The sequence below is a fragment of the Cibotium barometz genome, chromosome 59 (genome assembly GCF_041138505.1).
Source record: "Cibotium barometz isolate CiBa-2024 chromosome 59, ASM4113850v1, whole genome shotgun sequence".
NCBI classification, from domain to species: domain Eukaryota; kingdom Viridiplantae; phylum Streptophyta; class Polypodiopsida; order Cyatheales; family Cibotiaceae; genus Cibotium; species Cibotium barometz.
The window spans coordinates 14166185-14238273 of record NC_141104.1 but is presented as its reverse complement, the minus strand read 5'-3'; the positions used below and the strand labels follow the sequence as shown (position 1 = coordinate 14238273).

Genomic DNA, 72089 nt, shown 5'->3' with positions numbered 1-72089 from the left:
ATGGAAATTCCATCATTTGGCTCCCAAGGCGTACCCCTCAGCAGTTCGTCCAAACCACACCCACCCCGCCAGTACCTGTCCAATTGATAAAGATGATTCGGTGACCAACGGGCAGGCAAGTCCCCTTGTCTTCAACAAAATCCTTTGGACTTGCCCACACCCAACCCGTGGGCACTCCAAAGCTCAATTCGCCCAACCCTTTCAACCCAAGGAGCCTCATCCGCGAAGTTCCTTCTCACCCCTCGACTTCATCACCAAAACAAGGGGCAGTGCTACACATGGTTGAGCTTATCCAACCATTCAAAGATAAACTCAAAGGTAAGCTCACAACTCTAGCCAAATGGACCACTCAGTAAAAAATCCACTTTAGGGGTGCTGACCAATAAACACATGCAAAAAAGAGAGAGTCTCTAAGTAATTAGGATCTAGGTGTTTAGGACCATGGGCACACCTTTTGCCCTCGCCCATTCACAACACCTACAAAACTCACTAGGTTCTGTCCTGTGTGCACACACCGCATAAAGCTTCATCATTGTTAGCCATCCATGTACATCTTTGGATGGGGGGACCATCGTGGGCACCAGCCTCATCCATGGTATGACCCATTGCCTAGATCTTCATAATCACCCCTACTAGACCGGAGTAACTCTGCTTCATGTCTCATCAATCCTACCCAAGACTTCTTCTTTGGCTCAACACCTTTGGATCCTTGCCCCATCAACTACCATTCTTATCAAAATAGGATCCCAGCTCCATGAGCTACCATGATAGAAGAAAACATAGCATAAAAAGAAAAAGAGAGAATACTGCAACCTAATGAGTCAAGATACCCATCACGGTGTCTTGACAAAGATGCTAGAGCTTCATCAACATCACTATCGACATACAACATCTCGACACGCAAACAGTCTCCATGCATGTTGCCTCCTTGTCTTCGAAATTCCCCCCTCGCCACTTGCTTACTAACCCTATTATTTTACTAACTCCTCTTTAATCGTACCACCTACCAACTGGGATACTGGTCATTAAGTATTCCGTGCTAGTCTACTCATTCAAGTACTATGACTTGTCTAATGAGGATGTCTCATCGTAAAGGTGATTTTAAAAAAAAACACCAAAAACAAAATAAAGAGTACTCACATACAAAAAAGCAAACTCCAATAGCCTATAACGACTAGCTAGATACTTAATCACTAGTACTCCACTAACTTCTTTCCATCTGACTAACTCCCCCACCCCCTATCTTTTCCAGAGAGACATGAGAACCAACAAAGTGCGATACTTCCCCGCGTGCCTTGACAACCCCTCACCGATCACAAGGACGTGATTGACTTCAGGAAAGGGAGTATGTTAACCACATATATTGGTTAACACATTCCTATGACAACTATGTTCCCACACTTATGTAATGGGCGCTCGTGCTATATTGTAAATCCCGTCATTTGATGAGGGAAATGCCCTAAAGATGCTCCCAAGTATTGATCTTCAAAGGATAGACAACAGGATCTTGGTCAAGTGGCCAAACCATAGAGAAAAGCCTTGTAACTATGTTTTGGGCACCCCGGGTCATTTACTCTCAGCACAGGCGGCCTAGTGGGAAAAGACTTGGAACTATAAAAGCTAATTTCTCTTATTTGTAACTCATTCTCCCATTTGTGCAATAGAAGTGGAGTGTTCTCTCTCTCTCTCTCTCCCTCTCTCTTGCAACTATAATCTAGAATGTGTGGTGTGCTTAGGTGTTGGAATTAAGGTCACTGAAAGCATGCAGCTGTGACTCACCCCCCTTTGGATAAAATAACCTAAAATACTGAGTGCCCTGTAAATAGCAAAAAAACCCGCTTAACAGCCTGCCAATGCTTCATACCTGGGCTATGCATAAATCTGCTCAAGTATGAGACCGTATATTGTATGTATGGCCTCGTGTTGCACACATAAAGAAGGGATCCAACAGCCTCCTGCGCTACAAACTAGCATCAAAAGAGCCTCCTGTATCTTGAAGACTAAGTCGAGTACCTGTCTCCATAGGTGTAGCCACAGGTTTACAGTCTTTAAGATTAAACCTCTTCAATAGCTTCTATATATATTTAGACTGCAGCATAACAATGCCATCATTGCGCTGCATAAACCTGTCTCCATAGGTGTAGCCACAGGTTTACAGTCTTTAAGATTAAACCTCTTCAAAAGCTTCTATATATATTTAGACTGCAGCATAACAATGCCATCATTGCGCTGCATAAACTAAATCCCCAAATAGTAATGCAAGGGCCCCAAATCTGATATCTCAAATGATGACTGCAAATCAGCCTTAAAGGCTAAAATCTGATATATATCGGGTCCTGTGAGCAGCATGCCATCAACGTATAGAACGATGACCAAAAATGTGTCCTTACTCCTCTTCACATAGACGATACTCTCTTTTGGACTATTGCAAAAATCATTCGCAACTTCTAGCCTATCCTTCCACTTGACTAAACACTCTTGTCGTACAGAGTGTCGAGTTCTTTTCTCTTGGAAATCCAAGACTTTTTTTGGTTCATGTGGCTTAAGGATGGGGGTTCGATAAGTTCTACTAGGATCTCTTGACTGACGAGATTATCATCATCACCCAACTTCTTTTTCAGTCTACTGACATGAAACACTGGATGAACTTTAGAGCTTTCTGGTAAAGCTAAATTATAAGCGACACTACCTACTTTTTTAAGTATTGTAAATGGACCACAACACCTTGTGGAGATAGCTTTAGACTTCTCCCCATTTTCAAAGAGTCTGAGGACTCTACACTAGATCCTCATGCTGAATATCTGGCACAGTGGTTAGCAAATCAGTATGGGCAAATATGCATCCAACTGGTTTGCTTCTTATTCATGCTCGTAGCATATCCTTTTGGATTTGATTGACTCTCTTGGTTAGACCATCATTATGGATTTGATTGACTCTCTTGGTTAGACCATCATTATGGATGATTAACCGTACTCAAACTTAGCATAGTATCCAATATTTTGAGCACTGTATGCCAAAGAGATGCCAAAAAACTATTAAACTTTATATCACTATCGCTTACTATATTGGCAATTAGCCCACATATATATGCGACTGGTATACTCAATGAATAGCCGAACTAACTCTGGCATACTCACTATCTTTTTGTTGAAATGAACCAACACCTTTTAGTTAATCAATTCTTGATTATCCAAACCGAATCTTAGTCTCTATTTGTTTTTGTGGATAATCCTTAGAACTCTCTAGTTTTACATCTTACTTGTTGTTTGACCATATGCTTTACTTCCTTTGGCCAAATCTTTATATTTCAAGTGTCGACGAGCTTGAAATATCATTGGATGAGAAACTTCTCAACCTATTACCGGTCAGCCACTTTTTGATTACCTCATCCTCATTATCCACAAGTGTCCCATACCACCTAGTAACAACAAGATACTTTTGGCAATCCGTTATTACAACTAGACCCTATTAAATGTGGATGCCCTTTGGTCTAGCCAATAACTCCTTTTATATCTCACTAATTAAAGTGGGACAATGTCATCTCGGACATTCTTTTTATCGTAGTCATAAACTTAACAATTCTAATTAGAATGGTGAATAGGGATCCCAACATCGTATCTACCATCTAGGGAATCATGTCACTTGTCGGCGGACACTACCCTCTATGAGACTTACCGCTAGTGGTTGTGCCTGTCTTAATAAGGGGCTACTATACTTTAGGATGAGTACCATCTCATCAGTATGGCACACCATGCATGGGCATTATGCAAATCATCAATGCACTACCCCTTAAGTGATTACAAGCAATCACTCTTTTCTTTAAGTTGAAGGTCAAACTCTTGACAACTTTGTTTGATGAGTCTTTCAACCTTTCAACTTCTTTTATATTGGAATTAGGGTTAGGGTTGCAACAATGCACACACACAAGATAGAGAGGCTTGAGAGCACACAAACCTTCTAGATTAGAAAATGAACAAATGTGTGCCAAATACGAAGATAAGTACGCACCCCAAAATGAGTAGAAAAGAGGGTGTATATACACACGGGGGAAGAAACCTCCTAGTGATGAGGGAAAGAGTGCCCTGGTGGTCCCAAGCATGTTCACACACATTACTACACCATATAATGCTACAAATCCCCCCTGGGGAGTGATGATGTGAACATGTACAGGGTATGGCCGATCAATCCTGAAAAGGTAGTAAGCCCAAAGCTTTACAAAAAGCTTTGAACTTTTCATGAGGAAGAGCCTTCGTGAATAAATCTGCCATGTTGTCATGTGCAGGCACAAAGACTAAGCTGGTCTCTACTGCAAAGAGTCTTTCCCTGACATAGTGGTGGTAATGCACCTTAATGTGCTTAGTACGAGGATGAAACACTGGGTTCCTTGCAACTGCTAATGCGCTCTGGCTATCAGTGAAAATCGTAGTGCTATTGTCCAACACCCAAATCAGTGAAAATCGTAGTGCTGTCCAACACCCAAATCGTAGTGCTAAACGACTGTCCAACACCCAAATCAGCCATAAGATGTATGAGCCACACACTCTCAACAACTGAAGCTGTAAAAGTTACCTTGTCTCAGCTTCACAGCTGGAAGTGGCCACTGCTGCAGGTTGCTTCTTGCTAAGCCATGATATACATGAATCACCAAGGCGAAAGCAAAACCCACTAGTGGAAACTTGTGTGTTATAATATCCAGCCCAATCTGAGTTACTAAAAGCATGCAGCTGTGACTCACCTCCCTTTGGATAAAATAATCCAAAATACTGAGTGCCTTATAAATAACGAAAAACCCGCTTAACAGCCTGCCAATGCTTCGTACTTGGGCTATGCATAAATCTACTCAACTATGAGACCGCATACTGTATATCTGGCCTCATAAAGAAGGGATCCAACAGCTTGGTGATACAAACTAGCATTAAAAGAGTCTCCTGCATCTTGAAGACTAAGTCCGAGTACCTGTCTCCATAGGTGTAGACATAAGTTTACAGTCTTCAAGATTAAACCTCTTCAATAGCTTCTGTATATATTGAGACTACAGCATAATAATGCCATCATTGTGCTGCATAAACTAAATCTCCAAATAGTAATGCAAGGGCCCCAAATTCGACATCTCAAATGATGACTGCAAATTAGCCTTAAAGGCTGAAATCTGATCTATCGGGTCCAATGATGAGCAGCATATCATCAACGTATAGAACGATGACCAAAAATGTGTCCTTACTCCTCTTCACATAGAGGGTACTCTCTTTTGGACTGTTACAAAAATCATTCACAACCAAGTATGCATGAATCTTCTCATACCATGCTCTAGGAGCCTACTTAAGGCCATAAAGAGCCTTTTTCAACGTGCATACTTTAGACTCTTCTCCTTTCACAGAGCCAAACAAGAGACTACAATACATACACCTCCTCATGTAAATGACCATTCAAGAATGCAGTCTTCATGTCCAACTGATTAACATTCCACCCATGATATACTGCCAAAGCAATAAGACACCTAATGGTAGCCATACGAGATGTGGGTGCAAAGGTCTCATCATAATCAATGCCCTTTTGCTAGTAGGCATACCCCTTTGTAACAAGTCTGGTCTTGTAGAGCGATCAATGTTACCATCTGCTTTGCGTTTTAACTTGTAAACCCACTTAGTACCAATAGCCTTCTTGCAATGAGGTAGATCTGTCAAATACTAAGATCCAATGATCATCATTATGTGCTTCCTCCTCATTACATAAAGTAGAAATGAGAACATGATCCACATGAGAATAATCTACATAATGAGAACTTGCACGTGTTCTGCTAGGTAAAGGAGCTGCCAACTTGCTATCTCTCAATGTCTACACAAGCCATTTTGGCATACGCCTAGATTCTCCTATTGGCTGCTCTCTCCTCATCCACTACATCCTCGATAATTGCCTCATCAAAAGGCTGATTTTGCACCTCCAATAACGGCTGAATTTTAGCACTTAGTTAAGCATTCAATTGCTCTAGTAAACAAAGGTAGGAGCGAATTAAACATGTCTTGTGAATATACATTCTGCTATTTTTTGCATGAAAGCATGGACTGAACTAAGTTTTCGACAAAAACAACATCTCTACTTACCAAAATCCGCTTTGAGGCCGGATGGTAGCGTCTATATCTCTTGCTTTCTCAACTGTATCCCACAAATATGCATTTAAATGCCTTATCATGAAGCTTATTGCGTTGTCGCTCAGGCACAAGAGCATAAGCAAGACAACCAAAAACATGCAAATGACCCACAGAAGACTTCTTGCCATGCCAAGCTTGCTAAAGAGTTTTAGACTGCAAGGCCTTGGTAGGGCATTTGTTCAACACATAGTTTGCACACACATTTTCCTCTAACCAAAAACCATGAGGTAAATCTTCGGCTTTCACCATACATCATGATATCTCCATGAGAGACCTCTTCTTCCTCTCATGTATATGTCCAAGGAATTTCATGCATATATGGCTGAAAAAGGCATAAGGCATCCCCTCGATCTGAATGAAGGGTGCCAACTTTACATTCACATGCATTTTCAACCATGGATACAAAGTGCCTAAATCACATAAAAACCTCTGACTTTCTAATTTTGGCTTATAGCCACCATGCAAAGAAGCTTTACCTTTGTCTTTTTGACTAGCAGCAAAATCTTGGTCACCAACTCGAATAACAAATCTGTTTTGCCTAGACTGCTCTTCTTGCAAGAGTACTGAAACCAACTCATCAAATGTAAGGGCATTTGGATTTCCCTTCATCTCATGAGTCTAAACGTAGAGGCAAAACTCTGATAAGAATCCGGCAATGCATTGAGAAATGTGGGCACCAATGTACTATCATGATATATTTCATGCTATTCCTTAAAATCTTTGATCTTAGTCAAGAAGTTGTTCATTGATTCTCCCTCATTCATGTGCTCAGACTCCAACTGTTTGCACAGATATGCAACACGTGCTTCATTGCGCACTTGGTAAATGCAGTAAGTGCATCTCATGCCTGTTTTGAAGTCCTACATGACCAAATATGAGGAATAATCTTCGCTTCACAGAAAGTGCAAGCAATGCATGTGCATATCTTCCATCCCATCTCGTTTAAGCAGCAGTGTGGGAGGTACTGGTAGTACATGTGGAGGAGCCACATCTAAATCAGATTATACTTTAGATGTACCTACAACACCTAGTTGCAATGGGGGTTGTGAAACAGGACAAGTTTCACTACCACTGACCACATTCCAAAGGCCTTTAGCAACCAGTACATGCCTCATCATATAGGACCACAATGGGTAGTTAGTCCCATCAAGTTTGTTCTCAGCAGACATGTTGAATACATCACTACTACTAGTAGCCATGACTATCTACTAAATGAAAAATCTTTCAAGACATTGCGAGTACTCAGTATTCACTGAATGTAACCCCGGATGACTGCCAAAACTGACTGAATCAACTACAAAGTGTATGAAAAATAACATAGAGGAGAGAATAGAGTGTTATTGGCAAAAGTATGATGGTCGATGTTTGTTAAGACACTGAAGATATTGCTGCACACCAAATATTTACTGTTGCATAGCCCAAACACCCAAAATCAAGCAGAACCAATCCAAAATACACCCAAAACGTACCCGAATTGCGTTGCGGACCCCGAAAATGTTATAAACTTCGTATACTGCACACTACAGTATATACCTTCTTTTCCTAAGAGGGTATCTCAATCAGAGATAGAAAAACAAGGTTATGAGGAGGGAGGCAGACTACTAGATCAAGTGTCAAGGAAGCTAGCTCTGATACCAATTGTTGGAATTAGGGTTAGGGTTACAACAATGCACACACACAAGATAGAGAAGCTTGAGAGCACACAAACTCACTAGATAAGAATGAATAAATGTGTGCCAAATACAAAAGATAAGTACACACCCCAAAATGAGTACATACGCACGGGGAAAAAAACCTCCTAGTGAGGGAAAAAGTGCCCCGACGGTCCTAAGTGTGTTCAAACACATCACTACTATATAATGCTACATTTTATCTAGATAGCCATTTGATACTCATAAGACCAAAGACTATCTCAAACTAGGTACCATACCAATGACACCATTGCCTTAATGTATGTACCATAGTATATAATCCTCTTTCATACTAAATACTTTTCTTGGACCTTGTCCAACTTCTTACGGAATAGGTTTACCATCTTACAAAGATTAGTTCCTATGCCATCATTAATCATATCCGTTTCCACCACAAAGGTTTAACTTGGATTGTTCATTCTATAGCAAAAGCTATTGTAAACTTCTAGAAACAGTAATAATGGAGACTTTTCCCTTCCCTTAAAGTTGATTTGTCCTCTGAAAACTAATAGATAAATTCATATAGAAACATGCGACTAAAGTTGAATAACCAAAAGAAAGAAATCCACTCAAACTACAAGAGTGAAAGCTTCTTAAATACATATGAAGACATGCTGAAATTCTTTCCTTTGGCGTTGATGAAACAACTCATCTGTTCGTAGCAAAGGATACTTGTTCTTCATTGTGATTTGATTTAAACCACGATAGTCTACACATAACTGCATAGACCTATCTTTTTTCTTCACCAATAGAATTGATGAAGCCCAAGGTGAAGTGCTTGGTATAATGAATCCACTTTTTAGATAGTCCTTTAATTGTCATTCGACTTCTTGTGCTTCCTTCAAACTAAGCCAATAAGGAGGCTTACTTACTAGCTTTGAGCCAGGCATCACTTCGTTTAGATGCTCAACATCATGGACAAGAGGTAATCCTTCCGGTAATTCTTTTGGAAACACATCTTTTAATTGTTGTAACAATTGCTTTAAGGATTCATTAACTTTTTTTATTGTTAACATGCTTTGATTGAAAAGAAGTCATATAAACACTATGCTCATTTAAACCACTTATATTTTCACATGTGGAAAAAGAAATAACATCATCAAAAAACATGTAGCAAAAAGATGTTTTCTAGTTCAATAATTTGTACAAGGCAATTGAGTGTTCCATAGAGCATATAAGAGGTGAGGAGGGTACATCATGTTCACCTTGCAAAGCACACTTTCTTACCATCTACTGCAAACTTAAAAGTATTATGCAAATAACTTCTAGACAAAGATGGACCAATGCTATATGACCTAGAATAACATTTGCTCGAGTGATATGCATAGCTCAAAAATTCAAATGTATCTCATGACCTTAAATAACTAATGGAACATCACGAACTAATGTATCCCAAACATCTTTGTCTCATTTTCTTTTAGCTTGGGACACTGTAGTTTACTATGACCCTTTTCCATGCAATGAAAACATAAATTTTCTTTTTTAGCTCTTTCAAAATCTTCATGCTTCAAAATTTTTTGTGGTCCCTTATGCTTCTTAGACTGGTCATTCTTTTGATTAGGTCCCTTTCTTTTATTTTGATCTTGATGTTTGGAACCCTCGAACACATTAGATGTCCGTTGTGCATTTTGTGCACGCTTTTTCTTTCCGACAGTGTCGTCGAAAATTTGAGCAAACTTAATTGCTTCTTCTAAAATTTTTGGCTCATTTTGTTTAACTTGATTCTTATATTCCAAATTTAATCCACGAATAAATCCATGAATTTTTTGGAAGTGATCCATACCTTTCAACTTGAGAATATTTTCTCGATTATTGGAGATATACTGAGTCAATGTGAGATTTCTCATCTCACAATTGTCCCATGCTTCCCAATTATAATCCATCTCATTCTCTGGAAGAAATTCTTTGAGGAATGCACTTTCAAATTCAGCCCATGTAGTAGGCTAATTTTCAGACTCAAAGCTCATTGTATGCTTTACCTTATAGAGTTAAGCTCACTTCAAGCGCGCGTATCTCCTCTAGAGTATGATGCAAGTCCTACCACTTTTGTACAAAAGTGTTGACCACATCCTTATTGTGTTCCTTCTCCTCCCCATTAAAGGTCAGAGGTTTCAAATCTTTTAGAATAGCAGCAGCATCTCTAAAGTGAGATGTATCGATATTCATGTTTCCCTCTTGGGCGAGAGCCATTGGCATCCCTCCCACTGAAGCACTTACAATGGTAGAAGCTTGCATATTATCTTTTAACTCTGAACAAAGAGGAGTATCTTATTGTACTTGGCCTCAATGTTCAAAGTACAAGACTCTAGAGCCTTAAAATGTTTAGTGCTGACCAAATTATCATAAGGTAGATCATCATCGATCGCGACATTAGGATCGGCCACTCCCTTTTTTGTGTCCAACAAACGACTTGGATTTCCACTTTATTGACTTGTTAGGGTTATTAGACTCTATATGAACCCTCTAAATGCGATGCAAGAGAATAAACACAAGCACTAACCTCAACTCCAAGCTCTAGGAAATCAACTGGATTGTCGGCTCGAAGTGAAATCACTGGTGCTGTATGAAAAGCTGAGGGTAGTCTCGATAGAACAACTCTCGATTGTTGGAGAAGAGTTGATGGTAGTCTTGGTAGAGTGGCTCTCAATCTTTGGAGAAGACTTTTGATGTTTCTCTTTTGAGAAAGAGAGAGAGAGATGTATTACTACTTCTCTCCTTCCCAATATGAGAGAGATATGTTGCTGTTCTTGCCCTATGGTGGGGGGCTGGGCATGTTGTTGCCCACCTTGTGTGTCAAAACGGCTATAGCAGCCTTGGCTATTTGTAACAAGTGCAAGAGAGAGTCTTTGCTTTTCCACACGAATGCCTGTATGCTGAATCGCACTATTATGAAGCGCTCTTGGTGTTGCTGTTGTTCGTGTGTGTCGTGGAACTACGCACAGTGAGACTGTCGTTCACCGATTGTTGTTGTCAACGTTGAGAGCAGGCCACGTATGTTGTTGGGGCACTGGCCATCTTAGCTCAGCTCGTAAAGCGTGTGGCTTTTGTTCGTGTGTGTCGTGGAACTACGCACAGTGAGACTGTCGTTCGCCGATTGTTGTTGTCAACGTTGAGAGCAGGCCACGTATGTTGTTGGGGAACTGGCCGTCTTAGCTCAGCTGGTAAAGCATGTGGCTTTTGTAGACAATGCTGCACAGCCAACGCTTTACACTCCTCTCGTGGCTGTAGCACCTTGCATGGCTATTGCCTTAGCACCTTGCATGGCTATTGCCTCAACACCTTGCATGCTTCCGTTGCGCTACTACTGTGCACGTAGAACTCTAGGAGGATGATGCGCTTGATGCGAACACGGCCAAGAATGCTACAAGGGAGATGATGGCAACAATGGTGGCTGTGGAATCATAAAAGGTATGATACGAGTGTTGGGACTACATCCATGGCTACATCCAATCTCCTTCTTCCAAGCAAGGGGCTGAGAGCTCTCTATCACCACCCAACCATAGTCAAAATAACCCTAGGCACTCTATACATGGACTCCACCTCTTTTATTAGCCCATAGGCTCTTCACATGTGCCAGGCCACTCACTCTTAGTGTCCGGTCACTCATGAATCCGTACCCAATCATTATTGGCTCCCCTAGACCCCGCCCATGCCTTGTCCGAATGGTTGAGCTCTCTAGGCTCCCAATATTATTGTTATCGTTGATAGCTTTATTTTTTATGGAGTAGTGGGAAGATACAAAGATTTTATATAAAAAAAAGGGAGTGTGTTGTTTAGGTAACCAAATAGCCTATTTTTCAAAGTATAGACACCAAGGAAACCCCAATTCTCAAGGCAAGGAGTGTCCAAAGCTCTTCAACAAAAAGCATAGAGCAAGGAGATGGCCCAAATCCCATTCCATTCTGATGCAAATGTATACTCTTTTTGTAAAAATAAATAGCATACCTGGGATGTGTCTTTTGCAAAAGAGATAACAATGGTTGATCTATTTCAACTTCAACTTGTGTGACACGAGAAAGTGGATGGAGTTCTAAAAAACTATGGCTAGTAGCTTTTCTCGGTAGTTAAATAATTAGCCCTTTTTTGGTTAAGATCCTAGTTATGAAACAAATAAGGTGCCACTCTAAGTTGGAATGTTACTGGAGAAGAACCACTCCCAGATACAATAGAGGTTTTGAAAATTTAATCTTGTTGAGTGGACATTATCGAGACAAAAAAGCTATTGACTAGAACCATTGAACTTGAAGAGGGTTGGATAACTGCTTTATTTATCACCACATCATTGATAATGATTAGTCTTTTGGTGATCTATACCTCATACCTGTTTTCATGGGTTTGATATCACTAGTGCAAATAGCATGAAGAAGACGAGATGTAGTTATACATGGTTAACTAGGATTGGGACATAATGTAGATTGAGAAAAGGAACTAAGAGGACATACTAGGAAGATAATCTAGATGGAGAAAAGGAACTAGGAGCATACTAGGAGCTATAGAGCAGCTAACGTCAAAGTCTATTTTTTCCCTACACTTAAATAAAGAAATGTGGTATGTTAAATTTGGAAAGGAACTATTGCCAAACTTTTTAATAGTCTCCAAGAAGAGTTTGAGTCCACCAACAATTTGCCTACAAGTTTTATTAGGGACTATAACAAGAGTTGCTTTAAATCAAGACTACATTAAATATTCTATAGTGTCCTTCTTGGTAGAGGGTTGAGGGTTTTCTTGTTTGCTTGCTATGACCATTCTTTACAGTATTTCCTTGATATGACCATACATATTATAGTTGAAGCACAAGTTTAGGGACTTTATCTTTGATTATGTATGGGCCTCAATGTCATGGGTTTTCAAGAGTGGGTTTTTAGAGTGAGAAGAGGCCAACATGAACATTGATCTATGTGCAAGTTTGATTCAATTATTTAGACATTTGAATAGGTTCATGAAGTTTTTGAGTGCCCATGGTTCTCATATGTCATGTTGTTAACTAAGTCATCTCTAAATAACAATTGATTTAGTTTATTGAAAAATGGGCAACTAATTCATTCGAACATGTGACATTAATCATGCAAACTTTGAGTTAAACTATTTGAGGGAGAGTGTTGAATGAACCACATGGGCACAATTCTAGAGATTTTTTGCCTTCTACTCAAGCATAATAACTTGCTACACATTTTGAAAATGGTGAAACCATTTCTTTAAGAATATTCTTTGGTGGCAACTCATTGAGGGATTAAGGGTGAGAATGCAATTAGTTGTTTTTGTTTGTTGATAAGATGTTGTTTGCTAAAATAGTTAATAATACTTGATTTGTTTAATTTGTGCCATCAATCTAGACATTTCTTGTAAAATGTGTTTTGAGGGGCTATGCACGTGTTTTGTTTTAGGAAACTTGAGCATCTTGATATCGAGAGGAATGGGGAGGGGAAGAAAGATGAAGAGAAGAAGCATGTTGGTATCTAAGAGCAAGTGCTATATGGAGAGAATTGGACTACTGTCTTCATCAATGCGATGTTTGAGGTTAACAGCTAGAATTTGTTTAGCTCAAGAAATTGTCCTCATCACCAGTTATGTCCTCTTTTCATCAATCAGTTTTTCTCACAGGTTCCACATGTAGCGCATGTGTACATAGCTCGTTTGTTGGCAGCAAGTTTAACCCAAGTATGCTGTTCGATTGATTGAACACTTTTTATTTTACCGACAGCTAGAATTTGTTTAGCTCAAGAAATTGTCCTCATCACCACTTATGTCCTCTTTTATCAATCAGTTTTTCTCACAGCTTCCACATGTAGCGCATGTGTACATAGCTCGTTTGCTGGCAACAAGTTTAACCCAAGGATGCTGTTCAATTGATTGAACACTTTTTATTTTACCGACACATTCCTTGAACAAGCTTCCATAATGCCACTTCCACTTTCGATGATTGAGTGGCGGACTATGAGTTAGTTGTGGGTGGAACATGCGTTGGACCACAATGAGATATCTTGGAAGACATGTGATCACCTCTTAGGTTTTCATATTTGGCATCTATATTTTGGGAAGGCTTTAGCCTTAAACCTTTTTACATACCAAATAGCATTTGGTAGGCCCAATACTCTATTATTAGGCTTGCTATATTTTTGGAAGGAGCTTGCATGCTCAAAGACTCAAAAAGTTATTAGGCTTTATTTTTGGTGTATCTTGTTGTAAATAGCAAGCATCAATATATTTAAATATGGGTGAGCGGTACGATGGGCCACACTCACCCAGGGGAGATGAACCCAACCTTGTGTTGATGGTGACATCTTCTCTATTTTCAAGCTTTTATGGTTTATGCTATTTTGTCAAATTGTTTATGTATGGTTTTGGTCTTCAATTTGTGCAAATTCTATGTTCTATTAATTTTTGTGTTTGAGTTAGAGTTCCAAGGTGTCAAAAGATCCTGATAATCAATGTGATGTTTGGGGCTAACAGCTAGAATTTGTTTAGCTCAAGAAATCGTCCTCACCACCACTTATGTCCTCTTTACATCAATCGGTTTTTCTCACAGCTTCCACATGTAGCGCACGTGTACATAGCTCGTTTGGTGGCAAGTTTCACCCAAGGATGCTGTTCGATTGAACACTTTTTATTTTACTGACACACTCCTTGAACAAGCTTCCATAATGCCACTTCCATTTTATAGTATGAATATATCAATAATAGATGTGCAAGGCAAATCCATCTACAATGTCCCTTATCTACTTAGTATTGTGTCTGTTGTAATTGATAGATGAAAAGGCAAACTGATCGATACCGCTCTTGCTTCCCTAAAGGGAGGTCGTGGGTTTGATACCGTGTAGGAATCTAGAGTTCTGTAATACCCTCTTGCAAAGAAAAGGAAGTTCGGCCGCGAGGGAATGCATAAAAGAGTTTTGGCAAGCTGCCAACATAGGGAAGCATGTGAAACCCCCCTTAATCACACCTGCAGAAAGCTTTAAAACTTCTTACCCACCAAACAAAAAAGAATGAAAAAAAAGAGGAAGAAGGAAGCACAAGTGTTGCTACCTTCTTCATGCGTGTTCTCTAAGCTGGGTTTGACCTTCACCTCAGCTTTTGCTCGCCATGGCTGCCTTTCCTCTTGTCATGTAGCCCGCCCCCCAGCCCCCCATAGCTATCTCTTCCGCTTATCCTTCTCGTGCTTTTAGCCCTCGATTTCTGACCAGCGGAAGAGATCTACCCCTCTTTCACCATGGTTTCTGCAAGCAAGGAGATGGCCGTCTACTGCTTCGACACCCTTGTCGCTCACTACACTGGAGACGACATCCCTCCACCCGCTTTCGACGATGGCGAGTTGTACGATCCCCCTTCTCTGTCTCTGTGTTTTTTTGCATTAGTTTTTAGGGTTGTACACGAGGAGAAAATCGATGGCAAAACTTTTGTCTTTGGAAAAAAAAATTACATGTTTTTTTGGCATCATCATTCAGGAATCAGATCTGCTTGAGTGGTGTGGAAACCAAGGGGCAATATAAGACAGGGGAAGGGGCCAATTTTTTATTGTTTTTGCATGCTAGCAGGCATAAGGGAGACATTATTTGACCCTTGACCTGCATATCAGAATCAGGGAGACCAACTTTGATGTGAGACATTATGTGAATTTTCCCATCGCTTGTAGGGTAGGCAATTTTCCATCGCCCCTTCAGCCGGGTAAAGAGGGACTAGGTCTTGGGTTGCCTAGTCTTGGGTTGCCGGACATAGCAGCATGGTCACGAGTAGAATAATTGCTTGCCATGCATCAAGTGTACTTGTGGCAAGTGGTGTATACAAGATGGCAAAGAGCTAATATTGTGCAGCTTTGCACCCTTTGAGGTTGCCACATCATCCCACCTCGCTTGGTGCTCCTAGTTTAATTGCATATCTGCCAATCAATATTTGAAGGTATACAAGGATGGATTGATGCATTTTCAGCCATGAGGAGAAATGCATTACATTCCAAGGGCAAGGGAGACTAGCCTATGGGGATATGTTCAAAACGTTATGAACAACACATGCAGGCTTCTGCAGGAAGAGGGTTATTGGGATAGTATTGCTTTTTTTGCACAGCATTTTTTGATGACATTTTTTTGCTCCTATACATTAGGGTGGGTGTGTACCACTATAAACTTGTGATGCTGGAAATGCTGGCTTTCCTAGTCCTTTGTTCGTTACTTGGAAGAAGGCCATGAATGGTGGTGAGCCTCGGCTACGGGGGTGCATTGGGACGTTGGAGGCACGCTGCTTGATTACGGGCTTCAAAGACTATGCCCTCACCAGGTTTTAATTGCTGCAATTCCATAATGGCTTATGTAGTATCTGGAAAAAGGATTATGATGGACAAACTATGGTTGAATTTTTTCCGTGCCCAACCAGTGCTCTGCGTGATCGGCGATTCCCTCCCATCCAGGCGAAAGAAATACCTTATTTGGAATGCACAGTTTCTCTTCTTACAACCTATGAGACAGCTACTCATTGTCTGGATTGGGAGGTAAGATTGTTAAAGGCTGTACAAAATTTGGTTCTTGAGAACTGTTGCAGTTTGCTAGAATGTCCTTGTGCTTAACAGGTTGGCTTGTCTCTTGAATGTCTGGGCAGATTGGCAAGCATGGAATTATTTTGGAATTTACAGATCCTGATAATTACAAGCGCAGTGCCACGTATTTGCCAGAGGTAGCTGCACAAGAAGGTGTGCGGCACTTGTGTTTAGCTATATCATTTTTTTGAAGAGACGTTCTTGCCAGTAAACACTTAGTTATAAGAACATAAAACATAAATGTAATGGCACTAAATAAAATGTTATAAAACTACTAAATTAGGCAAAAGTAAATGGATAAAAATGGATGAAGGTGCCATGTAAGTATTTTCCCTTTGAATATAAGTTTTCGATGCACACATACAAGGGCAGGAGAGAGATGGAAGAGAATAAGTAGGTTATTTTAAATGCCAGTGTTCGTAAGCCCTAGGTAGGTTGATTGAGCATGATGGGGCTGCAATCATAGTGGCTCTCATTCCTTGCAAGTGTAGTGCAAAACAGGGGTTGAAAGTGATGATGACTGAAACTGTTTCTTGATCTCATGGCTAATTCTCTGGTATTATGAGAACGGCTTGCCAAGTGGTGTGTGTAAACACTAGGCAAGTTGACAAATGTTTTCATGCCGTTGTGTTTACAGAACTCGACGAATGCTTTCATGCCGTTGTGATTTAGTACGCCAAAACATAATGAAACTGTGATTGGGCCATGTAAACAGGGTTTTCATGTACCTATGAGTGAATGTGCTTTGCTTGGTAGAGGTTAATTCATCTACAGTGCCTGGTCTCTCTGGCTTAATTTCATGCCTTTCGCTGTTGTAAAGACGACTGTTCAGAACATATAAAAGGGTTCTAAACGTGCAATCAATGGGGCTGGAGACTGGAGCAACTGCAGCAACTGCAACTGCAGCTGCTTGCTGGAGATTTGATCTGGCTAGAAAGGTCCTGAGGGCTGAAAGGTCTGTACATTGCAGGCTTGGAGCTGCTGCCTGGCTGCTCAACTGGTTTGCAAATGAATGATGACCGTGTGGTAGGGCTGGCTGTCCTCTCTGCAGGTTGGCAGCCCACAGGGTCACCCTCCGGCAGTCTATCCTCAAAGTCTGGTTACTGTGCCGTTTGTGATTATTCTGGTTGCTAGGTCAGCTTGGTTTTGCAATTGCTCCTGTATGGGGATTTGATAAAGTTGCACAATGGGGAAGCAAAACATAGGGGAGAGAGAGAGAGAGAGAGAGAGAGAGAGAGAGAGAGAGATCAGACGATGAACATCTTTGTCCTATAGCATGAGGTTTTACAAGGGCAATACCAGCCAGCAGATAGGTGTAGATGTGCCTGTGAATTGGATTGTTGAATTAACAAGTGAGGGGAGGAGGCCATGTAGCTGGTTGACTGCCATGGAGCTGGCCAATAGCAGCCCATGACCTAGTAAAACATGTTTAAATACATATGCACCAATTAAAATGTCATGTGCATGATCAATGCCATGTACTTTCTCAGGGCTAATCCAGAAGGGGGCAGCCATCTGACACAAACGCAGGTTTTGTATGGATTTTGCCCACAACTGCTGGCCGACCAGCAGTCGGCCAGTCTACAATGATTCCAAGGCCTTTAAATAGGCACACATGCTCATTGTATAGGCCATTCAATCCCCTAGGGATTGGGTCAGTAGGAGTCCCATAGGGGGACAGAATTTTGGGTGTTATCACCTTTTCTTCAAGGCAGCCTAGGGCTGCAGACAAGTACCTTTTTGTACTATAGTAATATACTGAATTTCCAGCATCTCTCTCTCTCTCTCTCTCTCTCTCTCTCTTCTTTCAGCCCTAAACACTCCTGGAAACCATCTGATGCAAAACACAGATATATATATATATATATATATATATCTGTGTTTTGCATCAGATGGTTTCCAGGAGTGTTTAGGGCTGAAAGAAGACTCCAAGAGCTTCCGCGTGTTACATTGGTATCAGAGCATCAGGCTCAGCAAAGCTAAACACTGAATCAGTCCCAGATGATAGTGTATAGGTCCAAGGTACAGGAAAGTACATGGATACGAAGCCCAAGGCAAGGAACACAGATCGGGAAGAGCTCCTAGGAGGTTTGTTGGTGGTGTTCCACAAAGCCAGAGGGGATGGTAGTCCTGTGAGCCAGATAGGTTCTCGGGCAACAGTCCCAAGGGAGGATTACCCTCCAAGGGTGATGTGAGTGCCAGATTCATTTCTCAGGAATGAAGACCAAGACAGTGTTCAGAGTTAGGGCAGGATAGGATTGTGGACTAGATGGAACAGATGCATAGATCTTAGTCTGAGACACAGTGGTTTGGAGAACAGGTTGGGCTTTTAGAGAAAAGGGTTGCCAGGGATGGATGGATGACAGAGGGACTTCGGGAAAGGATTTGGGATGATGATGAGTCATCCAAGAGCAGGTTGGAATCCCGTCATCAAGTTTAGCAGAGGGGGATGTCATGTGCATGATCAATGCCATGTATCTTCTCAGGGCTAATCCAGAAGGGGGCAGCCAGTAAAAGATCAGTAGAACTAGGAGTTTGGAGCATCTGGTGCACCAGAGGCCAGTGTGGACTTGTACCAGGGGCATGGAAGGATAAGGTTGAGCTGTCGGCTGCTTGCAAAGGTGGGCGGCTGGACCAGTTCAGAGGCGGTTGGACCAGATCAGAAGCGGTTGGTCCAGATCTGACACAAACGCAGGTTTTGTATGGATTTTGCCCACGACTGCTGGCCGACCAGCAGTCGGCCAGTTCTACAATGATTCCAAGGCCTTTCAATAGGCACACATGCTCATTGTATAGGCCATTCAATCCCCTAGGGATTGGGTCAGTAGGAGTCCCATAGGGGGACAGAATTTTGGGTGTTCTCACCTTTTCTTCAAGGCAGCCTAGGGCTGTAGACAAGTACCTTTTTGTACTATAGTAATATACTGAATTTCCAGCATATCTCTCTCTCTCTATATCTGCATTTTGCATCAGATGGTTTCTAGGAGTGTTTAGGGCTGAAAGAAGACTCCCAGAGCTTCCGCGTGTTACATAAAAGGCCAGATCCCATGCTCAATGAGATGCACAAATTCTAACACCCCCTCTGCAGCTCATAGTGTGCAAAAAGTCTGAAGAAGATAAGCTGATGAAGATGCAACCATGGACACTCGAGTACTGCAGATATCGGATACACCTCGGAAAGAGCACATGCTAACCCGACGACTTGAAACAAAATGCCACCCTGAACAACAAAGAAATATGCTTGGCTGGAGGTATAGAATTATGAGTCTGTGGAACACCGCTCCCATCATCCCCCAATAGTAGATGGTGAACACATCACATCTCAAAAGACCTTGAACAATGAACTTGGAACTCAACCAATCCATAATCTCTGCTACACCAAGCAATAAACTTGGAACACATCGAGTCCATAGCTCCAGCTACCAAAATGAACTTATCTCGCCCGATAACTTATCTTTGCCACCTTGAACAACAAAGAAATCTGCTTGGCTGGAGGTATAGAATTATGAGTTTGTGGAACACCGCTCCCAATCATCCCCCAATAGTAGATGGTGAACACATCACGTCTCAAAAGACCTCGAACAATGAACTTGGAACTCAACCAATCCATAATCTCTGCTACACCAAGCAATAAACTTGGAACACATCGAGTCCGTAGCTCCAGCTACCAAAATGAACTTATCTCGCCCGATATTTTACCTGCTTGGAACTCCGATACATTGGTCCCATGCACCAAAAGTCAGGGCTTGTGACAGCCCCCTCTCCCGCCCACAATCCTCCTCTGTCCGGAAGCACACGAGGGGAAACTACCTGTATAATTGTGGAAGCTGACCATCCAAGGCCTCCTTGGCTTTTGCAGCCTTGAGGGCACTAGAAGTATCACTGGAACTATCAAAGTCATTTTCCGGTATATGATCCTTGCCCTTCTTTGAAAACTTGGTCTTGGCCTGGGCTTTACCTTTGGTCGCAATCCTTGGCCAAGTGACCCTTCTTTCCACAAGAGTAGCTGTGACTCCGTCTTGTCTTTTGCATTGTAACAGGTGCTTGATCCTGTCCACTAGGAGGGAACCTTACCTTCCCCTGAGAAACGAGGAAAGTTTACTTCTCCAAGAGGGGACCCATATCCACTGCAATAGCAAACCTTTGCAAGCAAGCCTTTGTGTCACTGATGATCGGAGCACTCCACCACCAATCTCCAACACTTCTCCAGCGGAACAAGGCACAAGGATCAATCAGCCCACTCTCGGAATTGAGAGAGAAAGGGGCTGGACAGCAGCAAACAGTCCACCAAAAGACACCGGAAAGCATCCTCTAGAAGGGGAAAGAAGCCGGGGAAGAAGAGGATCTGTCGAAGCCACTTGTTGGCTGCACCACACGCAAACATACCACCCTCCACTGCTGTCCTTGCTGCGAAAATCAGACCACACACCACCAGCTGCTGTAGAAAATGCTTGAAGAAGCAAAAAACACAGCCAAGATTCAAGTAGGCTTGCACCTTGGCGCCATGTGGTTAACGCAAGGGCAGGAGCACCGCTAGAGGCAAAACACTGATGAAGAAGAGGCTCTTGATGAAGAAAACGCAGCCAGCAAAAGAACGCAGCCCACCAATCACCAATGCAGTTCCCTTCTAGGTTGCACCTGGACTCGGTGAGGAAAACGCAAGGTAGGAGGAGTAGGAGATGAAAACGCTGATGAAAGAAGGGAGTGTAGGAGAAGAAAATGAAGCCATTGTTGAAAAAACGCAGCAATGTCTTCTTCCTCCGAAAAAACGCAAAAAGAGGGAGCAAAACGCACGTGGGCAGCAGAGTTGTCATGTGCACACTGTGTATCTATTGTGTGCTACACGCACACAAGACTAGCTTCGAGGTTTGGGGAAGTTTGGAGCTAGGCAGGTTGATTGGCGAGCTGAGTTAGGGATAGACTAACGGGCGGGCGTATGGACGGGCGGGCGCCTAAGTGTGGACGCTCGATGACCGGCCAAGAGCGTATAAAAGGGTGGCCAAGGTTAGTTATTAGTCATATAGAGTCTCGCCTGATTTGTGAGAGCTCTATGGTCTAGAGCCTGGATCTAGTGCAGACGTGCACTTGCTTCATGCAGCCGAGGCCGGTAGGAGTCTTGAGGCCGGCAAGGGTAGCTTCGTGGCGGTATGGGACGTCACAAGGTAGAGATTGGTCGGTACGTCCATCTAGTTAGCTCAGCTCGTGGCTCGGTGGGGACAGCCAGGTCTGTGGGCTTGCCCACGGCTGTCATGGTTGGGAGGTGAGTCAGGCCTGCATCACCTTCTTGTTTGTTTGTTGTCACGTGCATCCCGCACTTGGATGCCACGTAGACATTTCTGTATAGAAGGTGCAGGACCTGGGATGGTGAACTGGTCCCATGTGAGCCCAGTCCGGGACGAGTCAGCCAAGGATCCATCTCAGATGTCCGAGGTCAGGTGTGCATTGTCCTGCACAAGAGTCTAAGGTCAGGTGTGCACTGTCCTGCACATGAAACAGTGCCAGTCCGCGCTGTGAGTCTCCCTCTAGAATGATGTAAGTGATTTTGTGTATCTGGTATGGTACCGGATGCCAGATCACTGAGTAGTTAGTGTTTAGGACAAGGGGCCAGTCCATAGGGCTACCCCGGATCTTAGCGTGGGCATGGGAATGGTGTGGAACCACCCCCATGAGGGCCAGGAAGGCCCAGGCTGAACCCACCAGCCATGGAGGGGCTGTGGGATAGCCCTAGGGCAAGAATAAGGCAAATTCCAGGAGTTTACAGCCTTTACATGGCTGTAGGGCAGGTATGGGGCAGCCCATACAGGCTGCCCAGCCCTTGGAATGTGGGCAAAGGCTGTGCCCAGCCCTCTGGAAGCAAGCGCGTGATGCCCAGTCATCTAGGGAATAATGTGCAGCATTTTAGGTGATTTTTCCAGCATTTAATGCTGTTATCTCAGTCGTGGGGGACATTTAGAACTGGCTGCCTGTTTATCTACTGGCCGACTGCTGTTGGGAAGTAGTATAAATAGTGGAGGCCACAATCCCATTCAATCATCTCATTATTCTCCAAGAGCTCAAGCAAATCAAGGGCTAGACAAGCCAAGGGAGTTGCTAAGCAAAGGGGTGGAGAACTGAAGGTCAAGGGCAAGGATTTTCCAGCCAAGAAAGGTCAAGAATTCTGTATTTTCTTTTCAGATTCACATCATTCTAATAAAGCAAATACATCATCCGTGGTGGGGGCCCTACAGAGGGTAATTGGGACCCAATACTGTGTTCTCTCCATCTCTCTCCCTCTCTCTCTCTATTCAGTTTGTACGTTAATTTCCGTCGCGAAAAGAGTGCTGAATTTTGAGTATTGAAGTTATTGATTCTTCTCCAAAGCTTTCGCATGTTACAATGGTATCAGAGCCTACTTCAAGTACAAAGATTCAGCAAAGAAACCAAAATTTTCTCTCGCTCGTGTGGTTGGTTTTTAGACGCCGGTGGACTACCCCTTTCGGAGTGACTCCTGTCCCTCGAAGGACGGTTGGTTTTTAGCCTTCGGAAGCCTCTGGACGTCTCCCACACAGATAGTGGATGGTCAGATTGCGTTCCGGAAAGGAAGTGCATTTTCTTGCTATGGCGAGCTTCGACGACGAGAGAGACCAAGAACCATGGGACCAGAGTGCACCAGGCAGCCCAGCTAGGGCACCAAGCTTGAGTGTCACAGACATGTTCCAGCAGATGATGCGAGCAATCGCAAAACAGACAGCCAAGTTGGATGAGCAGAAGGTTCACATCTTGGCTCTGGAGGAGCGTAACCGCTCTCTAGTGTCGCGTTTTCCATCTCCTCCTTCCTCTCCTTCCGTATAAGGGTTTTTATTGCATCCTATTTGGAGAGGAAGGGGGTAAGAGTTAGATGGAGAGGTTCATAATGGATGGATGACCCTTATAGAGTGTTATGATATAATGTGGATGAGCAAGGGGTGCTAATAGATGAGTTGGATGTGTACAGATCAGAGGGGGTTTCTTCTCTCGTGCACTTGCAAAAGATGAAAAGAAAATGCATCAGGTAGTCAGGTGGTGGGAGGCATTTGGTGCAAGTACTCCCAAATTGCAGCAGCTTGCAATTCACGTGCTTTCTCAAGGGAGTACAACTTCTCCATGTGAGAAATTGGAGCACTTTCTCTCTCATTCATACAAAAAGAAGAAACAAGTTGAAGGTCACAAACATTGAGAAGCTGATTTATATACACACAAATCTTCGACTCATATCTAAAATCAAGGCTAGATAGTCTACACACCAGTACCAACCCTCTTTGCCTTCCAAGGGTACTATCCATCTCAGTCATGGATTTCCAAATCCCTGTCCAATTAGTAGCAAGGTTGTACCAAACATGTGTCCATTCCTGTACCCTCTGCCTGCATGTGACCTATCTCCTAGAGAAATCCTAATACATGTTTCCACATGAAACAAAGACTTGTTTCAGCAAACATCGGGTGACTTGTTTTTCCATTAAACATCTGGTCTGGCCTGTATGTACTGTAGCGCAGCCTTTTTCCACAGAGAGAAAGCATACACACACTCCTCTGCTGCAACCCTGTGCGCCTGCAGTCCAGCCCTGTGTGGGTCAAGCGAGAGAGAGAGAGAGAGAGAGAGAGAGAGAGAGAGAGAGAGAGCATGTGCCGTTGCTCCAGCCCGCCTCCTCCTGTTCAACCCTTCGTTTTTTTCAGCCATAGGGAAGCGCCCTCTGCAGCCCGCTAGCCCCTTTCAGAAAAAGCACGCAGGTCCCCAATATAGCTTTTGTGCCACGATCCTTTAAAAAAAAAGGTATTCTAATGTTTTTAAGGCTTTTTAAACCTTTGTCCCCTCCCCCCACATGGGGTAATGAAAAAGGGACCTTTTTAAAACCTTGAGTCCTTTTCGACCCCAAGAGTTGTACCAATCTGTCCATGAAGTTATTGCCCCAAACTGATGCCATTCACACTGTCCACCATGTCCCCGTGCACACCTGCATACTGTTCATTTGCGCGCCGGACCGCCCCCGGGGGCGAATTTTTTTTTGTCCACGAGGTTTTCCTGGTCGTTGGGGTTCAGACCGTTCGTCAATCGGACACCCGGTCGTGCATTTACTAAAATGACTGAAATTTGCGCATAGGCTTGATTCGGTGTCCGTTTTTTGGATGCTGTAAAATCCTATATTAGGGTAAAATCGTGCACAAATTCCAAATTTGGGCTCAGAATTTGAAGATTCTAAGTATAAATGACTCAAATAATAAAATCATTGATTTTTATATCATAAAAACTCATAATTACATGGACATTTCTTTATTAGTGAAGATGGGTATGTTACAAGCTGTGGCCGACTCATACTATGTTGGCCGACTGGACATTTTCCATTCGTGGGTCCATCAGGGGGCTGTCGGCTCAGTTGCTACTGGTCGAGTGGCTGCCCTTCTTGTATATATAGCATGCCTTGTCCTCCCCCACTAAGTTTGTATCGGATTTTGTTGTATATAGTAGAGTTTATACCACCTTCTTCTCTCTTCCATTTCTGTACTTTTGCTCTCAGTACTTTGTCTCATTTATTTGACATGGTATTAGAGCCCCAGGTTTATACCACCTTCTCCTCTCTTCCATTTTTGTACTTTTGCTCTCAATACTTTGTCTCATTTATATGCTCTTATGTGTGTGTGTGTGTGTGTGGAGTTCGTGTGTGAGAGCATATCTTGATACAGAGTTCTACACCCACTATTGGGTACTGATGACGTTGGTGGGGATGTTGTAGTATCTAGTCCATACTATGCATAATGGAGTTGATAGTTATATAGTCTTGTGGGTTGACTACCAGGAGTATATAACATGCACATTCCTAAAAGGTGAATTTGGGAATGTACTTGGATTCATCTAGGTATATGGTATCAGAGCCCTAGGTGGCTTGAAGATTCAGAGACGGTGAGAGCATTCGGGACTGCTGTGTTTTGGTGTTGATTGGAGTATTGTTGGGCTGTTCGGGACGTGGAGAAGGATGTAGAAGGCAGCATCACTGCTGGACAACTACTTTGCATTTATTTGTAGCCTCTTCTTCATATTTTTTTTTCCCACCAACCCTCTCTTCACAAGACCAAGTAAACCCTCGAGATGGCAGAGAAACATGCGAAGTGTAGGCATATGCTCACTTATGGTAGGGTTGTGTGTGAACAGGGCTTAACCAAGGGCACTTTTTCCCATGCATGCAAGGGTTCACCTGCATTTTGTGGCTACCACACTTTTGGCTCTGTCAAATCCCCATAGGATCTCCTCGTGAAACGCTCCTGGTACAAGACTTGAAACCTGCAAACAAACCAAACAAACATGAAGGGGGTGTAGGCCTGACCCACCTCCCAACCTTGACAACCGTGGGTAAGCCCACAAGACTTGGCTGTCCCGACCGAGCCACGAGCCGAGCTAACTAGATGGACGTACCGACCAATCTCTACTTCGTGATGTCCCATATTGCCACGAAGCTACCCTTGTGGGCCTCGAGATTGCTGCCGGCCTTGGCTGCGTGAAGCAGGTACATGTTTGCACTAGATCCAGGCTCCTGACCATAGAGCTCTCACAAAGAAACGCGAGACTCTATATGCTAATGACTAACCTTGGCCACCCATAGGCTCTTGGCCGGTCATCGGGCGTCCACACTTGGGTGCCCGTCCATCCATAGTTGGGTGCCCACCCATTAGTCTATCCCTAACTCAACTCGCCAATCAGCCTGCCTAGCTCCAAACTTCCCCAAACCTCGAAGCTAGTCTTGTGTGCGTGTAGCACACGATAGATACACACTGTGCACATGACATACTCCCCTTCCTCTAAGAGCTCACTCCTGAGCTCACTAAAAAGCCAGGGTAATCTCTCTGAAGAGTAGGCAATGTCTCCCATGTAGCGTTCTCCTCAACATGATCCTTCCACTTGATCTTGTATTCTGTGATAAGCGTATTACGCAATCTTCTTTCACGAAATCCAAGAATCTTTTCAGGTTCGTATGGAACAAATGTCATGTCCTTGACATCTATGATTTCTTGAGGAGTAACTAATTGGGCAGTTCTACCCAATACTTCCTTAAGTCTACTGACATGAAATACAAGATGAACTTTCACATGAGAAGGCAAATCCGATTCATATGCGACTGAACCAATCCGTCGTGTAATACGAAATCGTCCACAGTATCTAGGGGATAATTTCGGAGATCGACCTGTTCGTAAAGTCTCGGAATCTTTCGGAACTCGCAAATACACCATCGTTCCTTCAGAGAACTCTCTGGGTGAACGATGTCTATTAGAATAAAATCTGTCTCGATCTTGAGCACTTCTAATAGATTCCTTCGCAACTTGTAACATTTCTTGCATATCTTGCAAAAATTACGTGCTGCATCATGCTGAAGTCCTGAGAATCCCACTGTAATAGGTGATCTAGGTTGAAAACCATACATAAGCATGAAAGGACTAAAACTTGTACTCGTATGCTTAGTACTGTTATATGCAAATTCTAACATAGGAAGATAATCCTCTCATGAACTCTGTCTTGTGGAGACATATGCACGAAGCATATTATCCAAAATTTGATTAACTCTTTCAGTCTGGCCATCAGGTTGAGGATGATCTAAGGAACTCGAATTCAAAGTTGTTTCCAACTTCTCAAAAACAAGTTTCCAAAAATCACTCGTAAACTTAGAGTCCCTATCATTGACTGTGTCCTGCGGTAACCTGTACAGTCTAAACAATTGCTCGATAAACTGCCTTGCTAATTGCATAGATGTAATGCTCTTCTGGGTCGGTAAAAATCTAGCCATTTTTGTTAAGCAATCTACCATAACCCAAATAGAATCGTGGCCTTGATGTGTTCTTGGTAATCCGGTAATAAAATCCATGGAAATACTTTCCCATTTATTACCTGGGATTTGCAAAGGATTCAATAATCCAGTCTATCTAAAGCGTTTAACTTTCACTAACGATAATGTCCTGTGTACCCCAAGGTGTCCAGCAAAAGGGGCGTCGTGGCACTCCTTAAGAATCTTGGACCTAATGTCCGGGATTTGTGGTACACAATTTTGTCATTACGGAATGGTAAACCATTCCGAATCATCCATTGGCCTCCTGCAACCTTAATGTTAGGCTGCTTAGTCATTGAGTCTTGGTCAATCAATGAGCTCCCGTCCTGGATCTTTGGCCAAAATGGACCAAAATAACCATCAGTCCTGCAAAGTCCTCTCAATGACTGAAATAAGTCAGTAAAAATCTCGGTGAATGACAAAGTATTCACCTCTCTAATTCAACTAAGTGCATCTACAACACTATTCATGGACCCTTTTCTATAACGATCTCAAAATCAAAATCTTGCATTAATTCAGTCCATTGAGCTTTCCAGTCTCTCAAATCATCTGCATCACATACATACTTGATTGACTGATGATTAGTGAAGATCACAAACTTGGAGCCATATAATTAATGTCTCTAGACCTTGAGAGCGTGAATCACAGTATAAAGCTTCTTCTCAAGGATTGGCCGACGAAATTGAGTGTCGTCTAGCTTTTTACTTTCAAAAGCAACAGGTCTACCATCTTGAAATAGAGCAGCCTCGATAGCATAGTCACTGGCATCAGTTTCAAGAACATAAGGCCAACAAGGATCGGGTAATGCTAAGATAGGTGCTTTCTTGACTTTTTCTTTCAAAAGTCTGAAGGTCATATCCAGATCGTTATTCCAAGTGATAGGCTGATTTGACTTACGTCCACGACTTTTCAACAAGTCGGTCATCGGTAGTGTGAGCTGAGAGTACTCCAGATTTCCGAAGAAAAACAACAAAACCGAGAAAAGAACAAAGTTGTTTCACTGTTCGCGGTATAGGCTAGGCCAGAACCTTCTAAACCCGGTCATAGTCAATGCTCAATCCATCTCTCGTTATCTTGTGTCCCAAGTAAATGATGTCTGTCATGAAAAACTCACATTTACTTAATTTAGCATATAGTCGATTCTGTCTTAAAATAGTTAAGACAATCGTGAGGTGTCTAACGTGATCCTCAAGAGTACGAGTATATATTAAAATATCATCCAAGAACACCACCACAAATTTTTCCAAATGTTCACGAAAAAGATCGTTCATCATTTGTTGGAAAGTGGCTGGAGCATTGGTTAACCCAAAAGGCCATTAGGAGAAACTCGTAATGGCCATATCTAGTCTGAAAGGCGGTTCTTTCGACATGCCTTTCATGAATACGTATTTGGTGATAGCCAGTACGTAAATCTATCTTCGCGAAATATTTCGCTCTGGCTAACCGGTCAATTAGGTCATCTGATCTAGGGAGAGGATAACGGCTCTTAATTGTTAGCTTGTTCAATCTCTTGTAATCTATACACATTCTCCAAGTGTTGTCCTTCTTTCTCCTAAGCAACACAGGTGCACCCCAAGGTGATTTACTTGGACGGATCTGGCTCATCCTCAAATAATCTTCGAGTTGTTTGGCCAACTCATCTTCCTCAGCTTGGCTCATCCTGTAAGGTGGAATGCTAGCAGGGTGAGCACCAGGGATCAGGTCAATACGATGATCTACTGCACTTTCAGGTGGTAAGCCCGATGGTAGTTCCTTAGGAAATACATCTTGAAACGAATCAAGTATCTTCTGTAATTCTTTGCTTTCAAATACACTTAATTCATTGACATCCATAGAAGGTATGAGAAATGAAGAAAGTGGCAGTATACAAAGAAGAATCCATTATATTACCAAAATCAACTGTATTTACAAGAGATCCCTGAGAGGGATGTATACAATCACCTAAGATACTATACTGGGTGTTCCTATGTTCAAAAGAAAAAATATGACTAGACCAATCTATCTGGACTTGAAGAGTCTTAAACCACTCAATCCCTAATAACAAGTCTACATGTTCTAGGTGCATAATATAGCATTCCAGAGTATCTTTGTAGTCCTGAATCCGGATCGGTAGCGTCTCCACCTTTCGATCCCATACTTGCCGAACCGCAAGTAGGCGTACCTCATAGGTATGATCGCTGGGTGTTGTGTCAAGATCCAATTTCTGCACAAGTTTGTAATTAACAAAATTGTGTGAGCTGCTAGGGTCTAGAAGAATGTTGATTCTATGGCCATTCACTTCTTCATAAACTCGGAGATCATGCAAGCCAAAAACATTAGAGGTGAACAGACAATCAGAACATGTACGAGGGCGAGAAAGTACAGTAACTGACGTACCTATCAAAGACAACTGGTTAGCTGCCTTTGGCTTGGGTCCTACGTTGATCTCTGCACCCTTTTGCTTCGGGCACTCGTTATGCATGTCCTTTTTCTTCGCAGGTGAAGCAACGTCCCTTCTTGACCTCATCAGTGAGGTTCCGCAAGGTCATGGTCAAAGTAGTAAACCGGGCAACATCATCATAGTCATTCTCTTTCTTGAGGAATTCTTTCTTGAAGACGTCTTCGAAGTGTGTCCAAGTCGTTGATTTAGGGTTGAGTTCTTTCCACCAAAGCAAAGCTTTGCCGGAGAGGAAACCTGCTGCCAATTGGATCTTTTTTCCATCGTTATATGGGTGAAACTGAAAATGGACTTGCCACTTATGTAGCCAAGTGTCCACTATCTTCTTGGTACGCTGCTTTTGCTCGCCCCCAAACTGTTCCGGAGTAATATTGGGCCCTAAAGCAGATGCCAAGGTATCCATACCCGAAAGAGTAGATAGGGTAGTGGTCAACAAAGAGATGGAATTCTGTAAAGCCTGCATCTGCGCGGCGATTTGTGCTTGACGTTCCGAGGAAGAAGCTTCAAGAGCAACTTTAAACTCTTGGAAATCTGATTTTGAAACGAAATCGTCGAAAAGATCGGCATCGGTGGCTTCCGTAGCCGGCAGGTCTTCACGTTCGAGAATGGGCTCCAACTTGGATTCTTGGGTCCACATCTTGAAGAGGGCAAGAGGAGAGAAAAGATTTATCTTGCACAAATAAGAGTGCTAGAGAGCTTGAGAGCTTGAGAGCTTGAGAGATGTGTGGCAAGAAGCCTATTAAGGGGAATATATAGGCTTCCCCAAAAGCTAACGTAGCTTTTGCTTTTGTGTTTTTTTTTTGCGGGATAAAAAATAAAAAATAAAAATAAAATTATATATATATATATATATATTTTGCTTTTCTGAAAAAAAAAACACTTATAAGCAAAGCATAGGTTTTTAAAACCCTTTTACTAAGGTTCAGCAAGAAAAACAAAAGCAAGGTAGCGTAGGTTTTTTTTTTTCTAAAAAAAAAAGAAATCTAAAAAAACCGGCGCTTGCTTTTTGCGTTTTTTATTACGCCCACTTGTTTGCCACCCGTACGCCTACATGATTACGAGGACCCGCCGCCCGTGCACAGAACTGGCCGCTTGCTTACGTGCGCCTGTGACCCGCTGTCGCCTGTACTTGCGCACCTGCGCTGGCCTGCACGTAGTGGCCCGAGTGCAAGAGTCACTTGACCATGGGCGCCAGCCTGCCTACGATGCACCACCTGCGCCTGGCTGCATGTACAGGCTACTAGCGTATACGTGTTAGCCTGCCTACACAAACCAGCCCGGCTGCGCATACCTTGCGATGTTCACACAAGCTTTTCTCTCTCTCTCTCTCTCTCTCTCACAAACAACAGCTGACATGCTTTTACTTCTTTTCTCTCTCTTCAAACTGTTCATACAGTTAAAAACACATCTAGCCTTCTTCTTTGCAAAGCAAACAACCCATACAAGACCACACCTTCATCACGGGTTCCCACGATACAAAAGCAACATGCTGAAATTGAAAAAACAGCAGTATGCACAGAAAAAACAGCAAGCTTCTCGAACTCGTACCTTTTCTTCGACCTCTTTTTCTCTACCTACCGACTTGCTCGTTCACGAGGCTTGCTCTGATACCACTGTCAAATCCCCATAGGATCTCCTCGTGGAACGCTCCTGGTACAAGACTCAAAACCTGCAAACAAACCAAACAAACGTGAAGGGGGTGCAGGCCTGACTCACCTCCCAACCTTGACAGCCATGGGCAAGCCCACAAGACTTGGCTGTCCCCACCGAGCCACGAGCTGAGCGAACTAGATGGACGTACCGACCAATCTCTACTTCGTGACGTCCCATACCGCCACGAAGCTACCCTCGCGGGCCTCGAGACTGTTGCCGGCCTCGGTTGCATGAAGCAGGTGCACGTCTGCACTAGATGACCATAGAGCTCTCACAAAGACACACGAGGCTCTATATGCTAATGACTAACCTTGGCCACCCTTTTATAGGCTCTTGGTCAGTCATCAGGCGTCCACACTTGGGCGCGCGCGTGTCCATACTTGGGTGCCCGTCGGTTAGTCTATTCCTAACTCAGCTCGCCAATCAGCCTGCCTAGCTCCAAGCTTCCCCAAACTTCAAAGCTAGTCTTGTGTACGTGTAGCACACGTAGATACACACTGTGCACATGATAGGTTCTCTCTCTCTCTCCCTCTCTCTCATTTCTGTGTGAGCTTCTTCTTCGTGCACCTAACCCTAATATGTAGGATTCTCTGTGTGTGAGTCCAACACCAACAATTGGTATCAGAGCTGGTCTGGCTTGCCTCTGCGAATTTTCGTTAGCCACCTTCAGTCCGTCTCGTTGCAGTTTTGTCGACTAGCACCTCTGTCGGTTAGGATAAGGGTAAAGCAAAGAGCTTTAGGCATGGGGGACAACAGTCTAGTAAGGCTGGTCATGGACAATCCACTTCTGGTGGTGAAAAGTTTGATAAAGGGAATGCAAACAAGCCTAAAAAGAAGGGCAAATGTCACTACTGCCATAAGCCTGGCCACTCCATCAATGAATGTAGAAAGCGGATTGCAAAAGAGAAAAAGAAAGATGCAGGCAATGCAGTAGTAGACTCTTGTGATGACAAAGCACAACAATCGGCTAATGTAATTCAGGAAGAGTGCATTTTTTTGGTCACATGCACTAGTGACACACCAAGTGCTTCAGACAATGATGTCTTGCATTGCATCCGATAGACAGGTTGTATCATGGTATTTTGATAGTGGTGCTTAGAGCCACATCACTTCATGCAAAGATGTATTTCAGCACTTGGTTTATGCTTCAAATGGCCGCACTGTATCATGTGCAGATCATACCACATATCCAATAAAGGGAATTGGCAATGTCATACTTATTGCAGCCAATGGTGCCAATATATGTATGAAAAATGTTTTGTCTTGTATGTTCCAGGGGTAAAGAAAAATATGCTCTTTGTCTCAACCATAAACGACCAAGGTTTAAAGGTTGAATTTGAAGATGGGAAGTGTTTGGTAAAAGACCCATCAAAGGGTTATGAAAGTCACTTTTGGAACACGATACAAAGGCTTGTATAAGCTGGACAGCTATGACAAGTGTACTTATGATGCAAATACAGTGGCTGCCCGCACTCTTGCTATGCATGATGCAGAGCTATGGCATGCTCGTTTTGGGCATGTAAATTTTCGGAGTTTGATGCTTTTGCAGAAGCATCATATGGTTGATAATATGCCGTCTCTCGAGTCTCCAACAAGACATGTATGTGAGGGGTGTATTTTGGGAAAGATGCATCGAAAACCATTCCCCAAGGATCGAGCTGTTAGAGTTGAAAGTAAATCACAGCTCATACACAGTGATGTATGTGGTCCAATGCGGACACCATCCATAGGGGGGCATCTTTATTTCGTCACATTCATTGATGACTACTCTAGGTTTGCTTGGGTTTACCCCTTGAAAGCGAAAGCAGAGGTATTTACATGCTTTCGACACTTTGTAGCAATGGCTGAAAATATGGGTGGATGTAAAGTCCAAACACTCCGCTCAGATAGAGGTGGAGAATACATGTGAAATGCATTCAAGGATTATATGCTTCAAAAGGGCATCAAACACCAATGTATTGTGCCTTATACACCGCCAGCAGAATGGTGTAGCTGAGAGGAAAAATAGATCTCTTATGGAGATGGCAAGATGCATGGTGAAAGCACAAAAGTTGCCTCACAATTTTTGGATGGAAGCTATAATGTGTGCAACTCACGTGTTGAACATGTGCCCAACAAAAGCTTTGAAAACCATAACACCATTTGAGGCTTGGTATAGCCGAAAGCCAAAAGTGGATTATATGCGTACATTTGGGTGTTTGGCATATGCACATGTGCCAGAACAACTCCGAACAAAGCTAGATGATATGCATTTTTGTGGGCTACAACAATGAGAGCGAAGGATACCGTCTTTATAATCCAACAACACGCAGGATTTTTGTCAGTAGAGATAATTCAGTACAGCCCATGTATAGCTTGTATAAAAGTAATAATACAGGCATACAAGACATGTTTGATGGACTATTATCCATTGCAATTAGGGGGGATTCAGATCAGCCTGCTCCTACACAAGAAAGTCCTCATGTAGAACATGTGGAACAGCCAGCCATTTAGCCCCCTTCTATGGAAGAAGTGGACGATCTTGTTAAGGGAAGAGCAAACAGCCATAGACACAGCCAAGTCGGTGCCAAGATGGTTGTTGAAAACTTTGCAAGAAAGCAAACTTGCAGCTCCACTCACAGGTAGAACAAGGGCTAGTTCTAGCCATGCATTGAATATGCATCATGGGGAGTCTGCACTAGCCATGGGTGGTCTCTTTGATTCAAAAGAGGCTTCTTCTTATGAAGAAGCACATGAGAATGAGCACTGGGTGCAAGCCATGCAAGATGAAATCTCTTCTATCATGAAGAACAATACTTGGGATCTTGTGGACTTGCTGAAAGGCAAGCATGTCATTGGAACAAAGTGGGTGTACAAAGTCAAAAGGAAGTCTTATGGTACTATTGATAGGTACAAAGCAAGACTTGTGACTAAAGGCTACTCCCAGAAAAAAGGAATAGATTATGAGGAGACTTTTGCTCCTACTTCGAGAATGACTACGATAAGATCAATGATTGCATTGGCTGCACATAAAGGATGGAAAGTGCATCAATTGGACATCAAAACTGCATTCTTAAATGGGGATTTACAAGAGAAAGTATATGTAAATCAGCCCATTGGTTTTGTAGTTCCTGGTGAGGAACATAAAGTATGCAGGTTACACAAAGCATTGTATGGATTAAAGCAAGCTCCAAGAGCTTGGTATGATAAAATACATGCTCATCTAACCAGCCAAGGTTATGTGAATAGTCTAGCTGAAAGCACATTGTATGTGAAGAAAATCGGTGCCGATATTCTCATAGTCATCTTGTATGTAGATGACATGCTCATTACAGGGACTAGCAAAGCACAAATTTCAGATTTCAAAGCTGAATTTGATGTCAGATTTGGGGCCTTTACACTACTATCTCGGCATACGGTTTATGCATACAGATGATGGCATTGTTATGCAGCAAACTAAGTACATAAAAAGTTTGCTAAAAAGGTTTCACATGGATGAATGTAAGCCCATTTCTACTCGTGTAGAACCAGGTGTACGGCTTACTATGCATGATATTGGAGAGCCTTTTTAGGCCGGCATTTACAGCCAGGCAATGGGATGCCTCATTTACTTGTGTAACACGAGGCCAGGCATATCTTTTGGGGTGTCTTTGTTGAGCAAATTCACGCACAGTCCAGGCACAAAGCATTGGCAAGCAGTCAAACGCATTTTTCGTTATCTTCAAGGTACCTTGGATCTTGGTTTGTTCTATCCTAGGGGGGCAGCTTGCAGCTTTATGCATATAGTGATTTATAGTGGGCTGGTGATTATGATACTAGGCAATCCACTAGTAGGAATTTTTTTTTCTTGGCAGTTCATGCATATCTTGGTTGAGCAAAAAGCAACCCACTGTTGCCACATCTACTTGTAAGGTTGAGTACAGGGTAGTCTTCACAGCTATAGTAGATTGTGTATGGTTAAGGAGACTATTGGTTGATCTTCGTGAGTGTCAGCAGACACCCACCACCATTCTCACTGATAGCCAGAGTGCTATGGCCGTGGCACGAAATCCCATATTTCATGTACGTACCAAGCACATTGAGATTCATTATCACTATGTCAGAGAGAAGTTACATGCAGGGGAGATCAGTTTATCTTACTGCCCTACACAGGATAATGTTGCAGATCTATTCACTAAGGCTTTACCTCGAGAAAGTTTGAAGCTTTCTACAAAGCTTTGGGCTTACTCTCATATAGAGAGTGATCTGCTACCTTGTACAGGTTCACACTTTCACTAAGGGGGGATTTGTAGGCATATGCTCACTTATGGCAGTGCTATGTGTGAACAGGGCTTAACCAAGGGCACTTTTTCCCATGTGGTTTTTTCCCTTGGATATCAAGTGTGAAAGGATACTCTATCCATATAATATTTTGTACTTCTATATTGTATGGATATGACACACATGCAAGGGTTGACTTGCATTTTGTGGCTACCACACTTTTGGCTCTCTCTCTCTCTCTCTCTCTCTCTCTATCTCATTTTTGTGTGAACTTCTTCTTCTTGCACCTAACCCTAATATGCAAGATTCTGTGTGTGTGTGAGTGTGAGTCCAACACCAACATGAAGATCCCCACTCTCCCGATGTTCTTGGTGGACCGATAGAGTTGGACGGGAACAACTTTGGCATATGGAAGGTAACGATGGAGTGTGTCTTGAGTCTTATGATTTGGTTGATTTCATTGTGGTTGGAGTTCCAAGGCTAGAGTTGGAGGAGGAGGAGCTTTCACTATCCACCAAGAAAGAGCGGGAGGCTCAGGCACAGTTGTGGAATCGTGTTAATGTCTGTGTGGGCTCTTTCATCTTCCTTAATTGCACACCCCAAGTGATCAACCACATCAAACACATGATGTTGGCCCGAGGGATTTAGCAACACTTGGCTTCTTTGTAGAATGGAGTATGAATTTCCTTGGAAGTGCATATGCGAGTAATAAGTCCTGCAACGTCTTTGATGATGTGAGTCTTGAGAGCACATCAACAAACTCTAGGCTCTCCAGGCTCGGAAGGAGATATCTTCCGAGGATATGGCCATCACTTTGTTGCCTCATCTATCCCCTCAGAACTCGGCATTCTATTCTTCGTTGATCACCAGTGGGAGGCTCAGCACCATTACATGAGAGGAGCTTGTGTCGATGGTTTTGTGTCATGTGCACAGAGTGTATCTACCGTGTGCAACATGCACACAGGACTAGCTTCGAGACTTGGGGTAGCTTGGAGCTAGGCAGGCTGATTGGCGAGCTGGGCTAGGGACGAATTGACGAGCGAGCGCCCAAGTGCGAAGAAATCTATTAGAAGCGCTCAAGATATTGATAGATTTTATTCTAATAGACATTGTTCATCGAGAGAGTTCTTTGAAGGAATGATGGTGTATTTATGAGTTTCGAAAGATTTTGAGACTTTACGGATAGGTCGATCACCGAAATTATCCCCTACTGAGAACCATTTCGGGTTATACGCCGGATTCGTTCAATTGCATATGAATTGGACTTGCCTTCTCATGTGAAAGTTCATCCTGTATTTCATGTCAGTAGACTTAAGGAAGTATTGGGTAGAGCAGACCGATTAGATACTCAAGAAATAATAGATGTCGAGGATATGACATTTGTACCACATGAACTGGAAAAGATTATTGGATTTCGTTAAAGGCGATTGTGGCATACGCTACTCATGGAATACAAGATCAAGTGGAAGGATCGTGTTGAGGAGGACGCTACATGGGAGACATTGACTACCCTTTAGAGGGACTACCCTGGGTTTTTACTGAGCTCAGGAGTGACCTCTTAGAGGAAGGGGAGTATGTCATGTACACAGAGTGTATCTACTGTGTGCAACACACACACAAGACTAGCTTCGAGACTTGGGGTAGCTTGGAGCTAGGCAGGATGATTGGCGAGCTAGGCTAGGGATGAACTAAGTGGAGACGCGTTGATGGACGGGCGTCCAAGTGTGGACGCTCGGTGACTGGCCAAGATCCTACAAAAGTGTGGCCAAGGTCGGTCAGTTGGTCATAGAGTCTCGTGAGTCTTTGCGAGAGCTCTACGGTCAAGAGCCCGGATCTAGTGCAGACATGCACTTGCTTCATGTAGCCGAGGCCGGCAGCAGTCTTGAGGCCCGCGAGGGTAGCTCCATGGCGGTATGGGACGGCATGGGGTAGAGATTGGTTCGGTGTCTTGCTAGTTAGCTCAGCTTGTGGCTCGGTGGGGACAGCCATGACTTTTGGATTTTGCCCACTGCTGTCATGGTTGGGTGGTGAGTCAAGCTTGCACTCCCCTCATGGTGTTTGGCTTTGTTTTGCAGGTTTCGAGTCGTGTTTCAGGATTGCTTTATGAGGAGATCCGTGGGGACTTGACATTTTGGACTAGGAAGAGCGGTCTTTGAACCCTCCACAGGGCGGAGGTTTTGAGACTTTGACTTGCTAGCGGTTGAAAGGCCACAACAACAACAATAACAAGGGCAAAGGGAAGTCTTCACCGGTGAAGTCTTTTGAGAAGAAGCCTGACTCAGAGTGTGATGCTTTGAAGGCCTAGCAGACCTATAACCATTGTAGGTTATATGACCCAGAGTTATTGTCAGCAGAGATGTTGTCTTTGATGAGCATGTTCCACTTACTTCCATTGTTGTGGAGCCACCACTTTTTGGAGAACCAGATGAGTATGAGGATGATTTCCAGGTTATTATTCCAGCTAGCGAGTCTCAGTCAGTTGTTGAGGTTGAGCCCGAGGTTGGAGATGAGCCACAACAGTAGCATGATGCTCTGTGTTCAGTTCGAGTACCAAAGTGATTGTTGGACACCATTCGGGAGTCGGGTGTTACGGAGTATCCCTCCGAGTGGACCATGTCAAGTGGGTCTACAAGACCAAGTATACGTCTGATGGGGCGGTGGATAAGCACAGGGCCAGACTTGTGGCTAAGGGCTATGCTTAGCGGCTTGGTATCAACTATGAAGACACTTTTGTGCCGATCGTGAGGATGACCACGATTCGAACAGTTGGAACCCGGTCTTCCTTGCTCGGACCAAGCACATAGAGATACAATATCACTTTGTTCGTTGGAAGGTTTTGGTTGGTGATATCTTGCTTGTTGTCTTTTGTTTGACGGAGGACAATGCGGCGGACCTCTTCACGAAGCCTCTGTCTTAGGAGATGCTCTGTCGTCACTCCAGCTCATGTCCCCTTCCCCACTTAGTTTGTACCGGATTCTGGTGTTTATAGTAGAGTTTATACCACCTTCTCTCTTCCATTTCTGTATTTTTGCTCTTAGTACTTTGTCTCATTTCCGTTACCTATTTTGACACTTCATTGATCTTCTCGATCACTCGAAAAGGCCCAAAGTGCTTGGTTGCAAGCTTAGGGTATGCACCCTCTTTGCCAGGCCTTTTTGCAAGTCTTACTTTCTCAAATTTCAGCAATACCCAATCATTCTCTTTGACATCAAATTGCCTTCTCTGCTTATCACTAGCCTTTTTATGTTTGTCTTGTGACCAAGTCTCTTACATAACTCGTCAGCTGCAAATATCTCATCCTTTGTGCGAAGGGTGGCTGGCAAAACCACCCTACTGAAAACAATCTCAAACGGGGCCTTTCCCATTGATGCATGCACTGTGTTGTTGTATGCAAATTCCACAAGCACTAAGTACTTCTCCCAAGAAGACTTCTGATCCGCTACATAACATTTCATGAGATTCAACATGGCTGAATGTTCCGCCTCACTGTGCCAATCCGTTTGAGGGTGATAAGTTGATGAGAAGTCCAATTTGGTGCCCATATTAACAAATAAGGCCTGCCAAAATTCCCCCTCTCTCTCTAGAATTAGGATGTATCCATGAACTAAGTCGTCATTCAGCTAGTACTATGTAAGATTACTGCTGAAGTGCAGAGCAAGATATATCTTTAAGGTGCCTCCTTCCAGTTTTTCTGGTCCGTAGCCATTGGTTACGGTGGTTGCTCATCACTCACATTGCCCACTTTCAGCTACAAACCACAACCTACTATGATCAGTTTTACATCATTGTCTAGTTGGTAATGGAGAAAAGATCAGTCTGCAAATTTGAAGGTCAAGAACTTGTGTAGAAGCTGCATGCCATCTGTTTGTGATTGGTTTCATGTCCAATGGTGGGTGGGTAACTCAAAAGTGGTAATTGATGCAATCATGCAAGCATTAGTTTGTAGCTCATGCTTGATGGTAGCTCCTTTTTAAGTTTGGGAAATAATAATTAATGTATTATTTGGAATCTGGATGCCTACTGAAAAGAAGCTGGGCATCTGGTTTGGATGTCTTTGGATAATGTCTAAGTAAGGACTTTTTTTTTGATGAACTTATTTTTCCCATTAATATCTTAGGTTGGACCAAAATCGAGACAGTGGACTCTTTGGTGCGCAAATCAGGATATCTGGGGCTGATCACGGAGTCTATGAGGAGGAGATTCCACATTACACGCTATCAAAGCTCCTTATACACCATGCATTATGGTGACTATGTGGCTTATGCAAAGAGAACAAGAGGAACAACACCCGTTGTTGGGGGTCGATGCTGACATGAAAAAGACAATTGGCATCTTCGAAAATATCCTCCTTGTTCATACATATTTATCATAAAACATGACAATTTGTTGGCTCTGAGAGCACATTTTGTGCAGATGTGCTCTATTTTGAGCTTCCCGCCAGCCAAGAGGCAACTTTGCTGGTCTTGGCACGGATAATTCATTGTTGCTGCAGATGCATGCAGTGATTATTCTGGCCATTGCCTTGAAAGACATTAAAACCATCTCTTAAAAGTGCAGAATATTTTTTTGATGTGTCACTATGCAAAGTGCTTTTCTGGAGTGTTTTTTGGCCCTTATCCTCTTATGGTAGGGAAGCACATCACTTTTCTTGGGTGATTTTCTGGCCGTCATCTTTTATGGACAGGAAGCCCAGCATTTTTCTTTGGTGCTTTTTTGACAGTTGTCCTTATTGTTGGGAAGCATGCACGGAGCAATGTTCACAAGGTTCAATGATAGGTACTCTCTTTGTGTGGTTGGTGTCAGGTTCTCCTTGCTTTGTATATATTTTACTTGGCTGGGATTTTGTTTTGGGGGTTAAGTGTCTGCAAACAAACGGTAAGCATTTTTTGAGAAATTGAAGTTGACGCCATGAATCATTCCTAAAAGCTAATCTCCTAATCCTTTCAAATATCTCTTGCTTAATATTTACTCATCTCTTGCTTAATATTTACTCCTCTCTTTTTAAGCATATTTAGAGATTATTTATGAGAGCTTAATCTAAATTAGAGATTATTTATGCGAGCTTAAAGTAAATTAGAGTTTTAAATGCATAACCAAGATCCTTTTGTGAGTAATGAGGTCGTCATATGCATAGATTTTGTTAATTATGCTTAAGGACTTTAGTTCTAACTAATCTTTTTAGAAAAGGTTTAGCATTTAATTGGTAAATTAAATGAAATTTACATGAAGTGATCATAGAGCCATAGAGCCCTAAGCTTAGAGGTTAGGAGAACTTAAAAAATTGGCCAAATTAGCCAAGAAATTATTAATCTTAGATTAATTTTGAAAGTTTAATGAAAAATACTCATAGAGCCAACAAGGGCTTGGGGATGGGCCAAGGAGACAGGTAGGAAGGCGAGGAAGAAAGCTCAAACCATTTGGAAACATTCGTAGGAAGACCCCCCACAAGCCCCCCAAAGAGTCGTCTTCGTGGAGACAAGGGCTCCCCATTTCCCCCCCACAACCCATAGTGGCCTCAAAGGGCCAAAAAAAACCTCGTCATTCTCAATGACTATTGCCACTTGAAGCTTTGAAGCTATGCAAAGCTATTGATACAAGAACTTTTAGAAACTTCAAAGTTAAGTGTGCATTGTCAAGAACACTACTTGGAGGGGGGGCCTCTCGGGAAGTGTCATTTTACACAGTTGAGTTTTTTTTTGCTTGAACATAGCTAACGAAAGGTGGTAAAGTGTGTCCCAAGTGCCAAGGATGCAAATAACAAGGATTTTGGCTCCCACTTGCCCTCGTTTAGGGTTTTTAGCGCCAAATTGCGTCATGGCAAGGTTATCGGGAAGCGGATCAATAGCAATCCCGTAGCGCTAAGAAGAATAGGCCTAGACCATGACGGAGCACATGAATCCAAATGGGAAATTCTTTAGTAGATGGGTCCATCATCCTTTGAGAGAGCCTCTCGTGCCCAAAAGCCCAACAGTTACACTACAATGGAAGGCCAAGCATGACTTTTATATGGGGGGGGAGAGACACACTAGCACCAAATATAGGGGGATCTATCCATATGAGCTCCTCTAGTAGCGTCCACAGTGTCGAGTGCCCCTCCTCATGTAGAGTCACATAATCTCCTCACTCCACTCAGGCACCATGTCAAGTTTATACAGACAAGCATCAGGAATGTTATCATCAATGCCACTTGTAGATTCTCCATTTGGGATTCTAGACATATGGTCGACCAACGCGTGTTGTGTTCCTTTTCTTTCCACCTGACCGTAAAGTCAAATTTCAAGAGTAGTAGCAACCAATGTATGATTTTCTCGTGGTGCAAGGCTTGTTCACCAAATATAATAGGGCCTGATGGTCCACAAAGAATACAAATTTGTTGGCCAATAGGTAATGTCGATATTTCTTTGCAACATAAACCATGGCCAACCCTTCATGCTCCATGGTGGTGTAGTTTATCTCTACATCGTTTAGTTGACGACTGGAAGCAAATTGGGTAATCCAATTTGAATTCCGTAGGTTGCACCAATATTTATCCTATTGCAAAATTCGATGCATTGATGTGCATGTGGAATATAAGATCTTAGTTGGGTGGTCTCAGAATAGGTGCACTTGTTAGTGCTGTCTTTAACTTATCGTATGCTTCTTGGCATTTCTCAGTCCATTCAAAGACAATGAGTAGTCTATACAATGGCTTGGAAATTTTAACATAGAATACGATAAAGTATCGATAATACCCAACGTGTCCTTACTTTGTTAGTATGCCTAGGGCCAAAAGGTTGGGTTGGTAATTCTGGTCTTAAACTGTCCTACGCTGGTTAACGGGTCGTGCCCGCGGATTGCGCTTCATCTTTTGTGTTGTGTTGGAGACCAAAAAGTCCCCTGGCCATATCAAAGATTTCGCTGGATCTAGCAGGGGAAGATGTTTTTCTTCCTCTCCAAGGCCACAGAATCGTAGCCCTTCTTCTAAAGATTCCTCACTACTTGTTTCTATGGTGGTCAAATTCCTCCAAGCTGAAACACTCAATTGAGTGCTGACCAAGAATTCTTTGGTGGTGATTTGATGCACTGTCGTTGGGGGTAAGATTGTCTCCAGTATGTTTGCTAGACCTCAAGTGCATGAGAATATGTTTCGATAGGCGAAATCACTACTCCAACCTTTTCACTCGTTTTTCTGCCAAACTGTCTTTCCTGGTCGTGAAATACCAGATGTCCGTGAAAACATAGAGAATGGTTCACGTCGTGAAGTAGCAGGTAGCATGCTGTTCACGCCGTGGAATAGAATGTTATTCATGTCGTGAACTATTTTTCACGCAACTAATGTTTCACGTTTCAAATTTTCAGCTCAAAATTACGTCAATTTGAGTTGGATAGAATCCAATGGTGTAATTAGGGTTCTACTCTTATCGCTGTGGTATGACAACCCTTAATTCATTAACTAGTAGTCCGTGAAAGCTTAACTCGTGAACTGCTAACACGTGAAGCTCTAAGGCATGAAGGGTTAACTCATGAAGTATTAACCCGTGAAGTAGGAGGTTATGGTTCATGTCGTGAAGTATCAAATGGTTTATGCTATGAAACAGAGTGTGGTTCACGTCGTGAAATGCTTCGCTGCTATTTCACATGATAAGATTTTTCAATTTCGTTATGTTAGATGTGTCAGGATAAGATGACCTAATTTTACTAAACTAATCCCGAGATTCCCGACACCGATTTGCGGAAGGTGTTTCACACCGTGAAGTAGTAGGGAATGGTTCACGTTGTGAAACGTTTCGTGCACTTTCACATGTTAATATCCGCGTCAATAGAATGAAAGTTAGAGGGTGATTTCCCTATCCCAATGATCCCGAATGGTTGTGCCAAGGATGAGGAATGCAATGCAAATCATAAACACAACCGTCGATGGCTCTTTATTTTTGTAGTTTTCGTGATTTTTTGAAAAACCAAACAAAATGTGTCACCTCCTAGGAATTGGTGACAAAAAACAATCAAATTGAATGTAAAACTGAGTGTAGCTTTCCTCTAGGTTCTCCCAAGTACTCACCCACACTTCCAACACACGATTTTTTGTAATTTTTTCTCTACCACTTAAACCTTATCTACACAGTTTCTTCACATTGCACCTTCCAAATGCAAAGGCAATGGTGAATCTTGCATAGTGGGAGCTGAATCTCTAAGAGGGTGGAAGAAACAAAGGTGTTTTCCTGACAACGACGCTAAAAATGTTATGGGCTACCGTGCCCCCCAAGAGGGAACTCCACACAACCGCAAATGGGAGAAGCAATCGACACAACAATCGTTGGGTACTTACCAATGCTTCGAGCTCATGTTGAGGCTCCCCGAGCTCTCTTTGGAAGCTCCACTCCTCCGATCTCCACCGCCATGCTGTCACCGTGGAGTCGCTCATACCACGATGCAAGGCAATCTGCCTCTCACTCTCCCACACAGATGCATGAAAGAGAAACATGCACTAGAGTACACTCTCTCTCTCTCTCTCTCTCTCTCTCTCTCTCTCTCTCTCTCTGTCTCCAAGACAAGAGCTCTCTTAGCACAAAGGGGGATAATGTTCTTTCATTATGAGAAATTTCCTTTTATACATAAGGCCCTTATTCACACTTGGGCACCCAAAACTTACTAACTAAGGCCTTGGGTGGCTAGTGTCTCATAATGTACAATGTTTATAATGCCTTTACATAACACTTATTAATGTCCTCAAATGGAGGAGCATCTTTGTTTATCCAAAATGGGATTAACACTTTACTATCATGGTCCTATAGTACCTATGGGTGCCTTAAGTGCGGTTATTAATGACTCTAAAAGGCCAGCCCTTGAGACTGATGTTACTATTGACCCCATGGCATCCATAGAGAATTGCACTTTACAAGAGAGTGGAAAAGGCCGAGAGATGATTCCAGGACAAGGTGTAATAGCCTATCAAGCAAGAGCTCAAGCCTCACTTGATGAGGATATGTAAGAGATCATCCCAGTTGTACGTATCACATTAGACATTTATGGTGCCAATGGCTCTTTAAGCCATAATGCACTAATTGACAATGATGCAAGGCGTAACCTAATGTCTTATGACACTTGGAAGAAATTGGGGAGGCTAGCGAAATGAGAGAGAGAGAGATTGCCTTGTGTGGTGGTGTGAGCGACTCTACGGTGCAGCGTGGAGGTGAAGCTTGAAGGATTGGAGCTTCTCGAAGTGAGCTTGGAGACTTCAAGGGATACGAGCTCGAAGCATTGGTAAGTTCCCTACGACAATTGTGATCTAATGCTTCTTCAAGGTGAATGCTTAGAGTTCCTTCTTTGGAGGTGTGGTAGCCCATAGCATTTTTGGCGCCGCTGTCGGGGAAACACCCTTGTTTCTTCCGTCCTCCTTGAGTTTCAACTCCCACTATACAAGTTTCGTCATTACCTTTGCATTGTGGGAGTGCATTGTGTAAGGAATGAATGGATAAGGTTTGAGTGAAAATGAAGGTTTGTGAGAAATTGGTTGTTTTTGTTGTATGGGTGAGTACTAGGGGGTGACCCTAGAGGGAAGCTACATTGTTTTTTCCTTTCAATTTTGATGTTTTTATCACCAAATTCGTGAATGTGATCGAGCAGGGTGATACTCTGTTTTTTGTTTCTTTGAGAAAATCCATAAAAATCTTAAAAATAAGGAGCCATTGGTTGTGTTTTGAACTCGCATTACACTCCTTATGACTAGTACAACCATTTTGGAGCATCTGGATGGGTAATTTGAAGGCAAACTCCTCTTTGTCGATGTGGGAACTTAACACGTGTGAAAGTGCAGGAAAATGGTTCATGACGTGAACTACTTCCTGCTATCTCACGGCATGAACCGCTTCCAATCAGCGCCAAAATTCACGGGATTACCTTGCTAAAATTAGGTCGCCTTATCCTGACATCTCTGACACAACGGGTCCTACAAAATTTATTTTGTGAACTAGCAGAGAATACTTCACGGTGTGAAACACTATCTAGTTCATGGCGCTAACCAAGTAGATCTCACGATGTGAATGATTCCCTAACATCTCACGTGAATCAATTAGATCTCACGACGTGAACTGCATAGCTTTTCATCACGACGTGAAGTGTTAAATATTTCACGACGTGAACTATTTTTTACAGTTTCACGATGTAATTGGATTTAGTTCACGAACCTAGTATTGTTAGATTAAGGCTAGGGAAGTGCCTTAATTGAGCAAATTGAGACCAATCAATTTAGATCAAGGTAATGCTTATTTGAAAATCTGAAGTAACCTTTGAGCATGTGAGAGTGCAAAAACTAGTTCACGACATGAACTACTTACCATTTCATGGCGTGAATGATTTAGATCTCACGACATGAATGATTGTTTGACATCTCACGACGTGAACTGCTTTCTATAGTCTCACGGCCACAAAAAAAATAAAATCAGATCGACACTACCCTACCAAAATTCATTTGGGGTAGCAAATTAGCTTATCAAATCACATTCACATGCACTTGAGGTCTGGGAAACTCATTGGAGACGACCTCACTCCCGATGATAGTGCATCGAATCACCGAGGATCTTCCTATCAAAAGAGTGTTGGTTCAGGCCACATTGAGTGTCTTAAGGAATTTGAACACGGTCGATACAAGTAGTGAAGAATCCATGGAAGAAGGGCTACGATTCTCTAGGTTTGGAGAAGAGAAGAAACCACCTTCCCCTACAAGATCTAGTGGTATCATTGATATAGCCCGATGATTTTTTGGTCTCCAAACCAGCAACGAATGACGAAGCACAATCTGCGGGTACAAGCTCGTCAACCAGCACTGGACTATGTCCGAGGCAAGAATTACCAACCCAACCTTCAAGTTCCAGGCTTTCTAACACTGGAACTCCTAAGATGAAAAGAGACTTGGAAAGCGCGGCCAGGACAGGTCAAGTATTCTTCCCAGCCTCAAAGGAAATAGAATTAGATTTGAAAAGGGCTGAAGTAGAGCGACAACTGTGAGAATTGAGCTTAAGGAAACAAGAGCTCGATTACTCGAAGAGCTAGGAATGAACAAAAGGAAATGGAAAATGTGAATCCATTTCAACCATGTAGAAAGGAACCAGAAATGGTCATGGGAAGGACTGAGGGAGACATCTCAAATTTAGAGCCCATCAATGAAGAGCCAAGAGCAGAGGAAGGGGTTGATACCTAGAACGAAGGAGATAACCTACCTAGGGAAACTGTGGAAGTAGAAGAATGCCTATACACCAAGAAAGACATAGAGAAAATGATCAATCATCCCACGTTCTTATAGGACATGGAGCTCTTGATTCTACAAAGACGGACTGTGGTTGCTAATAATGAGCTGGGCTAGAATGAGGTGGCCAGACCTACCCATAGACCCAAAATGCGTAGAGAGCCAATGTTGGACGAGGACGAGGTCTAGGTAGGGGGGAGTAGCTCCTCAAAGACCAATGGTGGATCCAAATGTAGATCTTAATGCAGCCACAAGGACAGATTTGTTGAATATGGCCATGACAAAAATGGGCCGAGGAATGGTTAAGAAACTAGGCATTGCTCTAGAATCTAGACCATCCCAAATGAAGCCACACATCATTTCAAAGCTCATACAAAAATTCTTAGGGGATGGGGACCCGATACAACATGTTGAGATCTTTGACTCCACATGCAAAACCTTCGGGCCAGTAAGTGATGTAACCATGATTCATGCCTTCTCACTAACTCTAGAAGGAAAATCTCGTCAATAGTTTCGAACCCTCAAGCCAAAAGATAAGATCAATTTCACTCAGCTCAAGAATGTGTTCGTGGCCAAGCTTTGCTCGAAGCGGTGACTGATGGAGCCCTATGGCACAACTGCATAATATTAAATAGAAAGAAAATGAGTCTATGCAAGACTATGTATCCCGGCTAAAGCACTTGAATTCTAGATGTTATCTACTACGAGAGAGGCTAATTGGTGATTAGTTATTGCCCTGCTTCCGGAGAGGAGTCCGAGATCACAACATGCATGATTATCTAGTGTTAGCCCGACTGGCTACTCTGGATGCATGTTGTAAGTTGGCAATCGAATATGAAGAAAATATGCTTGAATCGCCACAACCTGAAGATGTCAAGGCAGCTTTAGTAGCAACGACTTCGCGACTTTTGAGTCACGAAGACACATGAACTCGGAGTAAGCAAGTTGGGAACATGACTGTGGATGAACTCAGTAATGCCATACTGGACAAGTTGAAGGTGAAGGATGGAAGAGAAGCATCAGGGCGGCATGGGCATACTCATATCTACACTCGTAGAGATTTGGTATGATGTTCTATGTGCAGAATGAATCACACTACCACTTAATGCCCTTAGTTAAGAGTAAGACCATTATTCGATTGTGCTCATTGTGTAAAATTAGGGAACCATGACACTTCCATGTGCAGGTGTTCGAGATTCCAAACCGTAGCACAACTACCGGCACCCAGAGCACCACTGGCCTTACCAGCACCATCCATGCAAATCACTGCGACTGCAGGACAGCCAAACTCATCCTATTTACCTAGGGGATGTTTCGAATACAGGACACGTCATCTCTGTCGCCACCTATTCTACCGCCACAACCACCAGAGACTAAAATCAACCAAGTGCTAATTGAGGAGCCATCAGAGGAGGGTGAAATGGTGGGTGAGGTAGAAATCAATAGTGAGTACTACGAGGAAGCTGTAGAGATTACACCAGACTTTTATGTCTTACAAAATAACATGCCAGTACCAATGTTCCAAATCACGGTATAGTGGAAAGGTAAGGACATAAACACAAATATGAGGAGGGGGCCACTACAATGTTTTAGTTATGGCGGTGGATCTCATCGAATATAGCAGAATGTCCTAACAAGAATGTGGTTCATACGCATCAAACTGAGCAAATGACTGCATCACCTACTGACATGCCAGTGCTTACTTGTACTAAATGTGGGGTTGATCATTTGATCAAAGGCTGCCCATATCGTGTAAGTGGTTCTGCTTCCACTTCTAACCAAGCCACTATTAGGACCATAAGTGTGCAGCCTAGAAACATCACGCCACTGAATGCACTGACACAAGCCCAACCTCAACTAGGGGATAAAGGGAAGAACCCAGCAGATGCCACCACTTCTAGAATTGGCAAGAGAAGGAGAGTAAAAAAAGTGGGTAAAGGTGACACTAGGGTCACAATTCAGGATGGATCTGAAGAAGATACTATTGACACCGGATCCACCCAATCAAGGGAAGAGAGTGATCAAGTGCCAAAATCAGACGAGCTTGCCCAGGAGAGGCGCAAAGAGAAAAACCAGAAACCCCTAAGGGGATTGGTGAATACCCAAATGTTGAAGAAGAGGTAACAAAGCTTGAAGAATCAAGGGAAGAGAGTGATCAAGTGCCAAAATCAGACGAGCTTGCCCAGGAGGCGCAAAGAGAAAAACCAGAAACCCCTAAGGGGATTGGTGAATACCCAAATGTTGAAGAAGAGATAACAAAGCTTGAAGAATCTAGGGCCCTAGTAGAAGAGTATCAACGACTTCACAAAGCCAAATTACGGGCTAACTGGGCCAGTGATACAATGTATCCAAGAAACGAACTGATAAGGGAAAGAGAATTGGACGTGCCTACTCTAATTCTAGAAGAGTCTGAAGAAGGATCTCAAGGAAACCTTATGGAAAGAATGTTTGAGGAGGTTGAGCAGGATGTGTCCATTCATTCATTTCCTAGGGGTGGATATGAGACCCACACGTGTAAGGAACCCTCACTTGCCAGAGAGCCCAGAGACATAGGCAGTCTTGTAGCTGTACTGTCCACTTCCATACAAATGCCATTGGGACAACTACTACGTAGTTCACCAACATTGTGGGTAGACATAAAAGAATGGGTAGAGGGAGGTCTAAAGACAACAACCACTGTGCAGAGGAGATCCAGTCACCTCTAGCAGAAAGAAACTTAAAACACGTAGGAGAAAGAACGCCTACATTTTTTAAGATACCGGTCAATCAATTGGGGCGATATTATGAAAGTGACGACACTAATGTCACAATCCCAATTCATCATAACAGATACAAAGCATTAGCTATCCTGGATGGTGGGGCGGGAGTTAGCACTATCACAAAATGATGTTGGGATAATTGAGGAAAACTCAATATGAAAAGAGCGGATCTTATCGTTAAAATGGCAGATGGAACATCTTCAAGACCCATGGGGCTTTTGGAGAATGTGCGACTTAAACTCTTTACGTTCCGCTGTAAATGGGAAGCGGACGTGTGTATTGAAATCTATAAATGTGAACAAGATTCTGAGCACTAACACTTGAGCATTACAACCACAAAGCTGAAAATGACAGTACACCACATAAAGGGGCGGATGATAGGCTGACCCCCCCCTTTAGGTTATATTACCAAAAGAGTCTGCAAAGTACAAGATTACGGGTGCCTGGGGATTCACCACCAGCCTGCACCTGATTCTTCCAAATACATTATGAATGAATACATTTCAAACAAGAGAATCTGTAGGTACATCCGCCCTACACAGAGGTACATCCGCCCTACACAAGCCTCTTCACAGGTACATCCGCCCTGCACAAGAGTATCACAATCCTCACAGGTACTCCGCCTTGCACAAGATGTAAATGGATCTTTAGGCCCTGTTTCCACGCGAGAAACTGATCCAGAAACCTGTGTTCTCCGCGAGCAAGTGCCCCCAATGCTTGCCCTAAGCACCTCTGCTATACCAGGAATCCTTGAGACACATCCATGCTCACATATTCCATTGTTGTCCGGCCTATTTTGTGCAATAACCAGTCCAAAACGGCAACTTTCTGTTGCGAGAAATCCACCTGTAAAGGGTCCTACAGCCCTGCGGAGGTCCCTAGAGTTGTCCTGTACTGTCCAAGTTGACTTTGGACACCTGTAACCAGCCCAAAACTCGCAATAACCAGAAATTGCAGGTCTGAAATTTACCAACCAACCCTTTAGAAGAGTGTGGGGATCGTTGTCCAAGCTTGTGTGAGTCCGGGAAGCAAGCAACCAGCCCTGTAGCAAGTCCCAAAGCTCCAACCAGCTCTCCAATATGTTGAATAATGAGTAAAACAGCCCAAAAGGGCCTCTTGAGGGAGGCGCCTTTTTCAGGTGCCACCTCAGGGGCGTGGTGGGTACACATGCTGGCTGACATGTGTCCCCATAAGGTGTCCAGGTAGGTGTCCAGCCCATAGTGCTCCATTTGTCCTGTTTCTATAAGTTTAGGTCCAACCAAATGGGAAATGGCCATAAGCTGTCCGGACTTCATTAATTTTGGTCCAACCAAATGGGAACGCATTATAAGTTGTCCGGCCACTTATTAATGAGTGTGGACCTACAAACCAATAAACCTTAGTAGTAAATGAAGTAAGCTGTAAATTGAGTGTGGACGCACTTACCACCTGCAAAACCCATAAGCCCACAGTTTTAGGCCCAAACAGGAGTGCACACACGTGCCACAAAGTGCCCGGGCGTCCCCGGTCCCTCGGACATCACAAGCCAAAATAACAAGCATTGTCCAGGCAGCAAGACAATGTCACACAAAGTAAAGTAAAGTTATGGCATGCATCATTTATGCATTGTGCACATGTAAACTTGGAGAACCACCTATCATCATTCTTGTACTTGAAAATATTCCGCCTGCCATCATAACACACCATGTGTGCATGGTCGGAATCCACACGGGCACCGCCCGAAAGTCCAGAAATGTCCTGCCATGTCCTTGGACTCATATGCATCCACTCATATGATCCATACACATGCCCAGGTATAATACATACATGCATCTGCATGTATGTATAATACATACATGCATCCACTCATATGATCCATACATGCATCCACTCATATGATCCATACACATGCCCAGGTATAATACATACATGCATCCGCATGTTTCTAGGCCTGACACGCATCCGCATGTCCCTAAAATATAGGGGTTTGTGACATCCCCCCCCCCCCCGGCTTCTAAGCAACTGAAAAGCCTCCAGATAGGCCTTCAAAAGATCTGGGTAATCGTCGAAGTAGGCCTCATCCATCCATTTCGCATCCAAAGCTGAAAAATTCTTGAATTCACAAGGTACCTATGAACAAGTTTGCATCCCGCAAGCTTTCGTTCCTTGTGTGAAAAGCATTATGCATGTTCCAATGATCTGGGAGTACAAGTCGAAATGCAACATCATTGATCTTCTCCAAGATCTGAAAAGGTCCATAGTACCTGTTGGAAAGCTTAGGGTACTTTCCCTCTTTCCATGGCCTCTTTCGAAGGCGTGCCTTTTCAAATTTCAGCAAGACCCAATCACCTTGTTTGAATTGTACATCCCTTCTATGCTTATCAGCTGCCTTTTTATTCTTGGTTTGAGACCTCTCTATGGCTGTCCGTACCTGTGCAAATGCAGTATTTAAGTCTCTGACATACTCATCTTCTGCAAAAATCTCATCCTTTGTACGAAGGATGGGTGGTAGTACCACCTTGGCATAGATAATCTCAAAGGGCGCCTTGCCCGTAGAAGTATGTACCGTATTGTTGTAGGCAAACTCCACAAGTGGTAAATACTTCTCCCAATCCGATTTGCGGTCGGATACATAAGATTTCAGCAAGTCGAGGACGGTTGAATTTGCTATTTCACTTTGCCCATCTGTCTATGGATGGTAAGCTGATGAGAAGTTCAGCTTTGTACCCATATTGTCAAACAATGTGCGCCAAAATAAGCTTGTGATTATAGGATCTCTATCCCCCACAATAGATTTAGGCATGCCATGGTGTTGAATATCTGTGCCAAAAACATCCTAGCCATATGATCTGCCTTTATTGTCTTGCGCACGGGAATGAAATGTGCCTGCTTGCTAAACCTGTCAATGACGGTCCAAATAGCATCATTTCCCTGTGGCGTCCTTGGCAAATCCATAATGAAATCCATAGCAATGCTTTCCCATGGTTCATTTGGTATAGGCAAAGGCTGAAGCAATCCAGGTGCTTTATGTCGATCAAACTTGACCTTTTGACATACCATACATTCACGTACATATGCTTCAATATCCTTGCGAATATCTGGCCAAAAGAAATACCTCTCCAAAGCTTGTGCTGTGGCCAAAATGCCTCTATGACCTGCATATGGAGGAGCATGGCACTCATCCATAACCTTATATGGCGAAGTTTCTTTACCACACACATACGATTTTGCATCATGAGATATCCATCTCTTATGACATAAGATGGGACAGCAATACCCTCTTGCAAATCAGCCCATACATGTGCAAAATTCTCATCCAGATGATAAGTATTACGCATATCCGATAAGTCCTCATGGTATGCAACTGTAATAGCATGAACCTGTGGTCATCTAGATAAGGCATCTGCCACCACATTCTTTTTCCCTGGAGTGTGTAAAATCTGAAAATGAAACATTGAGAGAAAATTTGCCCATCTCATATGCTTCTCTGAGAGCTTACTTTGAGTCAAAAATTATCTCAAACTTTGATGATCAGTTTTGACCATAAAATCAGCCCCTAAAAGATAGTGTTTCCAAATAGTAAGGGCATGAATTACAGCCAACAACTCCTTCTCATAAACCTGTAAGTGAAGCTCTGCATGTTGCAAGCGTCTGCTCTCATAGAGGCAATGGCATGTCCTTCTTGGTTCAAAACAGCCCCTATGCAGTCCCCACATGCATCACATTCCACCACAAAAGGTTTGTGCAAATCCGGAATAATGAGTACCGGTCCCGAGATGATTGCACTCTTCAACTTTTAAAAGGCATCTCTCTCTTGTTGTGTCCATTTAAAGATTGCTTTCTTCTTCGTTAACTCATGTAACGGAGCGGCAATGAAAGCAAAATGCTTGACGAACCTCCTGTATAGTAAGCACATAAACCAAGGAAGCTCCTCACTTCATGGACTGATTTCAGCTCTCGCCATTCTTGCATGGCTTGTATCTTTGCGGGATCCATGCGCACACTATCCTTTGATACAATGTGACCAAGATAGTGAATCTCTGGGAGGAAGAATTCACTCTTTTTTGCATTTATGTAGAGCTGATTTTCCTTAAGCTCTTTAAACACAATAGCCAGGTGCTCACGATGTTGGGCTTCATTCTTTGAGAATACAATAATGTCATCAAAGAATATACCCGTGAACTTTCTATCCTTTCTGAACACCCTGTCCATCATCCTGTTGAAGGTAGCGGGTGCATTTGTAAGGCCAAAAGGCACCACCAAAAACTCATAAAGACCAAAGGCTATCCTAAATGTAGTCTTGTGTACATCTTGAGGTGCCACTCTCACTTGATGATACCCACTCTTGAGGTCTATTCGAAACATGCTGAACCTTCAAGCTTGTCCAAGATGTCATCAATGCGCGGAATCGAAAACCGATTCTTGATGGTTATCTTATTGAGGGCACGGTAATCAACACACATCCTGTAAGTACCATCCTTCTTTTGAACAAGAAGTACCGGCGAGCAATATGGCGAGGAACTAGGTCGAATCAAACCCTTTTCCAAAAGTTCATTCACTTGTGCCATAATCTCTTCTTGTTGACCAGCACTCACCCTGTATGGTGGCCTATTAGGTGGAGAGCTACCGGGAATTAGATCTATGCAATGATCTTCCGGCCTCTCGGGTGGCAACCTTGCTGGCAAAGCATTCGCAAAACAATCTTTGAACTCATTCAAAAAGTTAAGCTTGTCTTTATCTAATGTACTAACATCAACACTAGAATGTTCAATGGTATCACGTACAAAAACCAAGTAAGAACAAGCTGATTTCTTTATTACCTTATTAATTTGTACATGGCTTACAAGAGGTATGGTACTTCCAGTAGTACCAGCATCTATAGAGTGCTCACGGCCTCTATGTACAAAGCTGATTTTCTTCTCTTTGTAAGCCTTAATAGGCTCTAAACGGTGATGCCAGGGCATCCCCAACAAAACATCACAACCTGTAAGAGGAGCCACTAAAAAGCTCTCATGGTCGAGGTAGTCCTGTTTGTATATGTACACGGAGCTTACCAATGACCGGAGTTACATCAACCTGTTTGCCCTCAAAGGCGGCATCTGCATTCATTTGCATTCCCATGTCTTCCACATTGAGACCTATGGCAGCAGCCATCTGTACGGATATAAAGTTATCTGTGGAAGCATCATAAAAAAGAAACAAAGCGGGCTGATCGTTCAATTTGCCCCAAGCCTTGCATATGACTCTACTCTTGGGCTCATGCCCTGTATTACCCTGCACATCGGGTACAACATTCACAAGAGGCTTTTCCACATTAGGCTCAGCATTCTTAGGATTCTGTGGGCATTTAGGATATATATGATCTTTACTGCCACACTTAAAGCATTTTCTAGCCTTCCTGTACTCTTCCAATTGCTGTTTTGAGAGCCCAAAATTGTGGTGTTTACCCCCCCGCTTCTTTTCGGAGTCATCCTTTGCATCTCGACCATCTTTGGGAGCATTCTTAGGTGGCTGTCCACCCTTTTTCTGGTCATAACTAGCCCTGAATTTGCTCTTGTTTTGACCTGCAAATGGCTTATTTGTGGGTGCTTTCATGTGCAAGTTCTCCGCAATCATGGCTGAGTGTATAAGGTCTTGTATGGTCTTATTTGGGTACACTCCCAAGCTTTGTTGGATGATGTGATGGAGCCCCGATTCAAACTTTCTCTTCTTCTCGTCCTCTCCAATCTTCATGAAGGGAGTAACCTTGAGAAGGACTTTCCAAAACTTTGCTATGTATGAAGCAACGGGCTCTCCCTCATCTTGGGACAGCCAATCCCACTCCTTGCGTACATCCTTTACAAAGTTTGGTGGTAAGAATTGATCATAAAACTAAATTTTGAAAGAAGACCAAGTTGGGGCAGCACTTCCATCAAGTATTTTTGCAAGCCCACCAATCACTTGCCGTATCCTTGAGATGCATTCCCACATGCCTGAGCATAGACTTTTTCGAAAAGTCTTCATTGCAAAAAGCTATCTCAAACTGTCTAATGAAAGCAAGTGCTTTGGTAGAGTCCATCCGTCCCTGAAAGTTTTCAAACTTTACATCCTTGTCACCGGACTTGAACTCTCGAGGCTTCTTCCTTCTATGTGCATCCCTATGTACATCTTGTTCATCTCCATGGTGATGATGCAGCGATGAAGATTCACGATCCCTCTTCGTTCTCTCTTGAGCCACACTCTCCGAATGAGTGGAAAGCTCAACACGAGAACGGATATGTCTTCTTGGAGCAAAGCGGGAATGAGTAGAGGATCCCTCATCCTTACTCTTCTCTTGACCTGCATCAAGCCTAGCACCAGGGACTCTTGTCCTTTCAGCATTTGGCACTTGCTGTGCTCTTCCTGCTTGTTGTGCATCATGTGCACCATCACAGGCAGCCATGAGGGGTGGCTTCTTGAAAGCCAATCTCCATCTGCTTCGGTGTATACATCACCCTTAACCATTAGGTATGCAAGTGCAACCTCTCGGGGTTTCTCAATATCCATTTCCTTTGCAATTTCTTCAAAAGTGACTTCATGGATGACCGAAGCCTTTGCCTTCGCAAAACAGCCAACACCCTTTGTACATCCGGGTCATTTTTCAATGACCTGAGCTCTTCGGTTTCAGCCCTATAGGGTCACACTTGACGCCTCAAAGATTCCAAATCAGAATGCATAGTGTCATGAGTACCTGCATCTCCATAGACATCATTGCCTGCAGCATCTCTTGCATCCCTTGTACCATGAAATTCACGATCCTGTGGGTTCTCCACACTGTCAGAAATGTGGCTGTCCCCATGACACTCAAATCAGGTCACCAGTTATGATTCCAAGCCTCAGACCATTTTCCAATGAGGGGAAAAACTGAGCTCTGATACCAATGTAACGGGAAGTGGACGCGTGTATTGGAATCGTATAAATGTGAACAAGATTCTGAGCACTTAACACTTGAGCATTACAACCACAAAGCTGAAAATGACAGTACACCACATAAAGGGGCCGATGATAGGCTGACCCCCCCCCCCCTTTAGGTTATATTACCAAAAGAGTCTGCAAAGTACAAGATTACGGGTGCCTGGGGATTCACCACTAGCCTGCACCTGATTCTTCCAAATACATTATGAATGAATACATTTCAAACAAGAGAATCTGTAGGTACATCCGCCCTACACACAGGTACATCCGCCCTGCACAAGCCTCTTCACAGGTACATCCGCCCTGCACAAGCCTCTTCACAGGTACATCCGTCCCCTGCAGAAGAGTATCACAATCCTCACAGGTACTCCGCCCTGCACAAGATGTAAATGGATCTTTAGGCCCTGTTTCCAGCGAGAAACTGATCCAGAAACTTGTGTTCTCCACGAGCAAGTGTCCCCAATGCTTGCCCTAAGCACCTGCTATACCAGGAATCCTTGAGACACATCCATGCTCACATATTCCATTGCTGTCTGGCCTGTTTTGTGCAATAACCAGTCCAAAACAGCAACTTTCTGTTGTGAGAAATCCACCTGTAAAGGGTCCTACAGCCCTGCGGAGGTCCCTAGAGCTGTCCTGTACTGTCCAAGTTGACTTTGGACACCTGTAACCAGCCCAAAACTCGCAATAACCAGAAATTGCAGGTCTGAAATTTACCAACCAACCCTTTAGAAGAGTGTGGGGATCGTTGTCCAAGCTTGTGTGAGTCTGGGAAGCAAGCAACCAGCCCTGTAGCAACTCCCAAAGCTCCAACCAGCTCTCCAATATGTTGAATAATGAGTAAAATAGCCCAAAAGGGCCTCTTGAGGGAGGCGCCTTTTTTAGGTGCCACCTCAGGGGCATGGTGGGTACACATGCTGGCTGACATGTGTCCCCATAAGGTGTCCAGCCCATAGTGCTCCATTTGTCCTGTTTCTATAAGTTTAGGTCCAACCAAATGGGAAATGGCCATAAGCTGTCCGGACTTCATTAATTTTGGTCCAACCAAATGTGAACGCATTATAAGTTGTCCGGCCACTTATTAATGAGTGTGGACCTGCAAACCAATAAACCTTAGTAGTAAATGAAGTAAGCTGTAAATTGAGTGTGGACGCACTTACCACCCTGCAAAACCCATAAGCCCACAGTTTTAGGCCCAAACAGGAGTGCACACATGTGTATGTGTTGGCCACCATAGATGTTATGCAGCCCCAAGGAATCCGATACATTGAATCTAGGAATGTTCCCACTACCTCTGTCTATATGGTCAATGTGCAACCAATTGAAGAGGAATTGGAGGAGGAAGCTTGCAGCATAGAAGGGACTGGATCACAAGGTCGCACTACCAGTGCCCATCGCCTTAGAAGATGGCGAAAGCAGAAATGGTATATCACTTGACGAAATGCCCTGCTACGAAGAAAACCCACGGATGCCCAGTGGAGATACCTTGAAGCTACTAAGGTACACGATGATTTTTCTAAGAATTGGAGTGAGGAGTTGAGCAAGATATCCCTTGAAGGGAAACATAAGGAGGAAGTCACCCTTCAAGATCTAGAAACGCCTAAGCTTATAAAAGCTGGGCGCTGAAAATGAAACAAGGCTTTGGCAGAAGCCGAGCGCGAGGCTAAGAAGGTGATGGCTCAAACAAAAAGAGAGGATGAGGATAAGCCAGACTTACTCTCAATGCCAGACCATTTCAAGACATACACAATTGACGAACGAAAAGTGGTCCAATTGACGGCCAAAAGAGTTAAGGAAGATGGTTTATCCACATTATATGATGGCCTCGCTGACGTCAAGGAAATTGATATCGCAGAGCTAGGGGAGGAAACCAAACCTATTTATATCGCTACTAAGGACTTGACTCCAACTGAGGAAAAGGAACTTGTTGCTCTCCTCAAGGAGTTTAAGGATTGTTTTGCGTGGAACTACAAAGAAATGAAGGGCGTACCACCTGAAGTGGTACAACACACGATCCCAATCATGGACAAATCAAGACCAACCAGGAAAAAACCATACGAGACGAATCCTAAATATGTAGTAATTGTAAAGGAGGAAATTGATAAATGCATTGCTGCAGACTTTATCTACGAGATAGAACACACGGATTGGTTATCACCAATCATGATAGTGCCAAAGAAGAATGGGAAACTTAGGGTCTGTGTGTCGAGGTCTGTGTCGATTTTGCAAAAAGGTCAATGCAGCTACTAGGAAGGACCATTACCCATTGCCTTATACTGAATACGTTTTGGAAAGAGTAGCTGGTGAAGAAGATTACAGCTTCTTAGATGGATTTTCAGGTTACAAATCAGGTGTCTATAGCACCCGAAGACCAGCATAAAACGGCCTTCAATACAATGCGGGAGACTTTTGCTTACAAAGTTAGGCCTTTTGGTCTCACCAATGCCCTCGCAATGTTCCAATGATTGATGTGCACAGCCTTCAAAGACTACTTGCAAAAGTGGTTGGCGGTATTCATTGATGATCTGTGTCCACACTCCCAATGGGTGGTCAGACCATTTGGCTTGCTTGAGAAAGGTATTTGAGCGATGTCGATTGTATCGTATATCCTTAAACCCTTTGAAATGCCAATTTTGGGTCAAACACGGTGTGATCTTGGGACACATTGTCTGTAAGAACGGTATCTCCACCACTGACGAAGGCAAAGTCAAATTGATCTTGGAACTGCCCCCGTCCACTAATTACAAAGGTGTACAGAGGTTTATGGGCCACATTAGGTATTATTACCGCTTCATAGTATTTTATGTTGAAATTGCTAGACCATTATATAGGCTACTCATTGTCTTTGAATGGACTGAAGAATGCCAAGAAGCATGCCCTGGCCAGTGCACCAATTCTGAGACCACCTAACCGGGATCTTATATTCCATGTACATGTCGATGCATCGAACTTTGCTATAGGATGCATATTGGCACAACCTGGTGAGTTCAAACTGGACTACCTAGTCTGCTTCACTAGTTGCCACCACTTGAATGATGTAGAGGTAAATTATACCACCATAGAACGAAAGGGTTTGGCCATGGTTTATGCTATCAAGAAGTATCGACATTACCTATTGGCCAACAAATTTGTATTCTTTGTGTACTGTCAGGCCTTGTTATATTTGGTGAATAAGCCTTGCACCACGGGAAGAATCACACGCTGGTTGTTATTACTATTGGAATTTGACTTCATGGTCACGGGGTAAGTAAGGGAACACAACATGTGTTGGCCGGTCGTATGTTGAGAATTCCGAATGGGGAACCAGCAACTGGTGTTGATTGATAACCTCCCAGATGCTTGTTTGTTCAAACTAGACATGGTGCCTGAATGGAGTGAAGAAATATCAGACTATCTAGCTTATGGTTTTTTGCAAGAACGACCTTTGAACAAAGATAAAATGCATCGGCTTATTAAGCTGACTGCACCTTATCAATTAATTGCTGGAGAATTATACAAGCTAGGTAAGGATAATATCTTAAGAAGATGTGTGCGGTAAGGATAATGTCACAATATTAGATGAAGCACACTCAGGAATAGCTGGAGGACACTTCGCTGGGGAAATTACAGCTCGTAAGGTGCTTCAAGAGGGACTATGGTGGCCTACGTTATTTAGGGATGCCATGGAGTTTATAAAAAGATGCGAAGAGTGTCAACAATTTGCTATTCCGCAACAAAGAAACAGGATGCCACTTATCCCTGTTATTGTAAGACAACGTTTGGAGGAAGAAGCCGATTCAACACCACAGTGAACTGAAGGTAGCACTACTGCCAACTGCACCTACCAAAATAAAAGAGCTAGACAAAGTTAAGGAGAAAAGAAGAGGAAAAGTGCAACCAAAGTTGAAGGAGACAAATCCCAATCAACAAGATTCAGTAGAGGCACTCTTCAGTTGGATGGAGGGAAAGATCAAGCACTCTCACATGGAGCTAAAACGATTGCACAACAACCAATACCCACAAGTGCCAAAGTACCACCTTGGTTTCTGTGGCAATAAACAAAAAAGAAGTACAAAAGGTATCCATTACTCAAAAACGGATACAAGGTAAAAATGTTTAATCTTCATGATGCCATGAAACATGATCATTCGCTTCATGTGTATTCAACCAACTTTTGACTACATGATTGAGTGTTTGAGCATGAAAGGAACATAGGGTATCAACCTTGCACGCACTCAATAAAAACAATTCACACTGTGAAACGTCCAAAACAGTCGACATCCAACAGCTCCTTTCTTCCTCAAGGCTACATATTTACCTTCAACACGCTATTAGGGTGGATTTCAACCAAGAAGATCATTAAGAACCCCTTACAAGCATGTTTGTAGCTGCTTTAAAGGCTGCTCGACAACAATTCAAAAAACTTCAAGTCACCTATGGCCAAAATGTGCCAAGGACATAAGAGTCATTTTGCGACGAGCCAAAATGTGCTCTAGGGTAAAACCCTATTTGTATTATATATATATATATATAATTATTGCACCACTACACCATCGTGCACCCAATATTGCCTAGTTCGAGTCACTTGTGCTAGAGAGACAAGGAAAGAGTTTAGTCTAGTCGCCTGTGCAGAAGGCGGTAGGTTAAAGAGTCGATATGGGAATATCAATGTGCTATAGTCGGTGAAGAGTTGGACACACACTATGCACTTGAAAAACCTCATTGCAAAATTCCATGGCCCATCCATATCTAGAATAGCATGTTCCATGCATCACCTTGCATGTAGGTGTGTTCACACTACACGAACACTTGCATTACACACTATTGTGAACAACCCAAGCACATGAGCACACAAGTGACTTCGTATTTTAAAGTGGGAATGCAAGTACTACATGAGAAACCTCTTCGGCAGAAGCCCAAAGATCCTCACTGAGTACATGAGCATCATGTTTACCTACATAGACCATAACTCATGTAGGGTGCCTACATTATAAGGCATTTGCATTAGGCATTGCTTTTTGTTAGGGGACCCATGCACTCACTGCACTTTCTTTTTAAAAAGAAAAGAGGGGAAAACATAACAAGAAGAAGCAAGGAGATATAAGGGAAGCTTGTGAGCATTGATTCCATGTCAAAGAAGAATGTGCTCATCTACTGTGCCATACTTATACGGCCAATCGTCCTTCATGCACCAATGGAAAAGGCCTTCACATCATTGTCACATCTTTGAAAAGGCCTCAAAATATCATTATTCATTATCGACGCAAATCCTCTATAAGCCTTACCGTGTCCCATGATGTCAACGAGGGGCAAGAGCTTTACAATCCATTCTTACATCCTCTACTGGACAACTTTCTCCAAATCCTCTCCATTGCTCCAAATGATCAAATAGGGATCCAACTTGAGAGGTGCTACAAATTTGTGCTATAACTTGAGCATCCCATGCTCACCATGCCTTCAAGCTTATCACTCTACACACAACAAAGTTTCCTAGCATGCTAGCTCTGAAAGTCTACATCAACACCAACACCACTACTGTTGCTGTTGTGGAGAGCCACGGTTTTTCGAGGATGGAGAACAAATAGGTCGGGGGGTGTTAACCCTCTAGGTTAACGGGCCTCATTACTCCCATTCTACTTGAATACTTCCTATATTGACGAGAATATGAATCTCTTCTTGTATTTCTTGTAATTAGGAAGTAGGAAATTCCCATTATGCTATATATATGTATATATATATATATATGTATATACATATACATATATACATATATATATATATATATACATACATACATATATACGGGCATATCCAATTTGGGCTTTCCCCATTCTAGATTAGAAGGACTAGTCAAATGGGTGCCAAAATGTAACTTGGGCACATAGATCTTATGGAATGGCCAAAGAGCCCATGTATATAAGTGAGTATCCCATAGTGATCAGAAACAACACTCCTATTATCCTCAATTGAACATTGTTCTTAAGGTGTCTCTCTCTAACTCTCCCTCTTCTTGATTTGTGATTAATTAAGTTCATGTGCATGCTAATGTGCTTAATGAGTAAGTAGCTTAATTAAGTTCATGTGCATGCTAATGTGCTTAATGAGTAAGTAGCTTAATCGTGAATGCTTGGTGGAGTGTGTGCTTGATTAGGCAAGTTTTATAGGTTAGGCTTGATTAGTAGCATAGAAAGCTTGATTGAGGGAAGGGAAGGTGGGATTAGGAGCATTGAGATAGAGGCTTAGCCTTGTAATTAGTGGGATTGTCCACAAACTACTAGTGCCCATGAGGATTGACGAACCTCTTGTGTGAGATCCACCTTCGGGGCGCCGGCGAAAGCAGCATCGGCCTCCCGCGCGGGGTGGAGACCCACACTCGGGGCCTCGCCTGCGGCGGATGTCCGGATGAGAGACTAGCCCGGCGGTTCCTTCGAAACCGAGCCCGGAAAAACTCCCCTTGCCCAGAAGGCCTGGGCGATTCCGCCTGGGGAAATCTTCTAAAACGGGGGAATTACTCTAACGAGTCAAAGTCTTAACTAGTTAAACTGATTTGACCAAACCTGAAATCACATGGTCAGATCAAGAAGAGACTTGCACTTGGTCCATGGAATCACCGCTTTTTTCCTCCATTAATGAGGCATAGCCACTGATCCCCTCCCACAGAACAAGGTCTTCTCAGGACTAAATCTAACTAACGTAACTAATCGCATCTTAATTATTTCGCAAGAATTCTCCGATCCAGAGCCTAACCCCAACCGGCCCATGGGTTAGCCAACCACCCGACCACTGCAGTATTGGTGGGATTCCTTTATAAAGATTTGGTTGTGTTTTGCCTGGGTATCGAGTAAAAGAGTTCCCAGGTCCCCTAGCCGGCGATTCATGAAAAAATTAAGGTAGGCATACCAAGTACACACCCAATATGAAATTGCCATTTATAACAGATTCGGCTGACTTTAAAATAATCCTTCAATGAAAATCATAATATTATTGATCATCATCCTCCAAAATTATTCCAAATATGATGGAAATTCCTCTTTCATCATTTAAATTTATTTATGCATAAAATAAATTTAACTAAAATTTTTCTTTAATTTTAAAAATATCCATTATTTTAGTATTCTAAATTTTCTCTTTCTCCATTGGAATACATGGATTTTCATTGTTATGGGAATTTCTCTTTAATCATAAAAATAAAATTACTAAAAATTCTTTTTTCTCTAATTAACTATTTATTCATAAATATTAAAAATAAAATTTTTCATGGATATGATGAGAATCATTTATTTAACCTAGGATGACCAATCCTAGAATATGGTAGGAAGTTCTCTTTTCACATTATGCATGAAAATGTTTTGTGTGTCATTTTTTTCAAAAATTTTACCATAGCTCCGCTACTATTACTGATAATTTTCAATAAATTTGAAAAGCATAAGGTTTAGTAATACAATATGATAGAATAACTATCATTTGGATCAATATCCAATTTATGGATTTAATCCCTAAGGTTATCATAATTTAAGTAACGTAAAAACATTAAAAAGCCATTTCTTTGGCCTCTAATTTGACTAGCATAGAGTTTACTTTTAGAATTAAGAATTGTTCCGTGAGAAGCATCATTTGAATATAGAATTGGTCATAGGAATGACCATTCTTTGGGAAAGAGAGAGATATGCGTAAAAAATATTTTAATTTAAGTATAAATTATGATTAATCATTAAAATTCATTAGAGAACTTCATATGCATTGAAGAATCATTCAATTGAATACTTCTCAAGCTTGAGAGAAGTTGAGAAGTGAAAAACATTTAGAAAATTAAGAAAAAAAATCATAAGTCACATCTTACCTCTTGTTTTGCTTGATTCTCTAGTCTTAGGAGAGGCCCCTAACCAATCAATTGGTTAGTATGTTGAGGAAAACTCCAAAGAAGGTTGAAGAGAGAGAGAAGCTCCAATCTCTCCAAATTGTAGAGGATAATAGAAAATATGCTTATTTTAGAGTAATACTGGCATGGTCTAGTTCACAGATGAGAACACAAAAGAATGAGGGTCTATTTATAGGTGAGGGAGGCAGATGAGAACACAAAAGAATGAGGGTCTATTTATAGGTGAGGGAGGCCACTAATTGAGTCCAACTAAGTTCTAGAATTTTCTAGCTTCAGTTTGGCTAAGTTTGGACAAGATTTGGACCAGTTTGGCTCTCTTTTTGATTTGGTTTGATCTAGGAGAGATAAAAGTATCTTAATATTTTTGAGTTTAAAACTCCTTTACATGTGTGAAATAGGCACCTCCTTGAAGGCTCCCCCTTTCCTTACCAAGGTGTCAAAATTATATGATTACTCCAAAATATCTCATTTTTTAGTAATATTTCATAATTTTTAACTAATAAACCTTGTACTTAGTCAACTCTTCATCTTATGTGGGCATTTACTCATTTTTGGGTATTTTCTTTTATTCATTGGATTCATGTCATCCCAACACTTGGATTAATCTTATTGGTCCATAGGAACCTTAATTGGACCATAATCTAAAATTTTTAGAAAATCTTAACCCTTAGGCTAACGTTTTTTTAAATCATTTTTAATTAATTCCAATTACACCTTGAAAAATTTATTTTGATTTTTTGTTTCAAGAAAACATATATTTGATATTTGTAGAATTTAAATATCCAAAAATATCTCAATATTGAATTACCACTCTCTAGAATTTTTTATCTCACTACGCAGAAACAAGGAAAAATAATATTTTCTTGTATTCAGAAACAGGGAATGATTACAAGGGATTGAAGTAAAGGCTTATTCATTATTCAGGCTGAGGAGGAATCTTACATCCTCTCCCACACTTGAAAAACGCAAGATGTCCTCATCTCGCAAAGTGGGGGTAGTCTTTCGCCAACTCTTCTTCTTTCTCCCAGGTGGCATCTTCTAGAGGGAAGAACTTCCACTTTACTAAAAATTCTGTTAGGACTCTGCTCCTGAGAATCTTCTCCCAAACGTCAAGGATTTCCTCAGGTTGGAGTACCATCTGGCCTTGAGTCGGAGAGATCAATTGTTCATCTCATTAAGCATGTGACTCGGGTTGGGTACATACTTAGGCAAACTAACATGGAATACATTATGTACCTTGAGATGGGGAGGTAGAATAACTTTGTAGGTTAAATCGTCGACTTTCTTTATAACAGCATATGGCCCATAGTATCTGGGAGAGAGCTTCTTGTACTTCCCTAAGGATAAGGAACTTCTTTTTGGTCGTACTCAAATGAAGACCATATCTGATTCTTCAAACTCTTTCTCTCATCTTTTTTTATCTGCATACTGCTTTTGTCTTTCTTGGGCTCTCTTTATATCTTTACGGATTGATTGCATTTGCTGGCCCATGTCATCAAGTATTTGTATGGACATTTGACTCTAATCAATGGATTAGACCAAGTCAACGGTGTAAGGCAATCTTGTCCATACAAAGCTTTGAAAGGACTCATCCTCCCAATGCTCCGATGATAAGAAGCATTGTAAGCAAATTCAACCAGATGCAAATGGCTTAACCACTTCTTGGGTTCCTTGTCCCAGCATATGACCGAAGGATATCTTCTATTACCTGATTCACTCTTTCAGTCTGGCCATCTGTTTCGGGGTGAGATTGGCTGTGCTGAGATCCAAGAAAGTTCCTATTGCTTCAAAGAATGCAGTCTTGAATTTCGATGTGAATTTGGGATCTCTGTCATGTACTATCCTCCTAGGCAAGCCATGCAATCTGAAGATCTCTTTAAGGAAAACTCTGGCAACATCCACTGTAGTGTATGTTTCTTTCACTGGAATTAGATGGGCAACTTTGGTTAGCCTGTCAACTACCACAAAAATAGAGTTGAAACGTGATTGCACTGAAGGTAATCCAATGACAAAGTCCATACTGATACATTTCCACTTCATCTGAGGAATGTCTAGAGGTTGCAATTTCCCTGGCATCTTGACTCTCTGTGCCTTGACTCTCTCTGACACATTAAGCATTTTTGCACATGATCAAGTACGTACTTTTTGAGTCTTGGCTAGAAGAAGCTTTTCTTCACAGACATATAGGTTTTTATAAACCCTCGATGTCCAGCTATTAGGCTATCATGGGCTTCTCTCAGAATTCTTCCCTTTATTCCCTCATCATTGGGGATACATAGCTGATTATTATAATACATGCATCCTTCATCCAATTTGTACCCAAGAACTCAACTCATTTCCTGAGGAGTCTTGCTTTCTTGCATCAGAAGGGTAGCAATTGGGGCAAAGAATTTGTCCTGCATGATTTTCTCCTTTGCTTCACTGATCAATGGATTTGACACCACTGTAATTGCAAGCAAGGAGGCTTTTCTGCTGAGCGCATCTGCCACCACATTTTCTTTCCCCCCGGCCAATACTTAATTTCAAAATCAAATTCCTGCAGGGTCTGCATCCATCTCCTTTGACGCATGTTGAGATCCCTTTGGGTGAAGATCCACTTCAGGCTTTGATGATCTGTCATCAAGGTGAACCTCTGTCCCAAAAGATAATGTCTCCACAACTTCAGAGCATACACTACTGAGAGTAACCAAGTCATGGATGGCATAATTTCTCTCATGTGTTCTGAGTTTTCAAGATTCATAGGCCACTGCATGACCTTCCTGCATAAGAGCACCGCCTAAGGCAAACCCACTGGCATCAATAAACTACCTCAAAGGGTTTGGTAAAATCTGACAATTTAAGGACAGGGTTGGTTACTAAGGCTGTTTTTAGCTTGTTAAAGGCACTTTGACACATTGCAGTCCACTGAAAAAGTACTCTTCTTGAGAAGGTGGGATGCTATCTGAGCATACCTAGGTATAAAGATCTTATACCATCCGGTGAATCCTATGAATCCTATGACTTCTTTTACCATCTTGGGTTCCGGCCATTCTACGACTGCTTGGATCTTTGCGGGGTCAAGAGAAATCCCATCCTTCTTTTACCATCTTGGGTTCCAGCCATTCTATGATTGCTTGGATCTTTGCGGGGTCAAGAGAAATGCCATCCTTTGACACTATGAATCCCAAGTATTCCACTTGGTCGACAAAGAAAGAACACTTGCTCTTCTTTGCAAAGAGTTGGTGTTTCCCTAGGATTTCCAGGACCTTGCGCACATGATCTTCATGATCTGCAGCATTCTTTGAGTATACCAGATATCATCAAAGAACACAAGAACAAAATCATCCAAGTATTCTTTGAGAATATCCTGCATAAGATGATTAAACGTCGTCGGGGAATTAGTCAATCCAAACGGCATGACTGTGAACTCATAATGCCCATAGCGAGTATTGAATGCTGTCTTTGGGATGTCCTGCTCCTTGATTCTGATCTCGTAGTACCCGAATTTGAGATCTATCTTTGTGAACATTTGGGTCCCACTTAACCGTTCCAGAAGTTCATCAATCCTAGTAATAGGATACTTATTTTTAATTGTTAATTGATTCAGCCCTCTGTAGTCAATACAGAGTCTTAACATTCCATCTTTCTTCTTTTGAAAGAGAACAAGCGCACCCCAAGGTGAAACATTGGGTCTGACGAATCCCTGCTCTAACAGTTGTCTTAACTGCTCCTTAAGTTCTATGGCTTCATCAGGGACTGGCATTTTGTATGCACGTTGGGCCACTGGCTGAGCTCCGGGGGTTAACTCGATCTCATGATCTACTTCACGAGACGGAGGCATCTCAGTCAGCTCTTCTTCAGGAAACACATCTGCATACTCACTTAACCACTCTGGTTCTTTAGCCTTGCATGTTATGTCTACTGGATTCATCTTAACGACATAAACAGCTTGCCTCTTTCTGAGACCTTTTAATAATTTGGAAGCCTTGACTAATTGTAGCACTGGGGATCCAAAAATTCTAGTTCCTTGAACTTTATTCCTGTGAAGGTCAAGGAAAGAGATGGTTCCTTTGTGACAATGAATCCATTCCAAGGATTCCATCATAGACTCCCAAGGGTAGGACTCTGAACTGGCACTCTGCTATGAATCTTTCCACTAGCCAATTCCACTTGTATAGGTTTCCCTGATTTTTGATTTAGGACTAATTTACGCAGACATCCTGGGGAAATAAAAGAATGAGTATTGCCTCAATCAATCAAAAGCTTGAATTGCGTACCCTGGTACTTTGCTGGAGTTTGGAGGACTGAGAATTGACGGTTATTCCCCTGATGCTCTATTGCTGCATAGATCTATCATTTTTCTTCCTCCTCTATAGTGACAGCTCTAGCTGCTACAGTAGTCTGAGGTGGAACTCTCTCTCTTTGGTTATTCCAATTCTGGGAGGGAGTTTGGAGACTGCTTTGCATGGAGGCTGAAGGCTGAGCTGGCACTCTTCTGGGGTTACCTTGATTTTCACACGCGGGGGACCCTGATTGGACTGATACAAAGGAGTCTGTCTTTGAATTCTGGGACCCTCGCTTCCTTGGCCCACAAAAGGAGATGGGCAATCCTTGAGCTGGTGCCCAAACCCTTGACATCTGAAGCATCTGTTCTCACTTCGAAGCTCTTCCCTTTGTATTCTTGAGAGAGCCAGAGTTCTTGAGAAAGTACTTCGAGGGAAAGGTCTTCCTTCATTCTTGAAGCTTCTCGTCTCCAGATTTTGGTTGGGACCTTGGTGTCTCTTTGGAGGCGGAAGGTTGGAAGAACTTCTCGGTGTCTAAAATCTCTTGAAGGATGAGGGAGCGGGCTTTGGCGGGCCTTTCACGATGAAGGCTTTGGCGAAGTCCTTCGCCATTCTGACAGCTTCTGCCATGGACACTGGCTTGGCATTCTTGACCATTGTGTCTAAGGGTTCGTTCATTCCCCGAATGAACCTGGCCATGAGTTGCTCTTCATCTAGAGGTGGTGAATACTTGAGTAGAAGAGCAAATGCCTGGTGATATTCTTCGATGTTTTTGCTCCCCTGGTTTAGCTCTAAAAATTCATTCATTTTGGTTTAAGAACCCAGGAGGACAAAATCTCTTCCTCAAATAGGTTTTAAGATCGTTCCAGGACTGGGTATTCTTGTCCAGATGGTTGGTGTCACATGGTTCCTCCATGCCACCCTGGCTGTTTCCACAATTTTCAGCCTAGCAAGAGCCATTTTGCTTCGCTCATTGTAGCCTGTGACATCAAAATACTCTTCCATAGCTTCTATCCATTTCTCCCCACAGTCTCGCCCAGGTTCTCCCCTTCTCCTTTGAAGGGCCGTGGATGAGTTCTGTGAAGAGCCTTGCGAACATCAGGATCAAGCTCTTCTTCTTCAGGGAGAGGGTCTGGCTGACGACCACGGTTTCCTCGCCTCATGATTCTGCCAAAAATGATATATTATTAAATTTTTATTTTGATATCGTCCACGAGATCCTAAGACTTAAGAGGTTCAAAAAATAATGATCTTATTGGAGATCTATGACATATGTTCGGTAACAGATTTTACTTCATCAACTCGTTCGATAAACAATCACTTATACGTCTGGGAATTTTTCTCCACAGAACATTTCTTAATTTACATAAAAGTTGCAATATGTACATAGAGCAGCTCGGCTCCAGAAGTCAAAATCTCCTTTTTGGGAGACGCATAAGATGACGGTATTGGGCTATAGCCATGCCCTGATATAAACATTTCCTTACTGCCAAGGGAGCTACTATCTTCTCCTTAGGAATAAAGCAACTAAGGAGTCTGTAGATTTGGCATGAAAGTCTGAAATTCCGAGGCATTGAGTGATATAAAATAACACCATGTATCACTTTCAACTTCATCAGAATCATGGTCAATGAGAGATTCTGCCTCAGCATCGCACGCTAGTCGCAAGAGGCGTGGACATACTGCCTTGTAAACCACTTGTGCTGCCATCTCTTCGTTGGGTTAGGAAAATATAGATCCTCGAAATGGCCTCTGAGTCTGGCTCGGCTCGTTCGAGTTGTAGCGAAAGAGATGAGATGCTCAAAGGCGAACGGTCAGGAACACCAGATAAGTGTGGAACTTCCATCTATAAAATTAAATTCTTTGATTAAAAATCTTCATTAGTGAAGCTTAAGGAACGAAAATACAATATGTAAATGCTCTTTCTGAGTTTTTATTACAATTTTCTGATAAGAATTCATTTCTCTTTATTAGCTTTCAACAAAGCTCTGATACCAGCCTGCTGCTGTGAGAATCCCCCTTCGGCGGGGGCGCCGGCGGGCGGTGGAAGCAGAGTCGGCCTCCTGCGGGGCGGGGACCCACACTCGGGGCCTTGCCGGCGGATGTCCGGACGAGAGACTAGCCCGGTGGTTCCTCCGAAATCGAGCCCAAAAAAACTCCCCTTGCCCACCAGAAGGCACGGGCGATTCCGCCTGGGGAAAATCTTCTAACGAGGGAATTACTCTAACGAGCCAAAATCTTAACTAGTTAAACTGATCTGACCAAACTTGAAGTCACATGGTGAGATCAAGAAGAGACTTGCACTTGGTCCATGGAATCACCACTTTTTTCCTCCATTAACAAGGCACCACCGCCCGCTGATCCCCTCCCACAGAACAAGGTCTTATTATAGGACTTTATCTAACTAACGCAACTAATCGCATCTTAATTGTTTCGCAGGAATCCTCTGATCCAAAACCGGCCCATGGGTTAGCCAACCACCCCCGACCATTGTATTGGTGGGATTCCTTTATAAAGATTTGGTTGTGTTTTGCCTGGGTACCGAGGAAAGAAGTTCCTAAGCCCCCTAGCCGGCGATTCATGCAAAAATTAAGGTAGGCATACCACATACACACCCAATATGAAATTGCCATTTATAACAGATTCGGCTTACTTTAAAACAATCCTTCAATGAAAATCATAATATTATTGATCATCATCCTCCAAAATTTTAAGTCCATTGTTTTACAAAATGTGTCCTCTACTAGTGTGAGGTCCCTGTCCCCACCGCACAACGAATTCGGGGTCGCTAGCATCGCAAGTAGCACTTCTTGCGCGGGCTAGGGTCCCTCACTCAGGGCCTCACCCATGGATATCCAGATAAGAGACTAATCCATCGGTTCTTCCAAACGAACCCGGAAAAACTTCCCATTTCCCAGAAAGCACGGGCGATTCCTCTAGGATAAAATTTTCTCTAACGTAGTCAAAAAGTCTTAACTAACGGAACTGATCTGACCGAGAAAGATTGCCCTTGGATCATAGAGACCAACGCTTTTTTCCTCATTGAGAGGCACAGCTGTTGATTCTTTTCCATAGAACAATTTTTGTCCGGGATTTACTTCATCTATCGTACCATGACAGAATTGAGTCTCAATTTAGGGATCCATCAGTCCACCCTAACCCCATCGAGTCCCATGGGTTAGCCAAGTGCCCAACCACTGTAGTGATGGGATCCAATTAAGAATTTGGTTAGGTTTTGTCCCGGGTACCAGGGAAAAGAGTTCCCAGGCCCCCTAGCCGGATATTCATGCAAACTTAAAACTAGTCACACCACTTACACACCCAATATGAAATTGCCTTTTTCACAGAATCAGCTGTCTTTAAAACAATCATTTAATGAAACCATAGTATCACTGGTCTCATAATCCTCAAAATCTCTGGTTGAATCTTTATTTCCAATCATTCCTTCATCGGTAAATCTATGGCATCATTGGCAACCAGAACGCTCACCACCTGTCCACTCAGGAGCCTTTTCGATAGTTCCTAGCTCATAGTAACCGGCAATATATTCACATATCA

At 42.8% G+C, this 72089-nt stretch overlaps 1 protein-coding gene across 2 annotated transcripts; it reads left to right on the top strand.

The window, feature by feature from the left end:
- Nucleotides 1–14813: 14813 nt before the first annotated feature.
- On the top strand, nucleotides 14814–40428 carry LOC147605502 (AMMECR1 family). 2 transcript variants are annotated; one of them, XM_086793093.1, is made up of 5 exons: nucleotides 14815–15151; nucleotides 15989–16108; nucleotides 16205–16319; nucleotides 16427–16517; nucleotides 39637–40428. In XM_086793093.1, the coding sequence occupies exons 1-5, from the start codon at nucleotides 15048–15050 to the stop codon at nucleotides 39828–39830; spliced, it is 624 nt and encodes a 207-aa protein (XP_086649219.1). In that variant the 5' UTR covers nucleotides 14815–15047; the 3' UTR covers nucleotides 39831–40428. The 2 variants fall into 2 exon arrangements, with proteins under 2 accessions (XP_086649220.1, XP_086649219.1); XM_086793094.1 differs by lacking the exon at nucleotides 15989–16108 and having other exon boundaries at nucleotides 14814–15151; nucleotides 16145–16319.
- Nucleotides 40429–72089: the final 31661 nt, after the last annotated feature.

What these genes read in the sequence shown, in the direction of transcription:
- LOC147605502 (XM_086793093.1), top strand. Translation starts at nt 15,048, where the DNA reads ATGGTTTCTGCAAGCAAGGAGATGGCCGTCTACTGCTTCGACACCCTT. An exon ending in CTCATTGTCTGGATTGGGAG is followed by an intron (nt 16,320 to 16,426) that starts GTAAGATTGTTA and finishes ATGTCTGGGCAG; the next exon opens with ATTGGCAAGCATGGAATTAT. An exon ending in AGAGGTAGCTGCACAAGAAG is followed by an intron (nt 16,518 to 39,636) that starts GTGTGCGGCACT and finishes TTAATATCTTAG; the next exon opens with GTTGGACCAAAATCGAGACA.